Source organism: Erythranthe guttata, chromosome 1 (assembly GCF_056151865.1).
Source record: "Erythranthe guttata isolate IM_541 chromosome 1, IM_541, whole genome shotgun sequence".
NCBI classification, from domain to species: domain Eukaryota; kingdom Viridiplantae; phylum Streptophyta; class Magnoliopsida; order Lamiales; family Phrymaceae; genus Erythranthe; species Erythranthe guttata.
In genome coordinates, this window is record NC_142533.1 from 9,039,057 (window position 1) to 9,100,004 (window position 60,948).

The window sequence follows — 60,948 nt, forward strand, 5'->3', positions numbered from 1 at the left end:
TGTGTTTGTATTGAAGAAAGAAAAATGAGATTTTTAATATTTGTATGATATTTATTTTCATTAAGGGTATTTATGTCATTACTTATTTATTATTCAATTTTTATTTTTTTGGTATTGAAGTGAGAAAAAATTGGGATTTGTTATAGTCATTCCCATAAAAAAAATATTTAAATTTGATAAAAAAAAAATGTGCAATTAATTTAAACCCCCATTGAAAATAGACATAAGGCACAATTAAATTGAATAAAAACGCTAATATGTGACCCAACTTATACATTCATGATTTACACAAAGTCCATTTTTAAATTGCTAAAATATACAAAGGCTAATATACAAAAACACACATATGTATATTTTTTTTTTAATTTTATTTTGGAGGCCCCTTAAGAGGTGAGGGCTCAAAGCAATTGCTTGTGTGGCAAATGCTCAAGGCGGGCCCTGGATTGGAATATACCGCACATTTTATCATAGTGATTGTGTTGAGCATAATAAATCAATTATCAATATTGCTATGTAATCGAAAACCTACAACTACTAGTACATGACTACATGTTGTTTTGCAATGTAGTTTTATGTTATTGTTAGTGCAATGCACTCATATTCATGTTGATCTAACTATAGATAACAATTGTAAGTTTTAACCACTAAAAACATGAGTAGCAATGAACTTTGTGTTAAACATTGTTGACAAGAAAAGTCAACAATAGATTATATATACATACTTAGCTTGTGATAGCAAACATTTGCATAATATGTATGATTTTTGTCTAAACTTATTATATATGCATTGCACTGTGCAAACACTGTTAAAACAGAGCTAGTTGTTAGCACTTGATAAAGTCATTACACAATATTATTATTGCTTTCTAGGATTGCTACATAGTACAATTGTGTAATGCATTCACGTTCATCATTTTTTGTTGTTCGAAAACTATTTAATATTACCATTTGATCCTTTTGTTATAAATTATTAATGTTTAGTGTTAAATGTTAGCAGTTGAAGTTCTTGCATAATGTTTATTGTTGGTTTTTAAGATTGTTATATATTATATTATTACTTGTTACATTGTGCTAACATTGTTTAAAAAGAGCTAGTTGCTAGCACTTGACATCATGACAAAATATTTTTGTGTTGCATTCTAAAATTGCTATATAGTACAATTATATATGTTTCTTGTTATTACTTGTTGATAATGCGTTCATATTCATAATTTTTTTTCGGTTCAAAATAATGTTTAATATTATTATTTGATCTATTTTGTTATGACTTGTTGTTTAGTGCTAGAGTTGTTAGCACTTGAAGTTTTGTGCACAATGTTTATTGTTGTTTTCTAAGATTGTATATAGTAAAGTTGTATATGTTTGTTCTTACTTTGTTTTTTAGTACATACTCTTCCATTTGCAGTACATTTTTAAACATAACTAAAGTAAAACAGATCTACCATTCATAATTTCAAAACACTTTCACAGTATTTAAAAGGAGTAAGATTTTCTTAAATTCGATTCGTCAAACGATCTAAGGTAAATTATATATGAAAATGTCCGTTTGAATTTTGTAGATTTTTAGGCCCCGTTTGGTCGTTGGGGGAGATTCATCAAGATTAATAAAAGGGCAAATGGCAAAAAGGCCCATCACATGGGACTTAAATGCATTTTAGTCCACAAAAAAAACAGTCTCTCAATTAAGCCCATCCCCATGTCTTTAGTCTAAAATACCCTCAATAATATAATTCTTAACAATTCCACCCATTATGCTCTAACTTCCTTAATATTACACATTGACCCCGGATTTAAACAAATATATCACATTAACCCCCAAAACTTTTTTTTTTCAGAAAATAATTTTTTTTCTGAAATGTTTTTTTTCCGGCCAGATTCCGGCGTTGACCGCCGGTCTCCGGCGTTGACTTTTTTTTTTTTTTTTGAATTGTTTTTTCTTAGAAAAAAAATATTTTAATTAATATTACTGTCTTGACTACTAAATTACTGTCTCAGACAGTAATATTACTGTTTGGGACAGTAATATTATGAATATTATTTTTCCGAACAGTAATATTATTAATATTATTGTCTAAGACAGTTAAATTACTGTTGGAGACAGTAATTTAACATCCAAGACAGTAATATTAATTAAAATAAATTTTTTTTAAGGAAAAAAAAAAAAAAAAAAAAGTCAATTAAAAGTTAAGTTACCGTCTCCGACAGTTAAATAACTGCTGGAGACAGTAATTTAGCAACGAATACAGTAATATTAATTAAAAATATTTTTTTTAAGAATAAAAAAGTTTAACAGTTAAATTACTGTCTCCGACAGTTAAATAACTGCTGGAGACAGTAATTTAGCAACGAATACAGTAATATTAATAAAAAAAAATTTAAGAATAAAAAAGTCAATTAACAGTTAAATTACTGTCTCCGACAGTTAAATAACTGCTGGAGACAGTAATTTAGCAACGAATACAGTAATATTAATTAAAAATATTTTTTTTAAGAATAAAAAAGTCAATTACCAGTTAAATTACTGTCTCCGACAGTTAAATAACTGTTGGAGACAGTAATTTAGCAACGAATACAGTAATATTAATTAAAAATATTTTTTTTAAGAATAAAAAAGTCAATTAACAGTTAAATTACTGTCTCCGACAGTTAAATAACTGCTGGAGACAGTAATTTAGCAACGAATACAGTAATATTAATTAAAAAAATTTTGAAGAAAAAAAAAAAAAAAACAGTCAATTAACAGTTAAATTACTGTCTCCGACAGTTAAATAGCTGCCGGAGACAGTAATTTAGCAGCCAAGACAGTAAAATTAATTAAAATATTTTTTTTTAAGAAAAAAAAAAAAAAAAAAAAGTCAACGCCGGAGACCGGCGGTCTCCGGCGGTCAACGCCGGAATCTGGCCGGAAAAAAAATATTTCAGAAAAAAAAATATTTTCTGAAAAAAAAAAATTTTGGGGGTTAATGTAATATATTTGTTTAAATCCGGGGTCAATGTGTAATATTAAGAAAGTTAGAGCACAATTGGTGGAATTGATAAGAATTAGGGTTAAAATTGGGGTCAAAATTGAAATTTGGGTTAAAATTGGTTAATTGATGAAATTAGGCTAAATTGGGGTGTAAATCGTGAAATTGGAGTTGAATTGAGTTTCAATGAATTGGGGGTAATTTTGGTACATATAAAGGGATTTTCCTTATTTGCAAATAAGTTTGAATGGGGTGGATTTATTTGAAAGACAAAAAAGTTGGATGTCCCTATTTTAATTAAGTGCCCTTGTCATGTGCCTATTTGCCATTACCCCTTAATAAAATAGTAGGATTTAATTTAATATTTGATTAACTCTAATATTTTTCGGATCGACCCACAACAATAATTTTACCGTGGCTTATCATACACTCACACTTATTAATTAGACATCGATAGATTCAATAAAATAATTATGGCATGATAAGATGCTTTAATAGCAACATTGCCCTTACAGTTATCCGGTCTCTTTCACAATGCATATTCCATTAATTTTTTTAAAAATAGTTAATATAAAATCAAAATTAACTCATTAAACCATACGTCTTTCAGAAACGATTTTACTATGGGTTTCTTCTTGAATCGATCCTACGTACATCATATTGATTTTCATAAATTATCTCTCAATTAATGAATAGTAATAAGGAAAAAATTGAGTAAATAATAATTAATGCATCATTAAAATTCTAAAGTAATAGATAATTTGGACAATAATCTCTCAATGCAACAGTTAATTTGGAACAGAGGGAGCAATTTTTAGATTCAATATCTACCATATAGTAGAATTGACGTGTATTACATGGCCGATGGGTACATGGTAAATTGGTAACGTGATTAACATATTTTAATATTGGAACTTTATGATTAATGTTGTACCTTTAATTCTACTTCTACCCCTTTTTTTTAAAACCAATTTTGCCATTTACTTGCCATAGTCTTGATTTACCTTTAGTTGCTTAGTTCTCGCAAAATTTGTAAATAGTATTAATTACTGAGAAATTATCTTAAAACAATGAGAAAAAAATTAAATTTAAACAAGGAGAATGATATGAATTGTAACTTAGAAGTGCAAAATAAGCACTAATCATTGACAAACCTTTAGATATAGCAAGGATTTCCTCTTCGTCTGTACGTACTCCTTTCATTACTTGTGCTTTACAAATAGTTGGGTAATAAATTATTTAAAGTAAATTTAACATGCATACGAGGCCATAGAATATGGGCTATTTGACAAAACTCCCTCACTGAAGTTCTCTATTGTGATAAATTCAATTTTTAATTCGAAATTTGACATAAACCCACTCGACTCAAATTATCCAAAATGCCTCTATTTACTATTACTAAAAGTTACCATATATTATTATGGAAAATCAATTATTCTTTTTTGTAAAGGGATAATTAGCAAGAACCCCCTCTTCTAGGTAAATGAGTTAAGAAAACACCCCCTCCAAAAAATAATTAGAGAAAACCCCCTAGCTAATATTCCACCCAAGTAATATTTTCATAATTCCAAAACTACCCTTAATTGTCTACTATACTCTTTCAAATCCTAATCTTATTTTCTCTTCTCTCCCGTCTCTTCTTCTCCCGTCTATTCTCTGTTTTTTTTTTTGCTCCATATTATATTTTTCTCTCTCAATTCTTTAGATTATTCTCTCTTGATCGGAAGATGAAGAACCAACCAACGATGCTAATTCCGTTGAAGCCTTGTCGTCGGTGCCGTCGCTATCGAAGTCGGGGTCGGGGTCGTCGTCGGCAGATCTTAACAAAAGCCATAAATTGTCGATTTGTCACCGAAATCGGATTTTGATGGGTGGTGGTTCTGCTTTGGTTGGTGGTGCGAGTTGTGATTTTATTTATTTATTTGTAATAAAAAAAACCATCATAATATCAAAGTAAGGTGATGATGGTGGGTTGTGACGGCGGTGTGGTGACGATGGGGAGACAGATTTAGGGTTTTTTGGTGGATTGAACGGATGAATGCGCGTGTAGAGAATTTCGCGCAGGCTGAAACCTTAATCGACTATGTACATGTTCATAGTTGATTAAGCTAATCGACTATGCTCTGGTAGTCGATTAAGGTTCATCGACTCCAATTTTTTTATTTTTTTTGGATTTTTTGTTTATTGCTTTCAATTGTATAAATCATTTATAATATTTGTATATTTTTTGTTTTTGTAATATATAGTTGATTTTGTATTTTTTTCGCAGTTATGATTTGTTATTTTTAGTAGCAGATTCTTAATCGACTATGCTTCACATCATAGTCAATTAATATACCTGATATAAAAAAAAATTTAAAAACAAAAACAAAAAAATTAAATAATTTCCTTAATCGACTATGAAGCATAGTCGATTAAGGCTAATCGACTATGCTTCATAGTCGATTAAGGAAACTGATACAGAAAAGACGGAAAAAACGGAAAAAAAAAATAAAAATAAAAAAAATCGCTGAGCGCGTGACCCAGTGATGATGTGGCGGGCGGGGGTAAAGCTGGAAAGCATAATGGCTGAAAATTGGTGTGGACTTTTCTCAAATGGACTAAAATATTTTGGGCCTCCCTCTATTAAAAAAAATAGTGAGGGGGTTTTCTCAAAGAGCCCCTTTTGTAAATATGCAAATCCCTCTAATTTATCCCCATCTTACCTCATTTTAGTTTTAGTTTTTCCATTTTTTTAATGATTTTTTTCTATTGTAAACAAAAATTGCTTATTTTTAATAATTTTTATTTTATTTCAGTTTTTAAAATTGTTCATGTTTAAAAAAATTGAAATCCACTACATACTCATCGAAAACCACTATAATTTATCGAAAACCATTATGAAATTAAAGTAAAAATTGCTATAAAATTAACGTAATCCACATTAATATTAATGTAATCCACTAGAAACTTACTGAATCTACGTAATTCACTACGAATTAACGTAATCCACTAAAAAAAAAAAAAAAAAACGAAATCCACTATTCTTGACCCTAGATTGTCTTCCATCTCCTATGGCTACCGACGCCTCCCCGAAATGTCTAAAAACAGAGCTCATCCCCTACCATACCTGCCTAAATACCACCCATAAATAATCCACTACAGACACACGAACACAAAAACTTATACTAGTTTCTGATAACTTGTATATAAATGCAAAACTAAAAAACTTACCTAACGTTGCGTAGGCTATTAGTGTAGCAAGAAATCTAATATTGTTATGAAATCAACTATAATACCTTTAAATATGCATAATGTGCAAAATCTGCTAATGTCTTCGTACAACTACTATTATAAAGAGGGCAGAAAATTAGGAGATCGAAATTACAAACAATTATACTATGACCCAAGAGAATTAACATCTTGCAGGTCAATCTCTCCCGCCGGATCCTTCACAACCCCGAGATTGAGCAGCCCATCATCCGCGCCACCACCCACCATGACTCCTCCTTCGACCGCTACAATTATTGTCGATGCAAGGCCTCCGCCATTATGGGGTGCTAGCAAACGACGGCATCCGCCTAGAACTAACCCCAACTACTGCCTCGCTTCTCGCCATAGATAACGCCGAGTCTACCGAAATGCGAATCGAATGCCTCGTGTCTGAAACCCCAATCACCATCTTCCTATCGTACTGCTACAGTGGAGAAATAATTTTCGAAGAGAAGAGAAAGGCGGAAGAGAGATTTGTGGGTTGATTGGAACCGTCAAATACTTTGAATAAAGTAACGGTATAATGGTAATAATTAATTATTTTTTATGAATACAAAGAATGTTAAATTTACCTTAAAAATGGGAAATAAATTTGAGCTTAATGTAACTGCATATGTCTGATTGGAGTTTTTGTCAAATAATCCCCATAAAATAACCAAATTTACAATATCCAAATATAAAAATTATTTTACATAAAATATATAAAAATGGCTAATTTTTTATACCCCTAAGTGGCTATTAAGGGATAAACTCAAACCGGATTCTTCCTTTGACATACCCTCTGGAGAGGCAAAAACACTATACTACCTTATATGCAATTTTCTACCAAACTGCATTCAGCATTTTTGTCCTACATTTAGCATTTTCGCTCTCTCTCTCTCTCTCTCTCTCTCTCTCTCTCTCTCTCTCTCTCTCTCTCTCTCTCTCTCTCTCTCTCTCTCTCTCTCTCTCTCTCTCTCTCTCTCTCTCTCTCTCTCTCTCTCTCTCTCTCTCTCTCTCTCTCTCTCTCTCTCTCTCTCTCTCTCTCTCTCTCTCTCAATTTATAAACATGTTTTTTTAATTTATATATAGTTTCTATTAAACTTTTTTTATTAATTTAAAAAAAAAAAAATTTAACTTATTTTAATTTAATTTTTTTTTTTGTAAAAAAAGTACTAAAAATAACTACATGTAATTGTAGTAAATTATAGTCATTCGTAGTTATGTTCTTTTTTTTTACCCCATATTTTTAGTCGATCAATTATGTACACACACGAATACTGACTTATACAATAGAAATTCATAAAACCCAACAACAAAATTTTACAAATTTCAATATTTATATTATAAATCACCTCAGAACCAATAAAATACAAATTGCAAATACACAAATACATGCATATGTAATACATGTTACTATATGTAACCAGTAATGTATAGTAATGTACACAGTCTGTTGAACACTGTAACATGAAGCAGATGTAACTTCAATCAAAATTTTTGACGCCTTCAAGGAGAGGAACAATGGATTTCATTAAGCTGTAATAGCAAAATCAAAACAAAAATTTTTTTTTAGTGCAAATTAACAAAAAATGAAGAAATATTAAAACACTCAAAAATCAACGAACACTAAGAGATCGAGAGATAGAGAGAGAGGCCATAGCTGCGGAATGCTACGTATTTTAGACCCAACCGCCATTGACTCCTCACCCCAAGCGCCTTCTACCCAAACCCTAGCCGTCGCTAACCACCCAAGGTTTCGCGCTCACAAATGAAAAAATATAGAAATAAATCTGACAACGAAAAAAAATGAACGAAATTACCATCAATATATAGATCTCGACGAGAGGAATTCAAAAGTGGGTAGCCCGTCAAATTCCAACTGCCGGAACACAAATTACACCTCCGACAAGACCCACCGTAGTCAATGTTGGGGATCGTGCATGTATACGCAGCGGAATTTAAAATTTTTAGATCGAACTAGTTTCGATTACATGCATAAACTAATCACATAGTCAACGTACCTTAACGCTTCGGCCATACACATGGTAATTATCGATTTTATTAAAACATGTAAAACCGAAAAGAATTATAAAACATGTTGTTCATCATATAGCAAAATCGAAACACGTAATCACATATTACTCATGCTTGTAAATTAAAAATTCACACAAACCATGTTCGAATCAAATTTACGAAAGTTCCGATTTAATTACCTCTTGTAGCGTGAGATTTCGACGAATCGAAACCTAGAACCGAACACGTACAAGCTGCGAATTACCAATCCTCTGGGCAGCAACTCACAGCTGGAGCAAGCTGGTCCAGCAGGTGGCGGACGGCGGCGCGTGCTGTGTAACGGCGGCGCGTGCGGCTTCGACGGCGGGGCAGCGAAGTTCCTCTCCTCCAATTAGGTTTCACCTCGTATATTTTGACCCACTCGAACTACAGCACTAGATGTAAACGAGTTAGATAAACAACAAAGAATAAACGAAGGAGTAGAGAGGGGAAAACCGGCGACGAGCGGCGGTGATCGGCGGTGGCGCGGCGGGGCAGCAGCAGCCGAGAGAGACGAGCGGCTAGGGCTGGACGGCTAGGGTTTTGGTGAGTTAAAATCTGACCTCAAACTCTCTTTTGAGGTCTATTTATACTAGGGTTCTCAACCCTAGTAGGCTTAAGTCATTGGGCCTGACCCACTGATGCATTAAGCCCATTCCCTCGTCGGCCTCATTTCTAACAAACGATCGTTCACAAAATTATAACAAAATTATATTTGTGACGAGCTCGAAGTCCTCGTCGATACGAGTGCCTCTTCGAAATTTCCAATTTCCAAAAATGGAAACTTCTACTTCAGTGGACCTGCTAAATCGGGAAACTTCCCAATTTAGAAAGTTCACTAAATTCCGCATGTCTCTCTTTCTCTACGTTCATTCCGATTCGTAATCCACAATTACGAATCTTGGATTCAATTATATTGACATCCAATCGTTCAAAGATTAACATATTAATCTATGCTTGTTGTTATCAAGGATCCGTATTACACGAGAAGTGTGACCCTCAATGGTTCAGGTGTATGCTAGCCGTGGGCTCACAACTCTTTGTGATTCGAACAACACATTGTTCTTATACGAACTCCTCCCAAGAGTCCCGATTAGAGTAAAACTCATTTTACCTAATCCCCGATCAAATCGGTGCCCAACGAATCAAGATTGGCGTCTAGCAACTACGCATCATGATTCCCTAGATACAAGTGAAGTGCCTGCAAGAACCTTATGATATAGTTAGCGTACAGTACGATCCCTTCGCAGCACATGTCCCGATTGAACTAGAGGCATTGGTTCACCAAGACCTCTTATAAAGTTCAATGACCGTGCGAACGTTCTAGGTATTATAAATCCGTTCGTGTGCGACTTAGGGAAACACATTTCCCTAATCACCCCACTATCAACTCTGGCCAGAGATTCCTTGGATTATAAACCGTTAGAACACACAGGACATCCATGACTACTCAAGCGCTCGAATCCCCTACTACAATGCACATACTTCACACTAGATTTCGGATTGCACGAACGTTGGCCCTTGGAGTGGTCCGCTGTGGGACTCAGGGACAGGTCACGATACTATCGGTCCTCTAGTGAAGTCACGGTGATGTCTGGGTCTTAAGGACTAATGGTGTACAACTATATCTTAGAAACCTATTACTCGATGAATGAGAACCACTTATAGATTTCTAGGGCGAGGGAGTTCAGTGAACTCATCTAGTATGAGCACCCACTCAAGTATGCCGATGTCACAACACCGAGGACTGATGAGACGCAGTACACATACACTAAGTGCTAGTCTCAAAAGGGAAAGGCCGGTATCCTCATTATTGGCGTAACCCATCGACTAGGAACAAGGTTTAACAGTTACATTACATTGCTGAGTTATCTCACGATTCTACTAGACCAACTCACAGTAATAGAGTAACTCGTTAGGACTATATCTATGCTGCTTGCATGGGATAAGAGATATAGAATGCCAAATGAAATATTTTATTATTACGAACGAAAAACGATTGTTTTATTACAAGGAAAAAGAGAAAGACCACAGCCACAAGTTGGCTTGTTGGTCACCTACTCTAACAGTCAAAATACGCACCGTCTGTAAAACGATTGCAGAAACATATCGAGTGCTCCACTCAATTAAATCACCATTAAAATAAAGAGACCGATGAGAGGAATCCAACGGTAGTTAAACCATCGAATTCCGACCATCGGAGAGAGAGTTATGACTTCGGGAAGCAACTTCGCTGCTTGGAGATCTATGGGGGCGAGATTTGAATATGAGATTTGAGAGAGGAATAGAGAGACGACTGTGAGTGGCTAGTGTTTAAAACTTATTTTAAAAGGGCATTTTAGGTACTTCAGGGAGAGCGAGGGGGGTCTGTCAAGTTAATTTCAAAATGAAGAGGATATGCACCATGATGTAATTAGCTTGGTGGTTAGTTATACCATATGAGGGGTCTCTAAAACAATCCCATACAAAAATGAGTGCCATCAAATATAAAAGCTAAATGAGATTTATTTTTGCATGTTAGAGCATCTCCAATGCTAAACTAAAAAAAATAAAAAATCTAAAAATCCTTGGTGTCAATTTTTTTTTTCTTTTTTGATAAAATAGAGGTTTTATTAAAAGACATTATTTAAACCAGATGGGAAGACAGATCCTTCACCACCCATATGTCCGAATAGAGAAACTAGGGCGTGAGCTAACTCATTACCCGACCGTTTAATAAAGGGTAAATTACACCCATACCCCTGATGTATGCTTAAATAACTTTAAGGTCCATGTGGTATCGATAATTAACGCACCCCCCTGAAACATAGTTAGAAACTCTAATGAGATAATGCATTGGATACGTTATTCCTATAGAGTTCTAACAGACTATTACTTTTAGCTAGTGGTGGAGACAACATAGAGTTAGGGGTGACATGGCTCCCCAACATTTCTTAAATCACCCATAGCTCTTTGTTATCTCCACCACTTCCTGAAACTAATAGTCCATTAGAATTCTATTGGAATAACATATCCAATGTATTATCCCATTAGAACTTCTAACTATGTTTTAGGGGGTGAGTGTAATTATTGATACCACAAGGACCTTATGTTATTTAAGCATACCTCAGGGGTGTGGATATAATTTACCCAAAATGAAAAGAACAATATTGAAAAAGAGATCCTAATATAAGACATTCTTCCACTATAGCTCCGAAAGATAAGTTTCTAGAATAGCGGTTTTGGAAAGCTTCAATCACATTTAGGTTATCACCTTCAATGATAATTGAATTCCACCCTTTTTCGTATGTCATCCGAACAGCTTGGAATGCAGCAAACGCTTCCCCATCAGCCACTTGTGGTCTTCCCTCTACCTTCTCCACCAAATGCACTTTCCGTTTTCATCTCTCGCCACCATTGCGACTTCACAACTCCATAGAATTTTTCGCCTCTAGGAAAACTTGCATCAAAATTAATTTTAATTTGTTGTTGCATACTCGGTAGGGCCGTTTGAGCTTCCGTAAACGCATTTGCCGTAAACGCATCCAGATTGGTGTCAAGTACCAAATGTGAATCTTAAAATTTTCACTATCCTATATTCTTATTTAGCAAGATTAAAATTCTCTATTGTAAAGTCTTCTCCATTGCAACACTCAAGACTAAAAATATTTTCTTATGTATAATTTATTATTGGGTTCTAAAATTAAAATTAAAAATATTAATTTATTAAAAAAAAAAAAACTTATTCCGCCAAAAAGAGAAACTTGCCATTTCTGTTTTCATTCATGATTTAATGCTAGTAAGGTTCATTCATATTTATTTTATGAGGGAGAAAAAGAAGTAGATAGGTTTTTTGTGAACATTCATTAGTTAAATATTTTAATAAACAAATTTTAAATTGACATTTTTCCTTTTCGTTAAACCATGAACATTTATTGTATACAAATTAGCAATTTATGTAGATCACTCATATGGTTCATTTGTTTTAGGCCAGAGGAATCACATGAATTCAAATTATTAAAATTTGAGAAAATTGTTGTTAAAAAAATTAAGTAATTAAATATTGTTTTTACCTGAGTCAAATTTTCAGAGAAACATACAACTCCAATAAAATAGTATAGAATAAGGTGGAATAAGAGTAAAGCTTCCGTGGAATCAATTGGTTTGAAGATACTCTAATTATCTTAATTCTTTTAATATAAAGTAAAAGAAAAATTGTATTAAATGATAAGTTGGTGGCACTTTAGAGATACATGTGGTGTTTGCAAATGATTATTTAAAAGCAGAAGTTAGTGATTGTGAGTTAAGTCAGTTTTAAGTGCTTATTTTTAAAATTTGGGGGTGTTTGCAAATATTCCGGAAAATGAACTTAAATAGAAAAAGCAGGGTTATGGGTGCTTTCAAAAAAATAGCTTAAAGCAGATTATTTTAAGAGAAGCAAAAGCAAAAGTTGATTTTGCAAACACTTGAAAATAGATTATAGACAAAAAAAAGCTCATAGTCACTTTCAAAAAGCGTTTGCAAACACCACCACAGTCTAATTTCAAAGTCTCATATTAAGAATCTCAAAAATTACAAGTGCCAACTTATTGCCACATTATTTGAAGATTTCTTTTTGGGGGTTACTATAACAAATCCCAACTTTTGCTTACTTGAATACTACCAAGTTTAAAACCACAATTGAGTACATATTTATAAGTTTTTTTCTTACTTTAATACCAAAATAAAAAGAAAAGTACAAAAAACACCCTTTCATACAATCAATTATATCAATTTTTTTTGAAATTACCTATTTTAAAACCAAAAAAAAAAAAAAACCCTTTTCTTTCAAATTCCCTCCACCATCGTTCACCGTCGCTGCAATCCTCGCCGCCGAACGCCGCCACTACCGCCGCCGAAACCTCCATTGTTATCAAGCCGCCGCCGCCTTTGTTATACAAGTAATATTTGTTTTCAAATTTTTTTTTCTTTAATATTTATTTAGGATTTGATTGTTTGATATGGGTAATTAGGATTTGATTGTTTTAGGTAGGAATGATCGTTAATTAGTAATGGGTGTATCTAATTTCAGTCGATTTGAGCATTGATTTCAGATTCGTGGGTCGTTCTTCGTTCACAAAAATCGACCTGTATATGTCGATTTTTTCAAAATTTTCGACAGATTGATGTCGAAACTTCTGCAAAAAACGACATTTAGTTGTCGATTTTTGTGAATATTTTGAACTTAATGTTTGATAATTCGACAGTGTTATGTCGAATTCTTACTGTGTAATATATTTTTTTTTTATTATTTTTTTTTCTTTCCTATTTTTATTTGCTTGTGTTTATATTATGTATATTTATTTTTATTTGTGTGTTATTTTGCAGTGGAAGAACCACGTGAACCTCGTATACCTCCGACTGTCTCGAACCGTAAGAAGAGGAAGAAATTATCCGATAACAGCAAGGGCAAGGCAATCACGACCAAGAAGAAGTCTGGAGAGGGTTCTTCCTCAACGAATCCGGTGCCGGCTCTACCTTCGACTGTAGAAGTTGGTGATTCGAGCAACGAACCGGTCCGAGGTCCCGAGATACCGGAATTGTACACAATTTTGATAAGAACATTGCTCATCATATTGTGAACGGAGGTCCAGAGCGCTTGGAGCGCGGCTCAGAATTTCGAATTCGGAATCACACAGGAACTTTGAAAGGCTGGGTGCCGGCGCCGTTTATTACAGAGGCAGTACAAAGAGCTGGATTAATGTCAGTTGTACAAGCATCGTCCAACACTGTGGACGGCCATCTACTTAAAGCCTTCATAGAGAGATGGCGGCCAGCTACCAACACATTTCATTTACCTGTTGGAGAGATGACCATCACACTTAATGATGTGAGTATGTTGGTCGGTTTGCCAGTTGTTGGGCGTACTGTATCTTGCGAGCGTTTGATCGTGATTCCAAAACGAAGCCCAGTAGTTTGATGTTCGAGTTGCTAGGTGAGTACCCGGACGATGTAGACAAGAAGAAAGCGGTGAAGCTGGAACAGTTGAATGCTAAATTTAGCAAGGTGACCATGTGAGACAGTGTGGAGAAGAGGACATACGCCATTCGGGCGTATTTGTTATTTTTGCTCGGGTGTACTATACTGTGCGACGAGACCGGCAACATGGTAAGCGTGGAGTATCTAAATCTCGTCTCTGATTTGGATCGGATCGGCGAGTATGCTTGGGGCACTGCATGTCTTTGCCGGTTGTACGATGAGCTTTCGTCAGCCTCACAAAATTCAACGAACTCGATGGCTGGCTGGCTGATGCTCTTCCAATCATGGATTTACGAGCACTTTCCTTATTTGGCGGGTGGCACATTGAAGACGGAATTCGAGGGGCCATTAGCGAGCCGATGGGAGCCTCAGTTAAAGATGTTAGAGTAGGTGACCAACAAGCCAACATGTGGCTGTGGTCTTTCGTATTTATTATTGTAATAAACGAACCTTTATTCGTATTAATGATTAAACATCATGGCATTCTATATCTTTGTCCCTTTGTCACAAGCATAGATATAGTCCTTACAGTTATTACAAGTACTAGTAATTGATCGTTAGGATCGTGAGATATTTACTTAAGTATTATAACTGTTAAACGTGTTCCTAGTCGAAGGGTTACGCCACTAATGAGGATATCGGCCTTTCCCATTAAGACTAGCACTTAGTGTATGTGTACTGCATCTCATCAGTAAACGGTATTGTGATATCGGCATGCATAAGTGGGTGCTCGTAAGTTGACGAGTTCACTGAACTCCCTCACCCTAGAAATCTCTAAGTGGTTCCCAATAATCGAGTAGAGATATCTATGGTATAGTTGTACACCATTAGTCCTTATGACCTAGACATCACCGTGACTTCACTAGAGGACCAGCTGTATCGTGACCTGTCCCTGAGTTCCACCGAGGACCATCCCAAGGGCCAGTGTTCGTGCAGTCCGAAATCTAGTGGGAGGTCTGTGCATTGTAGTCGGGGATTCGATCGCTAGAATAGTCTTGGATGTCCTGTGTGTTCTGAAAGTTTGTAATCATTCTAAGTCTCTGGCCAGAGCTGACTAAGTGATGATTAGAGAATTCGATTCTCTAAGTCATGCACGTGACGATTACAACACTTGGAACGATCGCACCGTCATCGAACATATAAAGAGGTCTCGATGAACCAATGCCTCTAGTTCGATCGGGACATATGTATCGAAGGGACCGTACTGTACGTTAACTATATCTGAAGGTTCTTGCAGGCACTTCATTTGTATCTAGGGAATCATGACGCGTAGTTGCTAGACGCCAATCTTGATTCGTTGGGTGATTAAGGTGAAACGAGCTTCATCTTAATCGTAACTCGAAGGGGACGAGTTTTGACCACAATGGGTTGTGGGCCCACGGCTAGCTTACACCTGAACCATCGAGGGTCACACTGCTCGTGCACATGAGATCTTTGAATAAACGGTCAGAGATAAAATAGTTTATCTTTGCATGATTGGAAGTCAATATGATTGAATCCAACGTTCGTAATTTGGAATTACGAATGAGAATAAGAAAAGGAAAAGAATAGGCGAACATGTTAGTGAACTTTCTAAATCGAGAAGTTTCCAAATTTAGAAAGTCCACTGAACTAGGGTTTCCACTTTTCGAAAGTTGGAAAACAAGAGATGGCACTCGTAATGACGAGGAAGTTATAATGATTCCGAAAATGTAATCGTTGCAATTTTTCGGTCATTGAATTGAGAGATACGAGCAAGTAAAGGAACTAACGAGCTTAAGCTGTTGGGCCCAGTCCAACTTAAGCCCGCTAGGGTTATATGCAAGGGACTATAAATACATGACTTATAGCCCTTACACAAATACATGAAACCCTAACCCTAAAGCGGCCGACCCTCTCTCTCTCGCCCTCTCTCCCGCGCGGCCACCACCGCACCACCGTCGCCGCTCCGTCGCCGGAACCGGCCGTTCGTCGGCCGTTCCTTGTTCGGTATTCTTTCTCCTTTCTTTTTCTTCCGTTTTATTCTAACTACTTCGTGTCTAGTGCCACGATTTAGTAGATCGAAGTATACGAGGTGAAATCCGAGAGGAGGAAGACTGTAGATCGAAAAGTCGAGGAGCAACGCACGAGCCGAAGCCGCACGCTGCCCCACGCGCCGTCCCGAAGCCGCGCGTACACTACACGCGCCGCCGTGACCTCACGCGCTGCTGCTGCCATTGCATCGCTGCTGCCCCCGATTCTACGGATTGGTTTCCGTAGTAATCACGAAGTGCTAATCGCTCCTACCTCACGCGTCAAGAGGTAAATATACGAAACCCTAGTTTCGTTTAGGGTTTAGTTTAAACTATGATTTCATGCTTGTATTTGTATGATTTTATGTGATTATGTGTAATCGGTTTTAAATCATTGCAAGCATGTTATTTGGTTTAAATTGCGAGCATGTTAATTGATTTAAGTACGGTTAAGTTTATTAGCATGTATGTTGTTTTATTTTCGCTGGAAGCGCAAAGGTACGCAATTAATTGAATTTAATTTATCGGGCATGTTCTTATGTGTTTTAAAGTCGTTTAAATCGCATAAATTTTTGTTTTCCGCTGCGTATGCGTGCCCGAAACCCAACAAAAGACTACTTCAACGCCTGAACGAGCGTCGTACTTGCGATCTCGATTAGATGATTTGATCCCCGATCGGGTAAAATACCAGTTTAATAATTTGTTATTACAACTTAAGTAGATTTCTAAATCTAATTTTTTATTTATTTTACTAGGTTTTATGGTCACCATACACGGCTATTCGTGATCGTTTCCCGATGCCAGATTCTGTTTGGTTTAGTGGGATGATATGCTGCATAGACCACTTCGAGGCATATCATCCGGACAGAGTGTTGAGGCAGTTCAACCGGGTCCAAAGTATTCCAGGGCGTGTATACATGTCAAAAGATATGTACAAAGCTCTAGTTAACAAAGATCGACCAGTCCAGAACTCAATATTCGCTGCGTATGGCGAACGATTCTCTGATCGGTGGGAGGAGTATTGTCTGGACGAGTAGTCGAGGTCCGTTGAAGTTGAAATCGGGGAGGCGGACACTTCGCCGGACTACATGAATTGGTTCCGGCCCAGATGCATGTTACAACTCAGCAGGCATGGAGCCCATCCACCTCGACCCCAGACGGATCGACCTCGACCACGTGAAGCTCGTCCAGGGGGTGGTACCTATAAGGAGGTCCAACTTTTGCAAATTTTGGAGTTGGTGAAGGGTACACTTAGCGAGGTGCGGGGACTTGCGCCATCCGACGCTCATACGGTCATGTGGGGGACCCTAAATGATATTGTTAGATTGATCGAGCCGGATGCCCCACTTCCACCTCCATCGAGCTCGTCGGATGCCCCACCACCACCTCCAGCTAGCTCGATGGAGCCACTTCCACCGCCATCGAGCTCGTCAGATGCCCCACAAGCACCTCCTCCTCATACTATTCTAGAAGAATCACAAGCAGTTGTGAAACGCGTGTTTAGTAGGAAGAAAAAAACACAGGATTAGTCTTGTGTGTTTTAGGACACTAAGTTGATGGATTTTGTTTGGTTTAGATGTTTTTTTTTTTAGATGGATGTTGTTTGATTTATATGTTTTGTTTTGAATTTAGTTTTATATGGATTTTGATTGTTTTAAATGGAATTTTTTTGATAATTTGCAATTTCTATTTTTTTTGTCCAAAAACACTTAGAATATGTTTTTTTATGTTACATTGCAATAGATTTGGGGTTAATTTCCAAAAAAAAAAACAAAATTGTAATTTATCAAAAAAAAAAAAAATGAAACAGACAAAATTCGACAGCTAGCTGTCGAAACTTTTCTGTTTCAATTTTTTTTTTTTTTTATAATTTGAATTTTTTTTTTTTGTCCAAAAACACTTAGAATATGTTTTTATGTTACATTGCAATAGATTTGGGGTTAATTTCACAAAAAAAAAAAAAAAACAAAATTGCAATTTATTAAAAAAAAAAAATTGAAACAGACAAAATTCGACAGCTAGCTGTCGAAACTTTTCAGTTTCAATTTTTTTTTTCTTTTTTTTTGATAATTTGAATTTTTTTTTTTGTCCAAAAACACTTAGAATATGTTTTTTATGTTACATTGCAATAGATTTGGGGTTAATTCACAAATTGTTTTTTTGCAATTTATCAAAAAAAAAAAAATTGAAACAGACAAAATTCGACAGCCAGCTGTCGAATTTGTCTTCAAATTCGACATCTAGCTGTCGAAACGTTTCTGTTTCAAATATTTTTTTTTTTTTTTGATAATTTGATTTTTTTTTTTGTCCAAAAACACTTAGAATATGTTTTTTATGTTACATTGCAGTAGATTTGGGGTTTATTTCACAAAAAAAAATGCAATTTATCAAAAAAAATTAAAAAATTAAAAATAATACAAACAGACAGAATGAGTGAGAGAAAAAAAAACAGAGGATGAAAAAGAGAGAGAGAGAGAGAGAGAGAGAGAGAGAGAGAAGAGAGAGAGAGAGAGAGAGAGAGAGAGAGAGAGAGAGAGAGAGAGAGAGAGAGAGAGAGAACATAGGAGAAAAGAAAAAGAAATAAGAGAGATAGAGAGAACAGAGAAGAACAGATGAGAATAAGAGAGAGGGGTGTTGGCGGCTCAAAGTGGTGGGGGTGGGGGGATTAGGGTATATATATATATTAGGTTAATTAGGGTTATTTACTTAAGTGTTTATTTTTGTATATTATTTTTTATTTATATGCTAATTATTTTTAGGTTAATTATTTTTATGTGTATGCTAATTAATAATTATTTTCTTGCTTTTATAGATGGATGACGATATGTATTATTCTTACGCTGATTTGCTAAATAGCACGTCACCGGAGTTTGTGGAAACTAATCAATTCGACGAGATTTCTACACCTCTTGAAAGTGCAGTGGCAGGGCAAGTACTATCAAAAAGAAAAAAGAATTTTTCCCGCGATGAGGATATTATTCTTGTTTCAGCATGGCTAAATACAAGCAAGGATGCTATTACTGGAAATGATCAGAGAGCCACTACGTTTTGGGGAGAAATATATGATCTATTTATGAGTCATGGCGGTGATGTGGGGCGTACCGAGAAAAGCATAAAACATCGCTGGGGACAAATTAATGCACGATGTGCTAAATTTGCTGGTTGTGTCAAACAAATCGACGATAGGCATCAATCCGGTCAATCGACTCATGGAAAGGTAAATATTTATATTCAAATTTTTGTTCATAGAATACTATTTACTTATTTTTCACCTTATTTTTTTTGCAGTTGATTGAAGCAAAACAACTATACGTTGCCGATGAAGGTAGAGCTTTCCAACTAGAACATTGCTTTAATCGACACCTCGACACAAATTATTTTTTTCGTATTATTTAATTTATTTTATTTTTATTTCATTTAAATTTAAATTTAAATATATTTATTGATTTATTTATTTCTAACAAAATATAGTTAGTTTTCATTTAAATAAAATAAAATAAATTAAATTTAAAAATGGGGCCCCAATTTGATGTTTGCCATTGGAGTGAAAACCTTTTTGTGAAGCCTCAAAACACTATAGCAATCCCCAAATGAGTGTTTGGGGTCTTCAATTTGGGGTCTCCCATTGGAGTTGCCCTTAATAACATTGAAACTATCACCAGTAACTTTACATAGTTTTGTTCGGAGAACTATCACCATTATTGTCCGATATAGTAATAATCTCAAAACTCTCTCGCATGGCAACATTTTGACCTATTAGTTCTCGGAATGCTGTAATCCGAACCATCCATTTCTGCAGGCTTCCAACCATCAACTTTAGGAACATGGCATCGGTACCAATAATCGGCGATAGGAGGTATTGGACAATTGTTGTTCAAGACAACATGCACGAAGTGACAGTTGTCGACGAATGCCATTCCGTGCTCTTGTCTCTCTCTGAAAAGCATCGGATTGCTCGATAGAGGAAGAAACGTGAGACACTGATACTTGGATAAGTAGACAAGCACAATATTGTATGTTGAAGCAATTACATGACCCATATTTGGAAAAGACATCCAATAGTCACGAGTGGCAGGAACATCCCAGTTACTCACAATAGTTTGCATGCTTCTAACGGTTTCTTCGCCACAGTGCATGGCCGTGTAAATGAAAAAAATAGAAGTCAACTCCCGTAGCATGTCATCTCGTACTCGACCCCATTCATCTTCTCCAAATCCCATCATAGAGGCAACTGCCCGAAATCCACAGTGGCCATCTGAACCGATATTGATGATTTCTCGAACATGCATACGAAATCGTGGATTGATCGTCTCAATGTACTTATTCTTGCCGATCAAACCTGGTGGCAATCCCACATCTGCATCTTCAAATAATAGTTTGAACGACTCTTGCGTCGGTATAGTGCTTTTCCCTGACTCTTGAGTTGGTATAGTGTTAATAGAATCATTCGAGGGCACTCTAAATCTCTTTAGTACAGGTTGCTTGAAAGGTATAAGCTGCAGTATATTACACAGAATTACTTAGCACAATTATAAAATACAACAACTACAATGAAATGAGACAATAGTAGCGACATTTACCTTTGGAGAACAACTAGCTTGCTTCGATTTTTTTTTTCTTTGGCTCCACATACTCAAAATGTGATTTGTCACGAGTGCTTGATTTGTCTTTCTTATTTTTTGCCGGTCGACCTTTGCTAACAACTTTTTCACTTGGTTCTGTAAGGTTAGTCTTCTCTGGGTGGGTAAAATGTCTCAAATGGTTGCGCAATTGAGTCTTTGCATCGAGATCGGCACATTCAAAGAGCTTCTGGTATTCCGATAATTCTTCGCCGATGGTTGGTAGGATGACTTCGTCTGTGGTCGCGACGGGCTCTATGCTCATGTGTTACCAATACGAGCCTATTAACTCAAGTGGGATAGGACATTTGTTCACAACAACATACTCATGAAGTTCATGGCAACATGGTAGACCGTGAGTTGTTCGGATGGCGCAACTACAACCCATATCGCTCGGTTGCAATAGTTTCGCATTGTCCACCTCAACTTTGAGTAGTTGCAGAGCGAATTTTGAGATACTTCCACGAAGCTCATTGTATACAACGTTTTGAAAGGTTGTTCGTAAGTATTTTTACTTACTTACAACGTGTGCCCCCTCCACCCTACTAGAAGTGTACGTTCTAAAATGAGTACACTTATTTGTCCATACCGATACAAGTCTCTCCTTGTACGGATCCAACCATGAATTAGCTACATATGCTATAGCCGGCGGATAACCGATAAATGTTCTTTTTATTGACTCTCAATCCTCATTGAACTCCTCTATAGTATTTCTTTTAATAAGAGCCGAAAAAGCCAACTAAAATTGCTTCCATTTGGTGTTGTCCTTTGTGAACAGTTTCTTACAATTGGCCAATATATTCTTGTTCACATGCCACCGACACAGCAAGTGATGAATCGATGGATACACATTGGCCACTGCTTTCATTAAAGCCAAATCTCGATCTGTTACAATGCAATTAGGCCGAGGACAACTTGTCATGGCCTCCATCAAACAACGCAACGCCCATTCGAAATTTTCCGTCTTTTTGTGATCCAAGTATGCAAAGGCAATGGAGAACGTCATGTTGGTACAAGTAAAACCCACAATCTCAAGAAATGGGAGTCCGTAACGATTGGTCTTGTACGTGCAATCGATGACGAATACGTACGGATACGACTGTGCCAACTTAATGCATTTCGGGTGGATCCACAACAAGTCGGTAATCGCATTCAACTCGTTCGATCTATGGTACGAGAGGTATTCATCTTCTTTCAACTTGGCGAACAATAATTGCAATTGAGATCTCCCAGATAATTCATTGAAATTTAACTTAGAGATAGTATTGTAAACTGTCTTCATACCAGTTACATTAGACGGGTCCTTTTCCTTCAATAATCTTAGAATTGCCCTTGGTTTCACCATTGCTTTCTTCAAAGTGTGAACAAGTGATGTCCGCTTCTTTGATAATCTTCCAGCATAAGAGTGTCCGTGCAAGTTTTCAAATAAGTTGTGGTTGTGAATACCACTATAAACATCCAATTTCCACTCAGCCTTTTCATCATCCTTGTGTTCTTTTGTCCCCTTCAATTTAAACGGACAATTGCATTTCTTTGAACCGGTGCTCCTTTTTTCCGGTCTTTGATCATCTTCACCGGGTACCTTCTTGCCAGCATAAAGGCCCCCACGCTCACAACGAACAATCACATACGGTGTCCTACGTCCTCTATCCCCGTCACTCGAACCCGCAATCATTAACACCATTCCAATTCTTTTACATACTTCACGAACCCATGCCATTAAAGCTTCTTTTGTTGGGAATTTTTCTGACGTGGTAAATGAATGGGTGCAATCGATTTACACAAAAGTGGAGAAAATATTAGACAAGTAAATTTGCAACAGGGAAAAAATCAACACCTAAGTGTCGAATTTGTCCCCTATTTTCGACACTTAAGTGTCGAAAACATGGGACAAATTCGACAGTTAAGTGTCGAAAATATGGGACAAATTCGACACTTAAGTATCGAAACATGGGACAAATTTCGACACTTAAGTGTCGAAATTAATAGACAAATTCGACAGGTAACTGTCGAATTTTACCGCTATTTTCGACACTTAAGTGTCGAAAATGAGTATAATATCAATTATTATGTTTTTCGACACTTACATGTCGAAAAATAAGCACATTTTCGACCTGTATGTGTCGAAAGTTGATGGCAGATTTAAAAAAGAAAAAGAATCAAAATCGATGTTTTAGCTAAAAAAATACATGAATACATACCTTAATGGGTTCTCCTTGTTCGTAAACTACCATTCTATTGTCGTTTGACGCCATTTTGCAAGTTGTGTAAGGTTTTCATTTCTTTAGTTTTGAGGTTTTTTAGGAGGATTTTTGGGGGAGGGAGAAGAAGGAGGTGGAGGAGGTGAGGGGTTTGTGAGTGATGAGGGAAATGGGTTTTGAGAGTTTTTGATTATTTGGTATTTAAGAAAGAAAAAATAATATTTGTAATATTTTTTTGATTTTGATTTTCATTAAGGGTATTAAATTAATTTACTATTAATTATTTATTTTTAATTTTTTTAGTATTCAAGTAAGCAAAAGTTATGATTTGTTATAGTGATTACTTTTATTTTTTCTTAAAATTTGTATTGGAGATTATTTTTTTACTAAAATCTCAAAATATCATATGTGACACAGTGACACTCTAAATATGAAAAATTGAGTTAGAACATTTGACACAGCTTGCTTTCTATAAATCAATGACATAAGCAGTCCAATACCCAGTCAAGAATGTACTTAGAATATCAAATCAAAACTTTACTTTTCCCACGTTTTTATAGCATTTTTTCACGGGATCTTACTAATTCTTTTCAATACAAAATATATAGTAATTGATCAATTTCACCAAAACTCATACAAAATTGCAATTCGAAAAGTGAAAATAATATATATATATATATATATATATATATATATATATATATATATATATATATATATATATATATATATATATATATATACCGAAAATGAAAATAAAAACCCACTTAACTCGGTGTTTAGATTGAAATTTGAAACCGCAGTAATTGGGGTACACACGAATCACGATAACTATATTTCCATAAAAAGGGAGAGTGGCCGTTACGAAGATGAAGGCAAAAGACAAGGTGGCTATATAACAAATAATAAATAAATTTTTGAGGGGAAATATAAATATAAAAAAAAAAAATAAAAAAAAATAAAGTAATAGTTGGAGTAAAACATATGGGAAAATAGAGGACAGCTCAGAGCATAGATCTCAAACCAGAATCCAGCTATGCACATTTTGCCTTTTGGACTACTCTCTCTCTCCTCTCTCTCTTTCTCTTTCTCTTTCTCTCTCCTCTTTCTCTCTCTATCTATCTCTCTGTCACTCCCCACTCAGCTTTGAACACCAAAACCAAACCGCCCCTTTCACCATCACTGTTACCATCATCTCGCCCTTCCCCACCACTGCCATTTTCAAACTCTTTTCATTTTTTTAACCCTAAAATACAAACATTAAGGTAATCTAATTCTCTATTCAATCATCATCATAGTCCAGGCGCTGACTTCAACAAAGAAATTTCTGAAAGCAAGTGTCGGAATTGGCAATTGAGTTCCGCGATTCAATTCGATTTCCTTACGCTGGTCAGTTGATCCATTCTATCAGCTCTGTATGTACTGTATGTATATGCACACGTCTTTGTAATTTGTTTATATGCACGAAATTGAATTATGTATGTAGCTATAGTGCGTCATACTTAATGATAATCGAGTCCTGATGTATTTAGGATGTGTAAATATGCGTAATCAACTGTGTGTTCATCTGCTCTTTAGTATGTTTTCTTTGTGCTTTATTCTTGTTTTTCAATCTGCATTGCTTTTATTTGTGGGCGACTGTTGTGAATTTTGATCACGGCTGTTGTATAATTTATTTATTTTTCACAGACCTCATTTCTTTGCAGTATGTTGTTTCGTAACCTAACACGAAAATTTCAAGTTCTGTTCTTCTGTTGGGCAAACTTAATTGATATCTAAATTGCCCGTGTCACCCCAATGCTCTAGAAAGGAGGGATAAAAGTTGCTTCAGTATAATTTATGTATGTGGTTGGTTGTTTATAACCGTCATTTGGAGCTAAAAGTTGCAATGCCTTTAAATTGCAGGAAATTGCAACCAAAGTGGACGAGGCTACCGATAACTTTTATGATAAGCGAGTATCAGTTGGATGATTCAAATATGAATCTGATTTGTTGATTCATTATCGACAGCAGTGTTCCTAGGGAGCAGAAATAAAAGTTGGTCTCCCTGCAATTTCGACCCGTCATGTACTAATAAATATCATTGCATCTTACTGTATGCGGTGGTCATGCGTCCACTGAAAAGTCAGTATCCTATCTGCTGGTGGATTTTCTGTGGATATCTATGGGTATATGTGCTATCTCACAGCTTGGGATGGACTAAAGAACAGGCCTCCAAGTTGAAAGGAGTATCGGCTCTTCATCTTTCACATTTAAGTGGTAGAACTCAAGCCGATGCCATTATTGGATTTCAAGAATCAAGATTTTCAAGCAATGGTTCTGTTACTTGCGAGGACTTGAAGGGTGTTGGATCATTTGATACTACCTGTTTGCTCAATTCAGACCTCTATAGTACTACAGATATTTATGTAGTCGGGGCTGGAAACCTAGAGATACTTCCTAATGTAGAAATTGTTTGCCCAATAGAAGGCTGTACGATAAGTTTCAATTTATCTGGCAATGCCAAAGTTGGTCAAAATGCAGCTATAGTTGCTGGCACTGTTGTTTTTTCTGCTGCCAGTCTGACTATGGGGCCTAATTCTTCTCTCAATACATCAGCATTGGGTGGATCACCGCCACCTCAGACTAGTGGAACACCTGTTGGCTATGATGGAGCCGGTGGAGGGCATGGTGGCCGTGGTGCATCCTGTCTGAAAACTAATCAAACAAACTTCTGGGGTGGTGATGTTTATGCATGGTCTACACTGTCTTACCCATATGCTTATGGTAGCAAGGGTGGTCGCACGTCTGATGGTGGTAAATTTGGGGGAATTGGCGGTGGACGTGTGTTTCTTAATATAACAGATGTTCTCTATATAAATGGATCTGTATCCGCAAAAGGTGGGGATGGAGGAACACTCGGGGGTGGGGGATCTGGTGGAAGTATCATCATACGAGCTCAGAAGCTGTGAGTAGACCTCCTACTTGAACTGTGTGTAATATAATGCCACAACTTTTTTATACCTTAATAATACTAACAATGCCAAAAATAAGGACCTCAAAACTATGTTGATACAATACCAAGTTTAAGTTATTAATTATTATACTTCCACATGTATAGAGATTAACAGTTTTCAACAAAGGTGGTGAGGTCAATCTTTTGATTTAATTATGTGAGATATGCATTACAGTATAGTTATTACTTTATATTTTGTTTATGCTTAATGAATGTTTTTACAAATAGGATTCTACAGGTATGAATGTATTTTGTTCGACTTGGTATGAGATTTTCCTAGGAAGGGTCTTTCCAAAATTATTGCTGAAATTAACTTTACAGATGTAATATATTTCTTGTATCTATAGAAAATTTGAGTTTTGATGTATAAATACATGTCTCTCTATTTGTGCGATCAGCCTCAGGCAAGGGAACCCATGGTGTCATTGTTTTCGTATTTGTTTTGTATACTGCAATATTCTGAGGGTCTACTAGAAGATAGACTAAAAGATGATATTCTATCAAAACTGAGTCCAAATGAATATTAGATATCCTATGCAACCGAAGGAATTGCAGTAATGATTAAAAAATAAAATAAAACTATTCAATTCACGTCATAATCTCCGTGGATTTCCAAAAGATCTTATGGATTTCTTAGTTAAAGGTTTCAATTTTTTCAGGACCAATACCTTAAGACCAACACACTTTACACTTGTGCAGAAGTACTGAAAACTAGATAAACTGAACTATACTGGTTCAATTTTCTTTGCTTTTTGTTAGATAATGACTCAATATATTTTGTTATGATTTTCCTTTAAGCTAATTTTTACTTGGAACATTGAGCTATCTAATTAAATACAGTATAAGTTTCACTAATGTGGTTTAACTGAACAGGAGGGGCTTTGGTGTCATAAGTGCAGCTGGTGGGAAGGGATGGGGTGGAGGTGGAGGTGGCAGGATATCAATGAACTGTTACAGCAAGCAAGAAGACGTAAAAATTACAGTGCACGGTTCGTACCCGCTCTTATATTTCTAGTTATATAAGATATCAATCAATGACAACTGCTAACTACTTTGTTCTGTGAGTGTCATGTCTACTTCCATGCTGCATCTTGATAACATTAAGCGGTAACTCATATACGAAACCTTTGAATGATTTAATCAGCCATATTTTGTTAGTGGTAATATTGCATTATGCATGTCGGTGCCTAATTAGTCCTGGTTCAAGTCTTTTTACTTTAGCTTAGCTACTAGCTAGGTACACTTCGAGGTGCTTGTCAATTTCATCCTACTATGCTTTTTCTATTCAGTTAATGAAAGAGCCCAATGCAAAAAAAATGCATGTTGGGTCTTTGAAACAGTCCAGATCATTTTGATAATAATAAGTTTGATCTGTTTTACCGAGAAGGTCTACGGTTCGAGTCCGTATAGCCTAGAGCCCTATAAAATTAAAATTTTAAATAAAAAAAATTGTGTAATTTTGATTTCTTCATTCTTGTTTATTGCTTGTAATATCATTTTCATTCATCCTACTAAATAACTGACCTACTTATGAAGTTGTTTTTTTTCTTACAATGACATCTAACTCGTATATCTATTTTTCAGTTTTTGTTATAGAAAATTTATTACATGACATGTACTTCTTAAAGTATGCATCCCTAATATGATGCCCTACTTTGGTAAAGACTTATGCGTTCATACGATGTTGTGTAGTCTTTGTATAACTATGTTAACGCTGTGCGTCTTTCGGTATTTATCATCTATGTTTTTTGAATTTCTCCATATATATAACATTTTGGTAGTGGGTTATGGATTAGTAGTTGATTAAGGGGCAATTCCTAATAAATCATGACTGATGGTGTCAGAATAGTTTTAACTGTAAGTCTTGGATGGTTCCTACTTGTTAACATGGGATTGAGCAAATGGGCTCGTTGTAATGAGTTCCTTAATCTTGATTGGATTGTAGGTCTTTGTAGATGTTTAGAGCCACATTCGTGATGCTATGTATCTAGGAAACCTGGACTTGAAGGAGTATTCTTGAGGTTTCTCCTATTTAAAAAAAAAGTTTATATGTTATAAGTACCAGTTTGATATTTGTTTCTATTTTGCAAATTGCGCCTACTGAGAAGATATTTGTAAAATAAAAAGTAAACTTCAAGGAGTACTATAATACCTTAAGGCGGTTTGTAAGATGAAGACTGCTCCTTCAATCCAAAATTTATTGTTCTTGTCTCCTTAAGGCGGTTTGTAAAATAAAATGGAACTTTCTATCTAAAGTTTCCATCTGTGTAAATAATGATTTTATATTATTAATGGAATGGTGTGAAGATACCCAAACACAGTTTTCGCAACTCTCATCTAAAACTCCTATCAGGTCAAATAGGATCTCTAAGTTTTGGATGGATGGAGTAATTAGTTACAAGTCAGACTCCTGCAACTATAAAACTCTTGCAACTACGAAATAAGGAACCCATTCCTACTTTAATCATATCGTATCACTTCGATGGGGATTATAATTTTCATTTGACATAATTACCAAGTAATTTATTAAGGGATTTTGGTGATTGAAACATTTTTAAAGGGTTGGAGGGGCCAAAATGATACTAAAAAGATGGAGGCACTTTAATGTCATATTTCGTTTAAATGGCGAAGCGAAGGTTACTCTGAAAATAAGGTTTGCTAAGTCTCATATTTCGAGATTTCTGTTTCACAAGAAATGTCAGATATCTGCTAATTGTTCTATTGTAGTCGAGGATATGACTGTCTGTTATTAGGTACACCAGAATTCATCTGTTGGAATTTGATTTGCTAAAATTTTAATCTTTTGTTTTCCTCTCCAGTCTCCTGAGATAGCATATTGTAGTGCTTTGCTGTTGACTATTGGTAACACCTAGCAATTGTCTTACTATGGGATGCTAGAGTTCACTCCAAACTAACAAAATTATCCTTTAATTGCTTAACTAATATCCTGTGTTGGGTTTCGATGCTTTAGTTTAAGTGAGTGGCAGAATTCTGCCTTGCTATTGATGTTCAAATCACTGAAGTTGTATGCTATGATTTTCTGTATTGTGACATCAATTTCGTCTGAGCCATGTTAATATAGTTTAGAGCCTCTTCATAATAGATCTCATGTAAATGCGAAATGAAGTTTAGAAGCATAATTTATGTATGTAGTCAGAAAATTTGGCTAGAATTTCAAACAGATTGCCTATCTTTTCTTGATCAGCATCTTTCACCTGTGTAGGTATGTGCAAGGGTTAGTCTCCTAAATGATTTTCTTCTCTATGGTAGGTGGATTGAGTATTGGATGTTCTGGGAATGCTGGAGCAGCTGGTACTTACTTTGATGCATCTGTGCTGAGTTTGCGAGTTGGCAATGACAATTTGACAACAGAAACAGAAACTCCATTACTAGATTTTTCTACTAGCCCTTTGTGGACGAATGTTTATGTGGAGAACAATGCAAAAGTTTTAGTGCCTCTCCTGTGGACAAGAGTTCAGGTCCAAATCATTTCTCTTTACTACTCGTTATTAAAATGCCAGAGTTCTAAATGAAATGGTGAAGATACTTGACTTGCGAGTTTTCTCTTTCTGTGCTGGGGACAATGTTTGATAATGTTTTGGAACTTTCTACTTTGAAGGTGAGAGGCCAGATAAGCTTATATTGTAAAAGCAGCATCATTTTTGGACTGTCCGAATATCCAGTCTCAGAATTTGAACTTGTCGCGGAAGAACTTCTGATGAGTGATTCAATAATAAAGGTAGAAAATTTGTTTACGGCAGTTTCCCTTTCTCTCAACATCTCCAGTTTTAATAATTATCTGACCTTGGCAATAGAATGGTGCAATTGAATGATTTCTGCATGTGAGGGCAGGCTCTCATAAATAATTTCTGCCCGTGCATCCATAGTTTTAGACATAATGATACTTAAAACGGAGGAAACGGAAATTTTATCAGTCAATGATGGAGTAAGCATACCTCGTAAATCTATTTTCATGAGTTATTCTGCTAATCAGTTATACCTTGAAAGTTACTTTCTCATTATCTTAAGTATATATGGTTGACGATATTGTTGAATTAATAAGACTCAGTTTGGATCTTTACTTATTATGTGTAGACTTGAATCTTTAGCTTATTCTAATTGTCTAGTGCTTAAAACTGTTGCTGACCTAATAGGTTCTGACCTTTATTTAAACTCACTGAGTTATAAGCAGCCTACTTGTGGATTAACATGATTTTTCTTGCATTAATTTTCATCAATCCCCTAACAACCTGGAGTTTCAAAAGTTATTGACGTAGATGTTTCACTTCAAATAGAGGACTATCCTAGTACTTCTGATCGTTTCTATGGCCAATTTTGTTACCACTCTCTCTTCTATTACTGCAATGTGATTCCTTTAAAGGACTACCTTGTTCTTCCACCAATTAATAGTTTGTTAGATGTTTATACCCTTCTGTGCTATTTATCGATGATGGGCCAGACTCAATTGTAGTCACAAATGTTTTTTTGTTTTTGTGTTGATGAAGGTTTATGGAGCTTTTAGGATGTCAGTCAAAATGTTACTCATGTTGAACTCCCATATCCAAGTTGATGGTGGAGGAAATGCTGATGTTGCCATTTCCGTCCTTGAAGTCAGAAATCTTGTTGTTCTTAAGGTGATGACCAAATGACTTCTTAATACAACTGAAAATGTTGTCTGTTCTAGAAGACTGTTTACGATGTCGCTCCAATTTCACCTTCCCTCCTTTTCCTGGCAGGACTACTCTGTCATCAGTTCAAATGCAAATTTAGCTCTATTCGGACAAGGACTTTTGAAGCTAACTGGCCAGGGTGATGCAATCAAAGGCCAGAGACTCTCGTTGTCACAGTTTTATAATATTACCGTACGATATTTATTAAAGAAGCAAAATCTCTTCTTTTGTTTCTGTTGTAGAGATGAGGATGCATGATCAAACGATACTTCTTCATTCATTGTCTTGCTACACCACATTTTTTTTACATTTCTTTACTCATAGGAGGTTGATATTACAGTAAATGCAAATCCCAGACGAGGTATCTTGGTCCTCCTAGCACACGTGGTTATGCAAATCTCAAATGTATTCTAATTTTATGTATAGCTCTTACCGTAGCTGTTATAACTGGCTATAGACAGAGAAACTCTAACTTTGAACTTAGAAATTGAGAATTCTTCTTCTTCTTCAATACTTTAAATACGTGGCCATTAGAAGGTTCCTTCTTTAATATCTTTTGTTACTTTTCCATTTGTGTTGATATCTTTCTTCTTTTTTCTCAATCAACCATCATATTTTCTGACTACATAATTTTTTTCTTGTGTTAGGTCGGCCCTGGCTCGTTACTGCAAGCTCCCTTGGATGATGATGAAAGTAGAAGCTTGTAATAAATTTAATAAACTGAATCGCTTAATGTGTACTTATTTAGCATTTTCCTTGTATTGGCAAATGATATGATCTTATTTCTGAAATAGGGTGACCGAATCTCTATGTGAGAGTCCAACATGCCCAGTGGATCTTGTAACTCCACCAGATGATTGTCATGTTAATTATACACTGTCCTTCTCTATGCAAGTAAGTGAGATATCTTGCACTGCCTGTTTTCTTCGATCTATTTGTTGACAATTATGGTGTCAGGTTTTTGATAACTATCCAGCAGATACAAAATAACTTCTCATGTGGTGTTTAACTTCTTTTGAGTCAAGGAGTGGCGGTTTGGATAATTAATTAACAATCCTATTGTAAACATTTGCATCATGACTTCTAATTATGTAATGGAGGGGGAAGTCTGGAGAGTCTTCTCTTCTGCTACATATGAGTACATCCTTATCAGCAAGTGTTGAAATTTAAGTTCAACCAAGTGCTTTTTCTCCCATCTTCTGCTACAGCGATATTTTTCCCATGAAAATGCATAACCTTCTTACGCTTCTCGTAACTTACCTCTTTTTTTTTAACACAAACATCATAGGGTGAATTCTCGTGGACATACTTCTACATTCAAATTTTACGACAGTTCTGAGTGGTTCTATTTTGGACAGGTTTGTCGTGTCGAGGATATTCTGGTGAATGGAGTAATTAAGGGAAGTATCGTTCACATCCACAGGTCAAGAACTGTCATTGTAGACACTGGTGGCATGATAACAGCATCAGAATTAGGTATAAATGTTGGAAAATATATTGTCACACCCAATGCTTTCTGTTGATGCTAATCTCCGGTTATAAGTCTCATGTCCTTCCCATGCAATGTAACCTTGTAATTTATTAGACCTTAACAGTTTCTCATTAGCTATACTTTCTATATATGACACGGACTTCCTGAATTCACAGAATGGAATGGTTTCCAGGTTGCAGGACTGGTATTGGTATGGGAAACTACTCAAATGGAGCTGGTGCTGGTGCTGGACATGGAGGGAGAGGGGGGTCTGGATTTTTCAAAGGAAATTTGAGTGAAGGTGGTCAGAGATATGGGAGTGCTGATCTTCCTTGTGAGCTAGGTAGTGGAACTGAGGATCCTTATCAGTCTGATGGATATGTGGTTGGTGGTGGAATTATAGGTACAAATTTTACTAGCTCTCACATTTTAATTCTCCCAAAAAAAAGAGTAATTGAGCCTGCCTATCAGATCACACATTACCAAAAGAAACATCTTTGATGCACGGTCTTTTGGATGGCAATTGAAAATATGCTTGTGGGAATATATCTCCACGCAAAATGTCCTTGTTCCTTGTTGCATTACGTATACATCTCACTGATCGGGTTGAAGTGGAAAAAAATAAATTTTATGTTCCCTCACGCACAATAACTTCAAACTTCAGAGAAAGCACCAAATAATTCTGAGCTAATAAGCTTTTCATACGGACTTGAAAACTTATCAAGTTCGTGTTGTTTTTGACCGTATACTGATTGATGTATAATGACCTTTACTCCCTTTTCTTGTTTTTATGTATGTTAGTGATTGGATCCAGACAATGGCCACTCTTTAGACTGGATAATTATGGGTTTATCAGCGCTGATGGCCAAAGTCGTGGCGTACAGACTCTTAATAGCAACGATACTCTCATAGGTGGACTTGGTGGAGGTTCTGGTGGTACTATCCTTCTTTTTCTTCAATCTCTTGCACTTGCCGAGAATTCCTCTTTATCCGTTCTTGGAGGTTATGGTGGCTCTTTGGGCGGTGGGGGTGGTGGAGGTGGAAGAATTCATTTTCATTGGTCTAAGATCGCTAGTGGAGAGGAATATGTTCCACTTGCATTTGTCGATGGTGCCATCAACTTCAGGTATGGCAATATTTATGTTACATGGATCTTTTACATTGATGATATTTCTATGGAGGATGCTTTTTTGTAATTGAATAGCAATTAACTTGGAAAATTTTGTCGGAAACCTTAAATATTTGGTTTTTGTTTCACTTTCCATTGGTATTTTTTTTTCTCTTTTGCTTTATGAAGCACAGTTCTGTTTACTGTTGTGCTGATTCATTCTTTGGCAGCTTCATATATTTCTGATACCGTGGTCTTTTGTTTACATGGATGAGTCTTAGAACATGAATGTTGTCTTAGATAAGACTATCTCTTATTTTTCATCTCGTATAGCCTTTTCACCTTTCGAGATGTTTTATTCTTTGAAGTACCTACAGATGGGAATGCCAGAGTGAGGTAGCATTAATTTTGATATGAAACCTCTGTTTATTTTCTTTCTACATGTACTTTTTCCGGACAAATAAAGAAAAAATCTCATTTACGCAGGTTCTTTAATCTGTAGTAAGTCGACTTCTTTACATGTGGTGGAGACTTATGTAGTTTTGAATGTTTTCTGGTTTTTTCATGTCCTTTAAGAATGTCACAACAATTCTATTTGTAGTCTTTACTGTTTTAAGTTCTCTTCTAAATTTTTAAGTAAATGTTACTCTCTTCACTACTTCAATAAGTGGTTGTGGCATTGCAAACAAAAGCAGATCATGTAGTTGTTTGCATACAGAAACTGCATATATTTGCATCTGAATAGACTTTTTTCATTATTTAACAGTGGAGGTGCTGGGAGTGGAGATGGTATTCGTGGGGAGAAGGGCACGATTACTGGGAAAAAGTGCCCCAAAGGCCTGTATGGTACATTCTGCACAGTATGTTTTGTGCTCTCCATGTACTCCTATAGATTTTTGTCATTTGTACTTTTATTTTTAAAATATGAAAATAACCAAATATGAAATGGTAGATACTATAGAAAACAAAAGCATGTACTTCAGTAGGAGGATACATAGTAGTAGGTATAAAATACCTGTCTTATTTATTACTATGATTAATTCTCTTTGGATTCTCCATGTTTGTTTAAGTTTGCATTCTCTTGACCTTATAGGTAAGCTTAACTCACAACTGATAAAAAGTGCCTATACTGGTGTTATAATTAGCGAATTAAAGGTGAAATAGAGATATATGGATAATATTTGTCTTTAACCAACTTCAATAGGCATCTTTATTTCCTTTATGAGTCTGCCCAAGAAGCTTCATAGATGCAGGTGAGGATTTCTGAATTCATGCGTAACCATGAATTTTGATAATCAGATTCATCTTCTATAGGATATACATGTCAATCTGGATATTGTTTGTTATAGTTTCTTAGATAACTCTGCAGGAAATAGAACTTCAGTTCGTAACTTACAGAATTATGCAATTATTGTCCGTTCACTGATAATGCAATACTATTTTATAGGAAATAGTAAGTTGTTCCGCCATGGTTTTTGAACATCAATATCCATGGGTTGTATTATAGGAATGCCGTGTTGGAACGTATAAAGATGAGGAAGGATCTGATGTAGATCTTTGCAAGGATTGTTCCTTTGAGCGGCTTCCTACTCGTGCTAGGTTTGTGTATGTAAGAGGTACTATGACTGATATGACACAAATTTCTGTTAGTATGTTATTATTTTTCCTTAGTACATAATTTTTTTGTAAAACCCATCTTTTATTTTATATGCGACCAATTCCTGCAGGTGGAGTCACCCAATCAACTTGTCCCTACAAATGTATTTCTGAGAAATATAGGATGCCGAAGTGCTATACACCTTTCGAGGAGCTGATATACACATTTGGAGGCCCATGGCCTTTTACCTTTCTGTTGTTGTGTATAGTCATGCTCCTTGCTGTGGCATTAAGTACTCTGAGGATCAAATTGATGGGGTCAGGTTGCTCTTACGAGACAAAAAATTCAATGGAACATCAAGATGATCAACGCTTTCCTTATCTTCTTTCCTTATCTGAGGTGAGAGCATTTCCCTAACTTGGCCAGTTTAACTAAACCGCATCAAATGATAGTCCATGTTGCTTCTGTTTCTTTTTCTAGGTTCGTGGTGGCAAATCAGAAGACACTCAGACTCATGTACATAGGATGTATTTTATGGGTCCCAATACTTTCAGAGAACCCTGGCATCTGCCTTACTCACCTCCCGCAGCAATATTTGAGATTGTGTAAGAATGTGATATTGATTCTAAAAAATCACCATTGTGCAAAAAAATGCCACTGTATTCTGAATGATATCATGATATGTTTCTTTATATATCTTGTTTGATTGGTTTACTTTTTAGCCTTCTGAATTTCAGTATGTTACTGCACATATGATCTCAGTTCAAATAGTTGAAATATTTACCTTATTAATTGTCTAAGTTTTATGAAATCCTCCTAAGTCAACCTTGAGGAACTCTCTTAATCATTATTTTTCATCATTCATACTTTTAGATGTTCTTGTTCATGTAGATGTTTATGGTTGAGAGCTTATGCCCTTAATAATTTAGCTGAAAAATTAACGACATCATACAAATCGTGCAGATTCAAATATCTTTCTCTTTCTGGTCCCAGAAATCTTTAATCACCACCTACAAAATTTTCTAAATGTAGGTACGAAGATGCTTTCAACAGATTCATTGATGAGATCAACTCTGTTGCTGCATATGAATGGTGGGAAGGGTCCGTACATAGCATACTTTTGTTGCTTGCATATCCTTGTGCCTGGTCCTGGAAACAATGGCGTAGGAGAAAAAAGATTCATCGCCTTCAGGAGTTCGTCAAGTCTGAATATGACCATTCTTGTCTGCGCTCTTGCAGATCACGTGCTTTATACAAAGGAATGAAGGTTAGTTGTAATTTGATTACCATGGAGTCTGTTTTTTCTGGACAATCTTATATTTATTTATTAGTTAATCTAATCAACATAGTTGTATATTTCATCTCTGTGTGAGTATGGATGTATACATATATTATTGAAGTATGGATGTTATACCTGTATGATTTTGTAATATGTTGGATATATATTCCCTTTCGTGATATTACTTTTGTTTCTCTTACAAAATGGTGACTACTTAGATCAGACTGAACAAAACAATTGGGGGAATATTTAGAAAGTCACTTTTTCTATCTAAGTTTGACAAATCATAGACAGCCTGCTGCTATTAACTATTGAAATCATGTGGCTTATTAACTATGGAAACATTGGCAATTGTCTCTCCAATTTCTGCTGGGGATTGTAACTTTCCGTACACCTTCCATTGGTCACTCAATGATGGAACTTTACTTATTTCTGTTTTTGAGGAATGACAAGTCAGATCCAGGAATTAGCACGGGATATGCAAGTCTTCAAAGAAAGATTCCTCGTTAAGGGGTTTACAGCGTGAATGTGGTCTAACTACTGACAGAATATAACAAGTTGGAAATTCTTTGTTTTTTTTTTATGTTCATTCATCTTTATGTGCGTAAGATCATTATTTAACAATTGGCTGATACCAGAATTTGTTATACACCTTAGATATGGGAAAGAACGTAAGTACCTAAGTTGGTAACATACACCTCAAAGAAAGGGAAATTTGTCTTTTCTTATCACTATTTTTTGCCTGAGTTGCTCTCCATAATCTAGTCCTTTTTTTGAATGTTTTTGCAGGTTGGGGCAACACCTGACTTGATGGTTTCTTATATAGATTTTTTCCTTGGCGGTGATGAGAAACGCATAGATATTGTAATCAGCATCCAAAAGAGATTTCCTATGCCAATTATTTTTGGAGGGGATGGAAGCTATATGTCTCCTTATAATCTGCATAACGACACATTATTAGTGAATCTCGTTGGGCAGGTAACTTGGATGTCTAAGAAACAGGGCAACAGACTCAATAGTTTTCTAAACTGGGACCAAGCACATTAACTTATTAAAAAGAGATTTATATGTATAATCTTCTAATCCATTCAAATTTTTATCTTTTTAGCATGTACCCGCAACTGTCTGGAATAGGTTGGTCGCTGGTTTAAATGCTCAGTTGAGAACAGTGAGGCATGGATCTATACGCACAGCTTTGCATCCTGTTATTAATTGGCTGACTACTCATGGAAACTCCCAACTCGAGTTTCACGATGTAAAACTTGAACTTGGATGGTTCCAAGCCACATCTAGTGGGTATTATCAACTGGGTATTTTAGTGGTGGCTGGCGGCTGTACTCTTCACGATCTTCATCATTCAGAGTATTTGGACATTTGTGATACATCATCCAGGTACAATACGATTCCATGTTCCAATCATGCTAGTTTAATTGAAGCAGGTGCTGGAAAAATAAAAGAGAGAAAAAGGTCTAGTTTTTAAATATTCTGATACTATGGTGTGCTATTCCTAGGTATTCAGGATTATTTTTGCTGTGCTTGATCTTGTATTGGTAGTTTTGAGGAAGTGTTGTTTTTTTTCTGGAGATAAATTTTGCAGTTGATGATTTCTTATAAGTTTTTTGTTGGTTAGTAGCATAATATCATGCTTACTATTTCATTGCCTTATTTCATAGTTGTAAATAAAGAAAAGCCGTTATGCAATATCAAAAACCACGAGAGACACATTCATTCATAAATTATGGAAATTATATTCAGCTAGTATTCTTCAAACTTTTCTTTACCCAACTAGTAGAAATTCTAGTTCTACTCAGGGTGGGCAGGTAGGTATTCCTAGGTATTTTCACCAATGAAATGTTCATCTGGTGTTTCAGTTGTTATGTGAGCTGTCATCAAATTATTCTGGTCTCTTCCCATTGGATATTTTTTAAATTATTCAACCTTCTAAATACTACTGTGTCTCACCGTCAGGAGCTCCGCGTCAGTGGCAGAAAATAGTGCCAACCTTGATGAAGATAATCCGAGTCACGCAAGTCATGTATTATCCCGTAAAAAGATTACGAGGGGCTTCAATGGTGGCATTATAAATGAAGATACCTTGAAGTCACTGGGCTATAAAAGGGACTTCCTCTTTCCATTGTCTCTGTTGCTTCTGAATACCCGCCCTGTTGGCAGACAGGTACCAAAACTTTGTGATATATGCTGGCTAATATACTGATCTCCATTTGACGCTTGTTTACCTTTTTTGCAGGATACTGTACAGTTTTTTATTACTGTCGTGCTCTTGGCTGACCTTTTTGTCACTATCCTTATGCTATTTCTGTTCTACTGGATATCTCTTGGAGCTTTCCTTGCAGTACTTCTTATCCTTCCTCTATCATTGCTCTCTCCATTTCCAGCAGGCTTGAATGCCTTGTTCACTAATGGGCCTAAGAGGGCTTCACTTGCTCGTGTTTATGCCTTGTGGAATGCTAGCTCGATTACGAACATCGTAAGTGATACTAAGTGCTGATACTAACATATAACGGTTTCTTTTTTACTAAAACAAAATAAATAAGTAATAGAATGAATTAAGAAGGGAAAACAAACACTGCACTTAGTCAACTATAGTTATGGTTTAGAGTCTTGATGTGAAAGAGTCAGAACTGCTAGATCTTTCACTTATTCCTTTAATTAGTACTCCATTTCTTGTTGATTTTGTCTGGTCTACCTTGTATTGATCAATTTAAAGAGCATGTTGGCAAATTTTCGTACTAGTTGGTTTCTTGTGAATTATCTGATTTTGAAAGCCTAAATACGAGTGTTTTTACAAGTATTTCTGAAGGTTTTGGCAGAGTTCTTCTTGCATGTTTATTAGTTTTTGAATATTCGCAATCCGTTCTTATGTTCCGAAAAGACTCTTCATGTGACTCTAATAAAATTGTTAAAATCATGCCGCTGGACAACCTGGATTTTCAATCTGCTATTAGCTAAATACATCTAAAATTTGTTTACTTAGTGAAGGAGAAACAGCTCAGTCGCCCTCCTGTCTCACTTGTTTCCAAATAACATGTTAACTGGCATGGGATGTAGAGTATCATTTTCAAGTTATGGTTAATGCAAAAGAAATTTCTGTACCTCTCTAATGATACCATTGTGAATTTTGCAGCTTGTGGCATTTATTTGCGGCATGATTCATTATGTGATTATCTCGGTGCATTCACTGGAAAAGGCAAATATTTGGCATTCAAAGTGAGTACCAGTGACATCCTCATTTAACACATTTTGCAGGAATTTCAATTTAGACCACCTTGCTGCATTAATTGCCACCTATCCTCGGTAGTTTTATGCACAGTTTTTATAATTAAGTATTTTGTTTCACACGGCATGCAAATTCTTCTTTCTTTATGAGCCTTAGGAAAGAGGTAAGTTGTACAATGAGGTGATCTTGGGGAAAGATAATCTGCTGCTATATATTTTAGAAACCCTCTTGGATTATCTGGTGGCTAGGACAAAAGAAAATAGGAAGGACATCAGCCTTAGATATTATATTGATACCTGAACTCCCGGCTTATTTTCTTATACATAAGTTCCCAAGGCTTTATTTGTCTTCATTTTTTTATTTATATTTATATTTATTTATTATATTGTTTTGAAAAAAATCCATGTTGCTTCGGAACTTGTTCTGATGGCAGGGAAGACGAGAAATGGTGGTTTTTGCCGACGATTCTGGTATTATTGAAAGCAGTTCAAGCTCGATTTGTTGATTGGAACATAGCGAATTTAGAAGTGAAAGACTTATCTGTCTTCAGTCCCGATCCTGATACCTTTTGGGCCTATGAATCCGTCTCTTGACACTGACATCATACAAATGATAATTGGATCGATTGATCATCTTATTGCAGCCAACAGCTTTTTGTATAAACTGTGTACATATATATATAATTCCTATAGAACGACTTATTGGTCTTTTGTGTACAGATTCACCTTTGCAGTTGATATTACAATAGATTGAGATTAGCGAGAGACGTTTTTTGAGAAGGCAGGTGGATGAGTGTAATTTTGTTGACTTAACGGACAAATTGATGCAGTTTTAAGCCCCTTAATTTTATTCTTTATATTATCTTTGGTTAGCTTGGCCAAGTATGAATGTACTATCATGCCTTCGTTTGTTTTATTCATTTTACTCATTTCCTCGTCAAAATCTTAGTCTCCCAATGCTTCAAATTTGCTTATTTGTTCACGTAATTGAACAAATTCCACGCGTAACTGAGTAATTTGTTTGCCGATTTCAATTCGCGTAACACAATTTATATCCTACGAACAACTAGTAATATTTGAATCTTTAGAACTTGAAATGTTCAGATTTGGTGAACTTTGTTGATAGGTGTTAAAATATGCGATATATGTTGATTTCTGCATATACTTGAAGATATAGACTGTATAATCCAGATATGTGTCGATTTGTGTCATTCCAACCAAATTCCGACCTAAACAATATTGTACTTAAAGACTCAGTGCTGTATTTCCCACATGTGAATTTTAGAATGAATGTGTGGGTCGGCCTTGTGATCGGTACCGGGGAATTTTTGAACCATAAATTGTTCAAGAGTTCCTAAGTTTTAAATATGTTATCACATTTCCAACCCCCGTGACACAATATCTTTCAAGACAAGAATCAAACTTTACTCTTCATGCAAAGGCCAATAGCGCCTACTACCAATCACACGATTTTTACCATTACCGGGTTTTTTGGACCCTGTATTCGTGTCCATGGTCCATGTATTGTCACGCAATTAAGCAATGTAAATATTAACGAAAACCGGTTTAAAGACATTAGACATAATATGAGTCTGAATAAACACAGTTTAAATAGAAAACATCAAAGCAATATATAAAATAAGTCACAAAAACAAGTTTCGACTAATACAACGAAGTAATTCTAACGACTATGAAGCCACTCAGTATACATGTTCATGGCAATGGTATCTCGCCACAAAGTCCATTCTTGTGACGTCTCAACGGTATTAATGTAATCTTCACCATTAACCACCCCCGGATTTTTTCTAAAAAAATCATCTAATGTTTCTTCGTCAGGGTCAAAAGCATTAGTCATCCGGATAAAATTATGTAGGAGGCAACATCCCACAGTTATCCTATTTTGTACTTTAATGGGGTAATAGGTTGGACTTCGAAGCATGCCCCATCTTGATTTCCGAAGACCGAGTTCTCTCGCGGTGATATTCCTTGCCTTTGCATGCTTCATGTTGAAAATTTTCATATAGTTCCAAGATGCAGATCGACCTTGACCGTATACATCAAGATGGTATCTAGTACCTCTGTACGGTGCTAGAAAATTCTTCCCATTTGTGTAACCATTGTCAACCAAATAATAGTTACCGTTAATTGTCGATGAAATCTACAATTGGAAAGGACTAACAATATTGTAATTAGGGGAAGTTTGAAGAAATATTAACATAGTATGTCTCCAACAAAATAAGAACATATCAGTGGGGATCCGCAAACCACTTTCTCTTGTTACCGCATCTCGAAGTATTCTACTATTGGCTGCAGAACCTTCCCATCCCGTAAGGAGGTAAATAAAGTTCATACTATTATCACAAACAACAAGCACATTTACTCACTCGTTACCCTTGCGGTTCCTATATCTTGGTTCATCAAGACGAGGAGCACATATTTCAATGTATGTTCCATCTAGTGCACCAAGACAATCCTAATATCCGTACAACGAGTGAACTTGTTAATTATATGAAGTAATTTAAGCAATTTGTGTATGTAATTATATCCCACATATTACCTTAAAGTGTGAAAAACGCTAATCATCTATATTTTGGCCAACAGGTTGCAGGGTAATTAAAAGCATTTAAGTGCAACTTAAGTAAAGTTAGGAGGACACGATTGAAATGGGTGATGATAGTATAACCAGATCGGTTGAAATGACTTCGGGTGACGGCATTTTTTCTTGTGGTTGGCCAAAATTTGAAGAAAGATTGCAACTTGTTTGGGAATATATACATTTCTATCTGGAGCTAGGCGTTTTTTAACAAATAACATAAATGATCGAAGGTTTGTCTTTTCACTCTAAGATTGTCATGACATGTGACATCATTAAAGCCCACAAGTGTACGTAAATAGTATAATTCAGAATGTGCTCTCCCTATCAAACTATAACGCACAGTTTCATTATCCAATTGGCCTAAATGACGACGCTTAAGTTTGAGGTAAATACGCAAGAACATTAACATTAAAAGCCTCATATTAAACATTATCTCATGCAACGCTAATATAATCTCATCTTCTTGTTTTAATATAGACATCATATGTCAACAATGCCTACAACATATGTCTGAATACGTTTTAAAAAAATAAACAGTTAAAAAGAACTATCTTAACAAAATAAAAACAAGAGAAAGAATAAACAAAATAAGTATAAGTCTGATAACATTATATTTCCAAGTAACACTACTGACCGTGATTTTTTATTTTTTTTTGTACAATGATCCTAGAAAATGAACTCACTGAACTTCATAGAAATACATTATCATCATATACGGGGGAAAACTGATAGTGATAGCACATATTGTAGACTAATTTAAACCTAACCTTAGTTGTCTTCGTCGGTTCAAACAATTAATTGCGAAACCACAAAACTCCTTACAAAACTCAACTGAAATACTAAGTTTAGGTTCTCATATAACATGAACACATAAATATTATAACCATTTCAATTGTTCGTACGATTCACAAAGAGACCCGGATGGAGATAAATAATTCAACATTACATATCTCTCTCTACAAATATGGGTCGTGATGACCTAGCGCGTTCAAATCTCCTCACATCAGCCGTATTCCTTCCTAATAAAATGATAATGTATTCAAGATTTAATTGATAAATTTCGAAGGAAGAAAACAATAAATAGTTGAAATTCATTCAACAAGGCAAAATGAATTCAATATTCAATTGATAAATTTCGAAGTTTATGGTTGACGGATTCCAGACACTACCTATGTCGGTCGTTTGAAAGGGTTTTCATGCAAATGAGAAATTATGTGAGAATTAGTTTTTATATGTTGTTTTATGGTAATTTATTGGATTTCTTAAGGACTTTAATGTTTTTACACAATACTAAAAAAGGAAGACATAATAACGTGATAAAGAATCAACCCAACCTTAGGTTGACTAGTAGTCATCAGAACGGATGATAAAAAGAGTGGGGCCACTTATCAAGGAAATAGATAACATGTCAACCAAACTTTGTATTAGGTGGTACAACTAGTACCATCATGGCTTATAACACAAACCAAAAGAACCTTGACGATTTGACTATATAGTCCATACGGGTCCTTTTGGTTTGATGGATGATGGGTGATAGACAATTTAGTCACCCTTAATCCAGTGAGTGGTATAGAAACCCAATATTGACTGAAGGCCCGATATCCAATTACCTAAATGGATGATAAATTGTCCCACCTATATAGGTGTGACTATGTAATCCAGAATTAGTGCACACTTGCGAAAATACCAAAAAGCCCTCCACTAATACATAAATTACAAGGGAACTAGGTATATATGCAAAAATTCCCCAATTCAGACAACAAGAAACGAAAATAAACCCTAGCAATACGAGCATGTTTTTCCTTTTATAAAAAAATATTTATGGAAATCAATTTGGACACAGACACCGTCTTGGTGATTTGGATGAGGGAGGCGAAGCATCTGGAAAATTTTTGCAACACTCTCGTTTGGGGGCCGCGCTCTGTTGGACAATTTCTGCAGTATTGCTCGTTTGGATTTTGGATCTTCTGACGACTATCTCATACGTAACCGTCAATTCTTACTAGGTTAATCTTCCATGTTCAAATTAATGTGTTCCATGTGTGAGTAGAGTTATGTTTTCGCAATCTATGAGTTTACAAATGGGAAATTCGGCGAATTACAAACCTATATGTTGATTTAATGAAGTCGGAACTCAAACAAGTGTTTTGTCTAAATGATAATGCCCATATTTTTAATGACAACAACATGAGTTCGAATGTTTGATATTAATGTTAATATGTTGGTAGGCTAGAATGAATTATAGCACTCTGATTGTTTGTTATTAAATTTGGATACCAATATTTCATATGGTAATCCTATGAAAACTATTCAACTTGTTTCATCATAGCGGTTTTTTTTCTTATTTTTCCTTATAACTAATAATCCCCAAATTGATATAGTATCAAAACAAACAAGTTTATACGAGGTTTTAGCAAGCGGCACCCCTATGATAAGTCTAATTGTCGAAAAAGCCATTGTGTTAAAACAATTAGCATTTACCCCCCTATAAAAGTTAGTCAAAGTCAATAATGCCCTTGCGAGGCTACCGTGTGCTACACTCGCCATTAATGCGACTGATGGTGTATTTGTTATCTGAAAATAGCCAAATGTCCATTCAATTAAGATTTTCAAAAATTGCAAATTTCGCCAAAAAAAAAAGCCTCTTTCAATTCAGCCCTCAACATTCTTAAAAATCCTTCTTCTCCAATCAACCAAAATCATCTCTGCAAATCATCTTTATCTTTCCTTTTATTCGGCCAGCCCATGAGATTGAAAAGGAGACCTCCCAAAAATGCAACCTCCCACATTGAAATTGCCAGAACAGGTAAGCCTTGCAATTTAGGGTTCACGTCAAAAATCCAAATGTAATTAAAATTGCAAGAACAAATTTAGGGTTCACGTCAAAAATCCAAATGTGTTTTTCCATTAATTTTCTCATAATTTATAAAATCCTAATCATCTGATTTCTTCGATTCACAGAATCTTATAGGGTCGTAGATGTACACAATTGATATTTATATTAATCAACGTTCAATCCTAATTCATATGCCAAACCCATTAAGCGGGCGGAAGAAGTCCATGGTACGATCCAGATATATTTCACAATCGAGATGATGAATTCGCGCTGGAGGAGTGGCGGCGACGGGGTGGGGTAGATGGTAGATAAAGAAGAATAATTATTCTTCTTCTAGAGGAGAAGGTGGTGGATGGGTGAGTAGTTTGGTGAACTCTCAAGAGAAGAAGACTTTTATTTTTTATTTTTTTTATAATTTATTAATATTTAATAAATACTTTTGAATTTTGTTTGTTTAACATATTACATATTTTAAATAAAAATTAACATATTACATATTTAACTCAAGTTTATAAACAGATATTTATACTTTGAATATCCCAAAAAAAATCCATCAACCAGTCATGCACCTAGAAAATCCATGGTTTAATATTTTAAAGAGAACTCAGGCACCAAGAATTTTTACTTTAGTCCACTTGGCAAATTTCTTAATAATAGGCGTCACTCCTATGAACCTGTCACAAATTTTGGAAGGATTTTTTGTTGCACAAACTTTCGAGGCTGTGCATTTAACTCAAGTTTATAACCAAATCTCTATACTTTCAATATCTCAAAGAAAATCCATTAACCAATCATGCACCTAAAAAATCTAAGTTTCAATATCTCAAAGAGAATTCATGCACCAAGAATTTTTACTTTAACCCACTTGGCAAATTTCTTAATAATAGGCCTCACTCCTATGAACCTGTCATAAGTTTTGGAAGGATTTTTTAGTGCACAAACTTTCGACGGGGCATACTCCATAACGAATGGGGAATCGAATCCAATGGGGGCAAATGGGGGATCATATGCAACGGGGGCAGACTCCATAATAGATGGGGGATCGAATCCAACGGGGACAAACTCCATAATAGATGGGGGATCGAAAATCCACGAGGCAGACAAATTTATGAATCTTCCAACGGCGAAAACATGTTCAAATCAGACAAGTTTTTCCGTTTTATTTCAGAGTGACTTCCCAAAACAACTTCAGTATAGGGGGGTTGAAAAGTTCCTTGATATTATGTTCCTTTGGGTTTATTTTACTTTATTTAATTAATGAGATATCATTAAATTCGATAATGTGGAAACTGTATATATGATGCTAATACTTAAACCAATTACTATGTACTTACTAGCTATAGTTAAGCCAATAAATTCAAGCTACATACTAGATGATGATGCTAATATATTCATGCCATTTCCAATATGGGCATTTAATTATTGTATGTAGGTTATCCAAGGAACACACTTCTATTTATTGTTCAAGTTTTTATACTCGTTGTTGTGTCTTCCTAGTTTCTTCATTTAATATTTACTCATCATTAGATGGTTTAGTTTGTGAATTTTTTTGTTTTTGTTTTTAGTGGATGTGCTAGTTAGTAAGAAAAAAATATTAACTTTTTACCTAAATCAAATCAGTCTCAAGGTAATATTTACTACATTGCATTGTTAACATCTTGTTATCGTATGTACCGTTTGTTTGTTGTAGCATTTACTGCATCGAATTGTAGTTTGTGATTTACGAACACGCCGTACGAAGATGAAGAGATTGTTGTTGTGCTAACTAAAATTTTGTTTGACATAAAAAAGTTTCTAATTTTGTTCACTAAAGTGTGATCTTCAATTAGACGTCATTAGTTAGGGTATACCACAAATGGCCCTATTAGGTACAATTTGAAAAGTAAAGTCAAAAGCCCAACCAAAAAATCTGAGATTTGTAATAAGTACACAATACAAAACTTGTATAAATAAGCTTCTTATGAATGTTGACACATTTAAACGTTTGTGCTACTTGCTAGAGAAACAAGAATGTTGTTGTTGAAGAACAAGTTGCAATTTTTTTGTTCATTTTGGCGCATCACGAGAAAAATGGAGTTTGTCAAACTACTTTTTGAATACCATCGATGAATAGATATGTTCAGTGTTCCGGCGACAAAATTGTCAATCCTAACTTGGTAACTTATGTAACCAATAAAAAAGTTGTCGACCCTTTCATCCCACTCTAGCTCGTACAAGTGATCGGATTGACTCACATGTGGATTTTTCTTGGGTGACATTATTTTTTTTTAAACTGTGCTTCTGTTCGTATTGTGTGAGAAATAAAAAAAGAGTGCCATTATATATAGGCAAACTCTATTGATTATGAATAATCCATTTTTTTTTCTCATTGGCCGGAATAGGAATACTTGTTGAAAACATTATCATACTTCACTTTGTGTTACTTTGGAAAGAAAAAATGATGAATATGTTAGAATATATTCTCTATACTTTATTGACTAAGAGTGAAAAAAATTATTCTTGTATATATGCTTTGTATTATATCAAAAAATAAACCGTGAATCAATAATCCTATTCCATATTTTCCATTATACAAATAATTGAACAAATAAAAAACCAAACATAAAATTTTGAAATTAAGGAAACAAATATCTGACAAAAATCTTGAGACCATAACCTCTTTGCCACAAATGCAGGTTGTCCATATATTTAAATGAACAAGGGGTTATTAATGTTTAATTTGACAACATTCATTGTGAGCACAATGTATTTTAAAACCTTGACCCATACAACTACAAAATTAGTTGCCAAGTTGAGGCATTGATTACGGACTCACTTACAATAAATGTACCATTTTTCACTCTATAAATTAATTTACTTTGGCGTCACACAACATACAATCGAAGAAGGGAAACAAATTGGAGCAGAACAGCCTAAAATTTACTGCAAATTGAATAGGTATATCTCGTATTCGGTAATAGGTTGAATTTATTTTTTAAATGTTTGGAATAATTTTATTTCCTCGTTGGTATATTTTGGGATCACACCACTCGTAGAACTTGCATTGATTTACCTAAAAACTTAATTTACACTGAATAAAATGTAAATAAACTAATCGTCTTCGGGCAACAGAGGCAAAAGATATTTCTACAAATCTTGTAAAAATATCGATAATGATAATTCCCATCAACCATGTAACACCCCGTATTTTCAAAACCCGAATTTAATCTTTCTACTCGAAAATTCTTATGTGAAGTTATTACGTGAATTAATTATATGACTTATGTAAATAACTTAGGTGTTAGCTATATATTTGTATTATGTGAAATAAATTACTAATATGATTATATGCTATAACTGATACTAGTATATATATATATATATATATATATATATATATATATATATATATATATATATATATATATATATATATATATATATATATATATATATATATATATATATATATATATATATATATACTGTTAATTAAAATAAATAAATATTTAGGGGATTAATGCATACTAGTGCACTTGGCAAATGCTAATCATTTTTGGCTAAACTCACACTAAAGAAAATCAAAGGACTCAGTTCATGCTTCTTCTTCTTCCAACACCTAAACACCATACTTCTCTTATCTTCTCTTCTCCACCGAAAACACCATTACCACTGTTGGCCCTCTCCTTCTTGCACCTCAACTCCCATTTAAAAAAAAAAACCAAATATAAAAATGAGGGTCTCCTATTTAACTCTAACTTTAGAATATTTAAAGAACACCATAAAAAGCACTTGTCCCCTCACGGGAGAAAACAATACCTCCCTCCTAGAAGCACACACTCTCTCTTTCACAATCAAGATAGATTGGCTTGATTTTGACATATTGAAGCTACTTCCTCCGATTTCCTTTCTTTTTCTACGGCTATATAGGTAAGAAATTTCAATTTTTTTTTCTGCAATTATAAGGTATAAATAGTACTAAAAAGGGTTATTATGATAATCTAAAAGACTTGAAAGATTTTCGAAATTTTAGGGCTTTTTAGATAAAATTGGATAAGTTGTGTTGATCTTCGATTTATTTTTCTTGCATGTCTTGTTTATGTTTATAATGAGTAGATAAAAGTTTTTATTTATCAAAAGTTTGAAGATTTTGGATTTACAATTATTTTTGCAAGAAACATGGATTTTTAAACTTCTAGGCATGTGCAAATCTAGAAACTTTGTAGTCAAATCTGTAATTTTTTGAAAGATCAGCCCTAAATAAGTATTAAGTAGAAAATAATGTTATTTGGGAAAGATTCATGATTTGATTGGATCTATGTAAGAAAATAAATTGTTGGTCAAGAAAAAAATTTCTAGATTTTTATTTATCAAAAATTCGTAACTTGTTAAATCTGTAAAATAATTTCATAATCTTGAAATTTGTTAGTTAGGAGTCTTATAATTTAATTTGAGATTTTTGAAGTAATTTACTATTATTTTGAATTTTAATGGTTTATGTGCTATTTATGATGTTCTTGTGGTTTAATTGTAACTTCTTGGTACGATTTACTATAAATGATGAATCATGAGATTATGTACTTTAATTTACAGCAGGAGCATGTTTAATATGCTTTTGGAATTTATTGAGATGAGATAAATATCTAAAAGTGACAAAAACCTCATTAAAGGTTAGAGGAAAAATGCGTTTGCTCTACTGACGTCTCATTGCAGCTCTGAAAGAAAAATATTGAAGAAAAATAAAGACTGAAAAGGTTCTTGAGGAGAAAAAATGAAGGAAGAAAAAACTGAAGCAGAAATTGAAGATAAGTTTAATTAATTTGGTGCAATACCTATCAATTACTACCTTGGAACTTGAACTCTGGACCAATATTTTTTGGAACTTGAACCAAGTGAGGAGACGTTACAAGATAGGCGGTGGGGGTCGAGAAGCTGCTGGATGTGGGAGTTAGAATTTGTAGGCTGCCGATCACCATGGGGGGCCAGCATTGATCGAAGCGGCGGCGGATGCCGGACGAGGCGGCGCTGGCGGGCGCCAGCAGTGGGCGAGCAAGGAGAGGAAGTGAGAGAGCTGGTGGAAACGGAGTCGTTTTGCAGCGAGTAGAATAAAAGAAAAGGAAAAAATCAAGCACACATGTCACTGTCGAGCTGCTCAAAAAATAAAAGGAAAAGAAAAGAATTTGAGAAGCTGATTGGACCGGAGAATTGGAACGACGTTGTTTCAGCATTAGATGGGCCAAAAGAAAAGGCTGTAAAAAATAAGGATCTATCCCCATATATATATATATATATATATATATATATATATATATATATATATATATATATATATATATATATATATATATATATATATATATATATATATATTAATGATGATGGTTGCATGCTTTGTGTGTGTATATGTGTGTGCCGTGTGTGGACAGAGTGTTTGTGGTTGTGATATGAATGGTGGTATGATTAGCATACATTATGGATATGTGAATTATGAATGTTTTTGTGATTATAACTAAAAAGACAATTTCCTATTTCGTTTGATTTGGTTTTCGGATTCCTCACAGGAATGGACTTTTTATCGGTACGGTTCATATTTTGAACTTCATTATATATATAGTTCCGTTTATATTAATAAAATAGCTAGTTTATTTTATGTCTTTATTTCTCACCAAAAAAATTTCTAAACTCTGATTTTTACCTCGAACGGATAATGAAATGTTCTATAATAGTGTATTACTCGAATTAACTCCTTTAAAAAGTTAATTCAAATCGGGAATTTAACCAACTAAAATTCCTCAAAGCAAATTTTTCGAAAATGAAAAATGTTCTAAAAATATAAATTCTAGATTTTAAATGGCAAAAGTTTTTATCTTGCTTTAAGTTTAAAAAATTTAAAGAGGTCAAAAATGCTTTCGCTAAATAAAGTAAAATTCCGGAACCGATTCGATCTATCGCCTATCTAAGAGGGGATGCTACAAACCACAATAGATCTAACAAAACGAACTTGGATGATATAAGTAATTATAACACAAATAAAGTATTACAAAAATAATGAAACTTACGTTTCATTTTGGGCAGGTAACAAAACGACACCCTCGATTAAGCGTAGTCCAAGATGTTTGCACATAGGTCTTCAGCCCGCAATAACAAACGCATGGATGTGATGCAAATGGCACCATACGGGAAAAAAATCACCATGATCCGCTAAGCTTGCCAAGCGAACCATTCACAAGGCTCTGAGCCAAGCGTTTCAATGAAGCATTGTATGGGCTGATTCAAGAAGAGGTTGAGATGACAAACAATTGGAGGCCCAACATGAGTTCAAATCCATGTACAAGCCCATTCACAAATCAAATGGATACAAATCATATTCGAGGAAAAACAATCATGAAGTTATCAGTTATGGAACACTCTAATTGAAGCAATCACATTTTTCAAGGCTTTGGAAGGTTCATGATTTGTGCAATCAAGGATATACAAGTTTTTCACCCTTTGGAGAGTCCTTGACTTTTGCAATTTCAGCTTTAGAATATCAATATAATGATTTTGATGTTTCCTTAATTTAGATTCAATAAGTGTTCATTAGATTGGCTGATTTGATTAGATAGATAATAATTCTTTGTTCTTAGTTTCTTTCCATAGATTATAGAGTATTGAACCCTATATAAATGAGCTAAGTTGTAAGCTTTCAACAATTAATTCAGAAATCATTTTGTAAGATATTAGTATTCTTCTTTCTATCTTGAAAGAGCTTTTGAACTTTCAAGTGATCTTGTGGCGTTCAAACAATCAGACTGATCATCAAGATGCTTGAATTCATCTTGAATTCTTGGTGTGGCGTCTCTATATCCATTGTAACCTTGGTTGTGATTTAGTAATCTTTGGGTCAAGATTCGACAAACTTGTTTCTTTGGGGTGTCTTGGGGTTTCAAAACCATATTGTTATTGGGGTTTGAAAACCATATTGTTATTGGGGTTCGTCACATGTTGACGTAGTTCATATCGGTTGGTATTCTGTGTTGGGAATCGGGCACGTGTACTCAGCGGAAAACATAAATTTTTATATAAAAGAAACGATTTAATACATATAAACACATGCTCGACTCATATAAAGCAATTAATTACGTACTTTAACGCTTCCAGCGAAAATCAAAAACAACATGCGTATAATTAATTCGATAATAAATCACATAGCATGCTCGCAGTAAATCATGAATTCATACAAACAATTACATATAACAATTCATGAAAATTCATACTGCGAATATAAATATATAATTTAATCTAATTAAATTAATACCTAATTAAAACTGATCCGAAAATTACCTCTTGAAGCGTGAGGCATACTCTCGGATTGAAGCAAACTGTCAAGGAAACCAATCCGTGTAGTCGGGAGGAGCAACGGCGGTGCAGCGGCGACGGACGTGCTCAACGACGGTGGCATGTGAGATCCACGCGCGGTCTTCGGGCGGAGCGTAGAGGCGCGTGCGGCGGTGCTTCGGCGATGGCTTCTCGGCAATTCGCCTCCTTTGTCTTCCTCCTCTCGGATTTCACCTCGTATACTGAGATCTACTAAATACGTGGCACTAGACTCGCAAAAGCCAGAATAGACGGAAGAAAATGACAAAAGGAAAGAAACTACCAATAGCAGTCGATGCGTGAGGCCGATTCCGCCGACGGACGACGGCGGAGGTGGAGAATCGGCCGAAGGTTATGAGAGAGCGGCTAGGGTTTTGTGATTTCACTTGTGTGTTGTGCAAGACCTATAAATCATGTATTTATAGTGTCTTGTATAAAAGCCCTAATGGGCTTAAGTTGGACCGGACCCAACAGCTTAAGTTCGTTAGTCTTTACTCGCTCGTTTCTCACAACTCAATGATCGGAAAATTATAACGATTACATTTTCGGAATCATTGAAACGTCCTCGTCATTACGAGTGCCGATTCTCGTTTTCCAATTTCTAAAAGTGGAAACCCTAATTCAGTGGACCTTCTATATTTGGAAACTTCCCAATTTAGAAAGTTCACTAAGATGTTCGCCTATTCTTTTCCTTTTCTTATTCTCACTCATAATTCCAAATCACGAATATTGGACTCAATCATATTGACTTCCAATCATGCAAAGATTAAACATTTTTATCTTTGACCGTTTATTCAAAGATCTCGAGTGCACGAGCAGTGTGACCCTGGATGGTTCAGGTGTAAGCTAGCCGTGGGTCCAAAACCCTTTGTGGTTTAAACTCGTCCCTAGAGTTACGATTAAGATGAAGCTTGTTTTAACTTAATCACCCAATGAATCAAGATTGGCGTCTAGCAACTACGCGTCATGATTCCCTAGATACAAATGAAGTGCCTGCAAGAACCTTTTGATATAGTTAACGTACAGTACGATCCATTCGATTCATATGTCCCGATTGAACTAGAGGCACTAGTTCATCGAGACCTCCTTAGTAGTTCAATAACCGTGCGATCGTTCTAAGTGTTGTAATCGGTACGTGCATGACTTAGAGAATTGAATTCCCTAATCATCACTCAGTCAGCTCTGTCCAGAGACTTAAAATATTACAAACTATGAAAACACACAGGACATCCAAGACTATTCTAGCGATCGAATCCCCGACTACAATGCACAGACTTCCCACTAGATTTCAGACTGCACGAACACTGGCCCTTGGGGCGGTCCTCGGTGGAACTCAGGGACAGGTCACGATACAGCTGGTCCTCTAGTGAAGTCACGACGATGTCTAAGTCTTAAGGACTAATGGTGTACAACTATACCATAGATATCTCTACTCGATTATTGAGAACCACTTAGAGATTTCTAGGGTGAGGGAGTTCAGTGAACTCGTCAACTTACGAGCACCCACTTATGCATGCCGATATCACAATACCGTTTACTGATGAGATGCAGTACACATACACTAAGTTCTAGTCTCTTAATGGGAAAGGCCGATATCCTCATTGGTGGTGTAACCCTTCGACTAGGAACACGTTTTAACAGTTATAATACTTAAGTAAATATCTCATGATCCTAAAAGATCAATCACAAGTACTTGTAATAACTATAAGGACTACATCTATGTTTGAACAAGGGACAAAGATATAGAATGCCAATGTGTTTTATCATTAATACGAAAAATGATTATTTATTACAAGAATTAATGCAAAGATCACAGCCACAAGTTGGCTTTTTGGTCACCTACTTTAACATTCTGAGCATTGGTTTCAAAGGCAAGTTTCAATTGATCTTATAATTTCGTATTTCTTGCTAAAAATACAAGCAAAAAAAAAACAAAAAAATAAAAAGAAAAGAAAAGAAAATCTCTACGTATTCTTTGATATCGTATTTCTATTCATATTATCCTAAATTTTCATTTTATTTAGCCTTTCTCTCTATAGAGATTACTTGCATCAATCTGTTAGGAATTAATTCTTGATTATTGTGATTTGTCTGATTGATTCTCACTTAGAATTGCTATTTGATTCTCGATTGTTCTTAAGTTCAATTAAGAGTGATAAGGAGATACAACGAGCCGAAAATGGCAGAGTGATGAGAATATAAGAGGGTAAAAGCCGATTGAGTGTTAATAACGAGAGTGAGTGACATCACATTGAGGGAAACACGTGAGGGAGTGTCTGTGAGGTTCTTTAATATTATCTTACATATCTCGTAATGTCACAAAACGGAGGAGATAATTCAACTGAAGAGGGGCAACAACGAGGCAATTCAAAGTTCCAAATGCAAGCATTGGTGAGAGAGATGAGGAGGGTGATGAGAATGGAGTTGGATAATATTAATGAAAGGATGGACAAATTGGAGGAGGAGACAACAAAGAGGCAGCAAGCACCTAGGCGAGTACAACCAATGGCACAATAGGGTGATGCTGAAGATGAAGAAGAACTAGAGGAACTTGATGAATGTCTAATGAATGGAGGAAGGTTTGGACATGGATATAGAGGGGCAAAGGCCTAGGAAACTGACGATTCCGCCATTTTCAAGGCAAAAATGACACTAGGCCAAAATGCAATTCAGACGACTTTTTTTTTTGCAACTGAAATGGATTCGTTGCAATTTCGCGACGTTTTAAACAACAAATGTCGCAAAAAATAAAAAGATTTGCGACTTTACAAATTTCATCGCACATATCGTCGCACTAAAGAAAATAAAAGAATTTCGTGAGCATTTGCTACGAAGCAGCTCAATCGTCGCAATAGTTTGCGACGATTTTTCTGCAAAACGTCGCAATTAGTTTTTTAAATAAATATTTGCGACATTTAATTGTTTTTGTCGCAATTTTTTAAAATAATTAATAATTTTCAAATTATGCTGCGACTTTTGTTGGTTTTCATCTCAAGGATTTGAATTAATTTAGAATACAAATAAAATTTGCAAAGGGCGAAAATTATCTTCACTACTTAAACTTTGTGCCCTAACCCTCCATCTCTCTTCCACACTTCTTTACCTCCTCCTGCGAACGGCCGGTGATTTTGCCTTCGTTTTCATCCTTCAACGACGGTAAGATGGGCACCACCACCGCGGTGGCGGAGGTAAGCTGACACCACCGCAACGGAGTGACGCTATCTCGACCAACTTTCTCATTCGCTGCCACCATCAGCTCTTGCCGCCGCTACCACAAGGTTCCGTCACCGCTGGAGGCTTATCTAGAATGGGAGAAGAAGATAGAAATGGCCTTTGAATGTCACAACCACTCAAAAAACAAAAAGGTAAAGCTTGCTGCAATTGAATTCAGTGATTGTGCTATTATTTGGTGGGATCAATTGTAGAAAGAAAGTAGGAGAAACTATGAGCAACACGTTGAGGCATGGGATGAGATGAAGGCCATCATGTCCATTCCAAACTTCTACCACAGAGAGTTTTTCAACAAGTTACAACGTCTAGCTCAAGGATCGAGGATCGTCGATGAGTAACATAATGAGATGGAAGTTGCTATGATCCGAGCAAGTGTATAAGAAGATAGGGAAGCTACCATGGCTAGATTCCTACATGGTTTAAATTGTGAAATAGCAGATGTCGTGGAGATGCAACACTATGTGAAGTTGACGGATATGGTGCAACGACTTGAAATTCGTGGAAGGCAGCTAAACAGGATGAATGGCCATTAGCCAAACATAAATTATAACCTTCTAAGGATGCCAAACCAGCGACAACATTCAAACAAGGTAACACTGAACCCTCCAGTTCTAAGAATCAAGATATAAATGCTTCAAGTGCCATGGAATGGGACACATAGCTAGTGAGTGTCCAAACAAAAAGGTTATGGTGATAAATGTCCAGTGGGAGATCGAATTGGAGGATGAAAAGGAAGACGAGGTACATGAGTTTCCATCTTTTGGAGATACATACGAAGAAAAATATGATGTAGAGGGCGAGTTATTATTGGCAATGCGAGCTTTTAGTGCACAAGGTAAAAAAGAAGAGAACAATCAACGAGAAAACTTATTTCATACTCGTTGTTTTGTAAATGGTAAGGTTTGAAGTGTTATTATTGATGGTGGGAGCTTCACTAATGTTGAAAGTACTGAATTAGTTGACAAATTGGGGTTGCCTAGCTTGAGACATGCTCGCCTATACCGACTTTAGTGGCTAAACAATAGTGGAGAAATCAAGGTGAAAAATCAAGTGTTAGTGGCATTCTCCATTTGCAAGCATGAGGAGGAAGTGTGGTGTGATGTGGTGCCTATGCAAGCATGCCATGTCCTATTGGGGAGACCATGGTAGTACGACCACCGGGCAACATATGACGGTACACCAATAGGTACTCTTTTATACTTAAAAGCAACCCATGACACTTGTAGCATTAAGTCCTAAACAAGTTCTTGAATATCAACTCAAGATACAAAAAAAGAGTGAGAAGTGTAAAGAAAAAGAGAGAGATGGTGAGATTGAGAGAAAATAAAATGAGAGAAAAGAAAATGAGAGAAAAGAAAGAGAGAGAAGTTTTAAAATAAAAGAGAGTGATAAAAAATGAGAGTGCACGAGGGGAAAAATACAACTTCATTGCAAACAAAAAAAGTGAGATCAAGAAAGATTTATTATCGCAACAGCCCCTTATAGTTCTTATGTACAAGAAGACCCTTTTGAGTACTAACAAATTATCGGATCATTCTCGAGCAATATTGTTTCACTTTTGCAGGAGTTTGAAGATGTCTTTCCCAATGAGGTACCACCAGGCTTACCACCAATTCGAGGAAGTGAGCACCAAATTGACTTTATAACCGGTGCAACAATTCCAAACCAACTAGCCTATCTGAGTAGTCCCGATGAGACAAAGGAACTTTAACAAAAAGTTGATGAGATACTTGAGAAATGACATACTAGGGAGGGTATGAGCCTTGTACAGTTCCGGTGTTGCTAGTACCTAAGAAGGATGTGACATGGAGGATGTGTGTTGATTGTCGAGCCATCAACAATATCACGGTAAAGTATCGTCATCCTATTCCTAGACTAGATGAATTGCATGGGTCTTGCGTGTTCTCTAAAATTGATCTTAAGAGTGGTTATCATCAAATTAGAGTGAAAGAAGGAGATGAGTGGAAAACTGCATTTAAAACAAAATATGGCTTGTACGAATGGTTGCATATACGAATGGTTAGTTATGCCTTTTGAGCTTATTAGCGCACTTAGTACTTTTATGAGGCTCGTGAACCATGTTTTACGTGCATTCCATGGCAAATTTGTAGTGTTATATTTTGATGATATTCAAATTTATAGCAAAAACCTTGATGATCACGTTGAACACATAGCACTTGTTTTAAAGGTTTTAAGGAAATAGAGGTTGTTTGCTAATCTTAAGAAATGTACTTTTTGTGCGGACAAACTTGTGTTTCTTGGTTATGTTGTTAGTGCTAAAGGTATAGAGGTTGATGAGGAAAAGGTGATGGCGATTCGAGATTGGCCAATGCCTACATCGGTGAATCAAGTAAGTAGCTTTCATGGCTTAGCTGAATTATAGGCACTTTGTTCGAGATTTCAGCGGCGTAGCAGCGCCTCTAACAACATTTATCAAGAAGAACGGTCCATTCAAGTGTTGAGAGAAATAAGAAAGAGCATTTCAACTCATCAAGGATAAATTGACTAATGCACCATTACTTGTTTTGCCTAACTTCACTAAAATGTTTGAAATTAAGTGTGATGCATTATGTATAGGTATTGGCGGTGTACTAATGAAAGAAGGAAGACCAATTGCACACTTTAGTGAAAAAATAAGTGGGGCCCTATTAAACTATCCTACATATGACAAGGAACACTATGCATTGGTTCGAACTCTAGAGACATGGCAGAACTACCTGTGGGCAAAAGAGTTTGTGAGTCATAGCGATCATGAACCCTTGAAACATCTAAAGGGACAATACAAATTGAGAAAGCGTTATGCCAAGTGGGTGGAATTCATCGAAACTTTTCCTTACGTCATCAAATACAAGGAAGATAAGGAGAACATAGTTGCTGATGCGTTGTCACGAAGTTGTTTTGCTCTCAACACTTAGTACTAAGTTGGTTGGATTTGAGTATATTAAGGACTTGTATGCAACAAATTTTGATTTTGGTGATTATTTTCAAAATTGCACTAATGGGGCATACGGGAAGTTCTATTTGCATGATGGGTTTTAATTTCGGGAGAACAAGTTATGTGTGCCACATTCATCTTTGCGTGAATTACTTGTTCAGGAATCACATAGTGGTGGTTTGATGGGACACTTTGGGGTGGCTAAGACATTAGGTGTGTTGCATGAGCATTTCTTTTGGCCACGCATGAAACATGATGTAGAGAAAATTTGTGCAAGATGCATTAGTTGCAAGCAAGCTAAATCTAGGCTTCAACCACATGGTTTGTACACTCCCCTACCTATTCCAAATGCACATTGGGTTGATATCTATATGGATTTTGTTTTGGGTTTACCTAGGACAAAGAGGGGGATAGATTTAGTTTTTGTGGTTGCTGATTGGTTCTCTAAATTGGCTCACTTCATTGCATGCCATAAAATTGATGATGCATCACATGTAGCGAATTTATTTTTTTGTGAGATTGTTAGATTGCATGGAATGCCAAGACTATTGTTTATGATAGAGATGCAAGGTTCTTAAGTTACTTTTGGAAGACCTTGTGGGGTAAGTTAGGAACTAAATTGTTGTTCTCTACCACATGTCACCCACAAACTGATGGTCAAACGGAAGTAGTTAATAGGACTTTGTCTACTTTATTGTGTGTGATTATACAAAAAGACTTGAAAACTTAGGAAGATTGTTTACTGCATGTTGAATTTGCTTATAATCGTTGTGTTCATTCTGCAAGTAAGTTTTCACGATTTGAGACTGTTTAGTGTTTTAATCCATTGACTCCTTTGGATTTAACACATTAACCTTTGAATAAGCGTGTTGTCTTAGATGGCAAGAAAAAAAACAGATTTCGTAAAACAACTTCATGAGAAGGCAAGGCAACATATATAGTGTCAGACTGAGCAATATATCAAGCAAGCTAGTAAGGGGCGCACGAAAAATGTCTTCGAACAAGGATATTGAGTGTGGCTACATATGATAAATGATCGGTTTTCTCAACAAAGAAGATCTAAACTTCTTCCAAGGGGTGATGGACCATTTCAAGTGGTGGAACGTATCAATGACAATGCCTACAAACTTGAACTAACAGGTGAATATGGTGTTAGTACTAGTTTTAATGTTTCTGACTTATCTCCACTTGATGTAGGTAATGCAGATTTGAGGACAAATCCTTATCAATAAGGGGAGAATGATGCAAATGGCATCATACGAGAAAAATTCCACCAAGATCTACTAAGCTTGCCAAGCGGACCAATCACAAGGCTTAGTGTTTCATGGAAGCATTGGATGGGCTGATTCAAGAAGAAGTTGAGATTGCAAAACCAAGCATTGTCAACTGATATAAACTATGACATGTGACGATACCCAATAACAATATATGGTTTTGGAACCCCAAGACTCCCTAAAGAAACAAGTTTGTCGAATATTGATCCAATGATTAGTAAATCATGAACCAAGGTTACAATGGATACAAAGACGCCACACCAAGAATTCGAGATGAATTCAAGAATCTTGATGATAAATCTGGTTGTTTGAACGCCACAAGATAACTTGATAGGTTCAAAAGCTCTTTCAATATAGAAATAAGAATAATAATATCTCACAAAATGATTTTTGAATTGATTGTTGAAAGCTTAAAACTTAACCCATTTATATAGGGTTCAATACTCTCTAATCTATAGAAAAAACATAGAAAAAACTAAGAACAATGAATTATTATCTATCTAATCAAATCAGCCACAAATCAGCCAATCTAAATAACACTTGTTGAATCTACATTAAGGAAACATCAAAATCATTATATTGATATTCTAAAGTTGAAATTGCACAAATCAAGGACTCTCCAAAGGGTGAAAAACGCGTGTATCCTTGATTGCACATATCATGAACCTTCTAAAGCCTTGAAAAATGTGATTGCTTAAATTAGAGCCTTCTGTAACTGATATCTTCATGATTGGCTTCCCTCCAATCTGATTTGGATCCATTTGAATTGTGAATAGACTTTTACATGGACTTGAAATCATGTTGGGCCTCCAATGGTTTGCCATCTCGACCTCTTCTTGAATCAACCCATACAATGCTTTCTTGAAATGCTTGGCTCTAAGACATGTGATTGTTCCGCTTGGAAAGCTTAGTGGATCTTTGTGGAATTTTTCTCGTATGGTGCCATTTGCATCCGGATGGATTCGATTTCCAATTTCAAACTCGAACTCATCACCGCGAGCGAACCCGTCGGCTCAATTTCTCGGATTGTTGGAGCTGGCCCTGCTGATAGTTTCAAGGCTTTTTCGATATGGGTTATGTTATTTTTGATTAAAAATCTTGTTAAACACCTCGGAGGTGTTAGGGCTCCGCTGTAGTATACAATTCTCCCCTCTTTTCGGTGAGGGATAAATATGCATTACGAATTAGGACTGCAGTGCGTTGCTAATATGTGAGGAGTCAATGAATACTTTGTTGGCCAAGGGTTAAATTATAAATACAGTAATAATCAATCATTGTCATTCCAATCAAACATAATTTTTGAGTTATACATAATAAATAGTCA

At 35.6% G+C, this 60,948-nt stretch overlaps 2 protein-coding genes across 5 annotated transcripts; one reads left to right on the top strand and one right to left on the bottom strand.

Annotated features, from left to right (window-relative positions):
- Nucleotides 1-21,598: 21,598 nt before the first annotated feature.
- LOC105978050 (protein FAR1-RELATED SEQUENCE 5-like) lies at nt 21,599-22,579 on the bottom strand. Its single transcript, XM_013003462.1, has one exon. The coding sequence runs from the start codon at nt 22,577-22,579 to the stop codon at nt 21,599-21,601; it is 981 nt and encodes a 326-aa protein (XP_012858916.1).
- A 1,402-nt stretch (nt 22,580-23,981) lies between these two features.
- Nucleotides 23,982-40,299, top strand: LOC105978076 (MraZ). Of its 4 annotated transcripts, none has more exons than XM_088819576.1 (23): nt 23,982-24,449; nt 24,966-26,007; nt 26,929-27,044; nt 29,326-29,534; nt 29,675-29,794; nt 30,561-30,689; nt 30,792-30,917; nt 31,373-31,428; nt 31,520-31,619; nt 32,084-32,201; nt 32,390-32,599; nt 32,998-33,322; nt 34,071-34,164; nt 34,812-34,920; nt 35,032-35,300; nt 35,382-35,506; nt 35,934-36,168; nt 36,970-37,158; nt 37,289-37,572; nt 38,149-38,356; nt 38,429-38,668; nt 39,326-39,408; nt 39,852-40,299. In XM_088819576.1, the coding sequence occupies exons 2-23, from the start codon at nt 25,169-25,171 to the stop codon at nt 40,009-40,011; spliced, it is 4,344 nt and encodes a 1,447-aa protein (XP_088675702.1). In that variant the 5' UTR covers nt 23,982-24,449; nt 24,966-25,168; the 3' UTR covers nt 40,012-40,299. The 4 variants fall into 4 exon arrangements, with proteins under 4 accessions (XP_088675702.1, XP_012858939.2, XP_012858940.2 ...); XM_013003485.2 differs by having other exon boundaries at nt 23,992-24,475; XM_013003486.2 differs by having other exon boundaries at nt 24,067-24,484.
- Nucleotides 40,300-60,948: the final 20,649 nt, after the last annotated feature.

What these genes read in the sequence shown, in the direction of transcription:
- LOC105978076 (XM_088819576.1), top strand. Translation starts at nt 25,169, where the DNA reads ATGCGTCCACTGAAAAGTCAGTATCCTATCTGCTGGTGGATTTTCTGT. An exon ending in ATCATACGAGCTCAGAAGCT is followed by an intron (nt 26,008 to 26,928) that starts GTGAGTAGACCT and finishes TTAACTGAACAG; the next exon opens with GAGGGGCTTTGGTGTCATAA. An exon ending in CCCGCCCTGTTGGCAGACAG is followed by an intron (nt 38,357 to 38,428) that starts GTACCAAAACTT and finishes CCTTTTTTGCAG; the next exon opens with GATACTGTACAGTTTTTTAT.
- LOC105978050 (XM_013003462.1), bottom strand. Translation starts at nt 22,579, where the DNA reads ATGGCATGGGTTCGTGAAGTATGTAAAAGAATTGGAATGGTGTTAATG.